Source organism: Rattus norvegicus, chromosome 3 (genome assembly GCF_021556685.1).
Source record: "Rattus norvegicus strain SHRSP/BbbUtx chromosome 3, alternate assembly SHRSP_T2T, whole genome shotgun sequence".
Classification (NCBI taxonomy): Eukaryota; Metazoa; Chordata; class Mammalia; order Rodentia; family Muridae; genus Rattus; species Rattus norvegicus.
Genome location: NC_141536.1, coordinates 73,474,854 through 73,546,942, shown reverse-complemented (window position 1 = coordinate 73,546,942; position 72,089 = coordinate 73,474,854). Strand labels below are relative to the sequence as shown.

Genomic DNA, 72,089 nt, shown 5'->3' with positions numbered 1-72,089 from the left:
CTGTATTTTGATGCTAATTCCACTCCCCCAGGGACAGCTGCCTAGTCACATACTCAGGAATCAGGTGACTTGACCAGATCCTTTTCCCCATTGAATTTGTAAAGTACAGGTGAGGGGCAAGTACAAAGACAAAGAGAGAGGAAGAGACAGCAGGGAGAGAGTGGCTGAGAGCCTTGGCAGGACAAGATGGCAGGTGATGTTCAGATTCTGCTCTCTGTATTTACAGGTTGTTATTACTGTTCTCAAGGAATGGATAATACCAGGCTTTGTATGTTTAAGTGGGCAATTATATCTTACCAATTGGATCTAAGATTATTGTGTTGTGTCTTCTTTTATGTGAGGGTTTAAGTGTAGGAAAGCATGCGGCTGGGATGTGTTTCCGCCAAGATATCTAGCAGATATCTTGGGACACTGTGGTGTGGACCTAGCGGGGTATAAGACAATGATACTTTATTTGTTTTATATTTTTACAACAACAGATGGTGCCCAACAATACCCAAGAAAAATAAAATTTAAAAAACAGACAAAACCAACCAAAAAAATAAAAAACAAAACAAAAAAAATCAGTTACTTACACAAAAAAGAAAAGAATTAGACATATATTTTATAATTACTCCATATAGAGCATTTACAACATGAAAAATAAAATAGTCATTTATGATGAGAACTTGATGAAATAATAAATAAAAACCATATTGGAGATATCTAACTAGTTGAAACTATAATCACACCACTGTTATACACCTCCTCTCCATAGTAGTTTGGTACTAATTGATTACTGCCTCTTTGCCTAGCAATTTTTTTAAAATGAGATGAGTCAGAAAGCTATTTCATTTTCTATTTTCTGTTTCAACTCTCTTAGTCACATAAACAATGGAGGATCCATCCTTTGGAGGATGAATATTTTCTTTTGATGCCTGGGACTTAAACTTCATTATTAAGTTTGCATTTATATTTTCCATTTCTGTAATGTTTTTCTATAGTAAGACCAATGTAACAAGAAAGAGTGATAATAGAAACATTCAAGGTCCATCCTCTCAGTCACAAACTTTCTCAATATTTTTATGATTATGTCTTCTGAGCTCTGCAAGGTTAAGTTGTAAGGTTTACCTGAAAAATATCATTAATATTTCTAATTCATTGATCCCTAAATCCCTACTTAACTGTCTTTAGTTGAGGAATTATCAGTGTTTCTAACTAACACACTGTGCATTGCTAATGTGGATTTAATGTAGCTCAAAGTTGCTAAGTGGTGATCAGACATGTTCCTGATTAAATTAAACAAATTATGAAGTACTTTTAGTGTAGTGCACATGGGTCAATACTGTATCCATAGAGTCGTGCTTGGAGTGTAGTTATTGTTAAGGTCATAGGAATTACTCATATGATATATTTTTTTTAAGTTTTTCAAATTGTATCTTTTATTTGAGATTATAATATAAATCATTTCCTTCTTCCCTTTCCTCCCTACAAACTACTGATTCTCAACCTGCAGGTTGTGACCCCCACTGGATTCACATATCAGATATCTTTGTATCAGATATTTTCATTTTCATTTGTAACTAACAAAATTACAGTTATAGAGTATCAATAAGATATCTTGGGGGTCCAGGTTAATTGAGACTGCTGGTCCTTCTACAGGATTGCCCTCCTCCTCAGCTAGGGAGCATACACCACCTGAATTGATGCCTACAGCACATATAAAGCAGAGGACTCCCATGTCTGGATTCAGTCAGAGAAGATGCATGTAACTCTCAAGAGACTGGAGGCCCAGGAAGTTTAGAGGTCTGGAGGGTTGGGTGGGGTGGGGACATCATGGTTGAGACTGGAAAGGGGATTGTGGGGGGTATGGAATGTGGAACAATAAAGGGATGGACCATGAGGCGAATGAAATCTGGAGTGTAAAAAAAATACATACATACATACATACATACATACATACATACATACATACATCAACAAGAATAATTTATGTTGGGGACCACCACAACCTGAGGAACTATATTAAAAGTTCTCTGTATTAAAAAGTTTGAGAATCATTGTTCCACACTGTTCCATCTTTGTTCTTTCTCACATGCATTGCTTTGCTTTACCGTATTGTCTATTAGGATCATGGCCCCAGAGCATACCTTGTAGCATCCAAGGAAAATGTAGCTATGTCCTTCAGGAAGTCAAGGCTGTAAGGAATCACTAGCTGAATTACTTTATAACCTTTTTTTATATCTGTTGTCATAATCCATTTTCCTGATTTTTTTTATAGCAAACACATAAGAACTCAATGGCCTGGTAGACTCTTCTATATGTTGGGCCTTCAGATTACTTTTACCAATTGCTCAAGTACTTGCAATTTTCCTTTTATTTTGTGACACTGTTCTTGCCATACAGGTTTGTTTGATAACAATTTTATTGGCAAAGCTGTGAGAATGTCAGAAGTGGTCCCTTTTATAAATTTGAAAAATTGATCTCTGTGTTGTCCTGATTTGGATCATGGGCACACCTTGTGATTTTTCTCAATCACCTGGATCAATATCTTTCCTAGGAGTATCTCCCCACCACAAATAATTTTCTTATTAGCTTTCCCTGGAATTGCAGGAATGTTAGTTTGCATACCCCATTGTTGTAAAAATCCCTTCCCCATAAATTTATGGGTGTCACCCTCATAATGTTTCAATGTTCTTGTTCCACCTTCTAGTCCCACACAGTTAATCCGTTAGATACTTTGTCTTATACCTGATATTTTACCAATTCCTATAAACTGTTTTTAAATCCTATGAAGTGGCCAATCTTGATTCCAATACTTTTAAGAAAGAATAGGCAAATGGATGGAACTAGAAAATATCATCCTGAGTGAGGTAATCCAGTCACAAAAGAACACACATGCTGTATACTCACTGATTAGTAGTATTAGCCCAAAAGCTTGGAATAATCAAGATATAATTCACAGACCACATGAAGTTAAAGAAGAAGGAAGACCAAAGTGTGGATGCTTCACACCTTCTTCGAAAGAGGAAAAAAATATTCACAGGAGGAAATATGGAGACAAAGTATGGAGCAGGGACTGAAGGAAAGGCCATCCAGAGACTGCCCAGATGGGGGAATCGATTTTATATACAGACAGCAAATCCAGACAAGATTGCTAATGTCAAGAAGTGCATGCTAACAGGAGACTGATATAGATCTCTCCTGAGAGGTTCTGCCAGTGCCTGACAAATACAGAGGCAGATGCTTACAGGCAACCATTGAACTAAAAACGGGGTCCCCAACTGAGGAGTTACAGAAAGAACTGAGTAGCTGACAGACTTTGCAACCCCATAATTACAAAAATATCAACCAACCAACCGGACACCACAGATCTCCCAGAGACTAAAGCACCATTTCAAGAGTACACAAGGATGGACCCATGGCTTTATCCACATTTGTAGATGAGGATGGACTTTTCAGGCATCAATGGGAGGAGTGAACCTTGGTCCTGTGAATTCTAGATGTCCTAGTGTAGAGGAATGTCAGGGCAGGGAGATTGGAGGGAGTGGGTGGGTGGTTGAGGAAGCACTTTCACAGAAGCAGGGTTGAGGGGATGGGATAATAGGTTTCTGGAGGGGAAACAGGGAAAGAGGATAACATTATATATATAATTAAATGAAAAAAAAGAATATTAACATTAGCTCCTGTATATACCAAACATTCTACACAAACACTATTCATTTGTTCCATTAATTCGGATCTCTGATCCTTAACCATTGTTTTCCAGAACATAAGTTTTTCTGTACTTCCAAAGCTCCTGTCCTTTCTATTGGAGTGGCCTTGCCTTTGATGTAAGGAAACAACAATTAAGCAATTCTATCCCTGTATCAATTTGGATTTCCTTCCTCACACATGCCATGATTTTAACTTCTTTCTCGCTATCACCATCTACTACACTGGGATGCTCAATAAAATCTTGAGACATTAAGCAGCTCCTTCCCAAGATTATTCTCACTCTTCCATATGGTAAAGTACCATAAATGTATATAAGTAACTTATAACATTCAACTTTGGGATAAGGTAAGACGCATATCTGTGGCTAGATCCAAACTTCACTCCTTTCTCTAGCATTGTAAGAACATATATATTTAATTTTGATTTTCTTGTCTGCTTGGTTCCTTCTGGCTAACCAAAGGAAAGCAGCTCATATTACTTTCTGTGGGACCTCAAGCTGACAAGTGCCTCTGTTCATTTACCAAGGCAAGAAGTTGCTTCCTATGTTTCTCTTAGATCTGCAGTACTCTGACATATGTTTGCCATTTCCACAGTGGCTGCAACATCCTGGAAAACTTTAAGGTTCATAGCAAGCAGAACCTGTTTGTTCTCTTCAATGAACAATATATTCTCAAGAGTCAGTGTGCCTACTACTTTGAGCTCTGAATATTCTAGCCATACAATTTCTTTGGAAATGGCATAATTCACTACAATTAAATCATCAGGCGTTTTGATTTCTTAGACTTCTTGGTATGGCTTGCCCTACTATATTGGGATGATAGTCCTGTAAAATCAATACCCATTGTCTCTCTTATCTATTCACCAAATGGAGCTGCTCATGCTTTCAATGGTCTGATTGCTGTCTTGAATTCACTATTTGCTACACTAAGACCCAGCTGTACCTTTCCTGGGTATATACCCAAAAGATTCCCCACTATACATCAAAGACTTTTGCTCAAGTATATTCATAGCAGCTGTATTCAAAATAACCAGAGACTGGAAAAACTGTGATATCACTAATTCAATAAATGGATAAAGCAAATGTAGTACATTTATAAAATAGAATACTGTGCAGCTATTAAAAACAAAGACATCATAAAATTTGCAGGTAAATGGAGGGAAGTAAAAATAAAAATCATACTGATTGAGATAATCCAGACGCAAAATGGCACATGCCGCGCCTGCAGCAGAGATAACCGAGCTCTGGGGCAGACATGACGCCTGAGTGGGAGCCGGTTCGAGGGTTCGCACCACACGTGGTTAAGCCCCCTGCTTGCATGCGGCAGACTCCAAGAAGATGTGCACCTGGACTTGCCCCCTGCTGCAAACTTGGCTCTGGGCTGACGGGCATCTGGGTCATGGGAAAGATCGTTGTCAGCACTTATTTCTTTATTTTTTCTTTGTTTGATTCTGAATATGATCTTGGCAAGACAGAGACTTCCTTTAATAATAGGACAGAAGGTCGTGATCTATTTTTGATCACTAATACCACAAGCTTTCCTGCTTCCTCTTTACAGCAGACAGAGCCTCTGATGACAGGGACTCCAAGGTTGCAGATTATGTCTTCTCTTATAGATAAGGAAATATAAGATTTAGCAAAGAATTATACTTATAAGGATAGTGATGCTTCTTCTATTAGGGTGTTGGTAGAACTGTTGAGAAATGATTCCTTGAGCTTTGGGTCGGCTATGAATATTTTACAGAGTATAGAAACAGGTGGTGGCAACCAGGTACTTACAGGGGACCATATGTGCATCGACCAACGGATGCTCCATTACCATATACTGGAGAATATGATTTGAATTTTGATAGGTGGGTTACTAAGGATGGATATAGGGTCAGGTATTTGTCACTGCCTTGGTCAGAAAGATTGGCAAGAGCCCGTCCTCCTTGGTGTGTGCTCTCAGAAGAAGAGAAATGGGAGGTAAGGTCACAGATCATCAGATACTTTAGACAGGGATCAGGCATGCAATATTATTGCCCCAAGCCTTGGATGTACATCTACAGGACTAACAAAGATGGGATCAAAGGGTTAACTAGAGCGATAGAACTAGATGCACAGACCTGATGGCGTAAGATATGCCAGACTTGCGGTCCCCTGAAACTTCCTCCTTGATGTGACAAACGGAAAACTAGACTAGGCTGGCTGACTGCGGCTCGTCTGAAAAAAATAGCAAGCTATAACTTTTTGCAGAAAAATCAAATGTTCTTGGCCGTGGTCCAAGATTGTTATGCAATGAAAATTGTGTATAAATGTCTGATGCTCTCTCAGTAAAGTTGCAACAACTGACCACACTCTCTCTGTGTCTGTGTCTCTGTTCGCCATCCCGTCTCCGCTCCACGCGTGTCCTCAACAGGGGTCCCCCGGGGATCCTTGGAACCTCCAAGATTGCCGACCGCGGCAGGCACATATGATAGGTATTCAATTATAAATGGATATTAGCCATGAAGTACAAAATAAACATGCTACAACTCACAGGCCCCAAAAAACTAAGTAATAAAGAGGACTTAAGAGGATGTGTGAATCTCACTAAGAGGGGGAGATAAAATAGTCATAAGAGGTAAATAAAGAGAGGAACTGTGCGGCTGTGGGGGTAAGGAGGAGATTGCTGAAGAAAATTTGGTGTGGGGACAGTGAGGGTGGGACAGGGCTTGGAGTGAGAATAGAAATTTGTGGAGAGAATCTATTAGACTAGCCAAGGACCAGGGATGAGGGAGGCTCATAGGAATCTATTGGATGCAACCCTAGCTGAGACTTTTAGAAACTGTGGATATGGACATAGAACTGACCACCTTCTATAGCCAGGTGAGACTTCCACAAAAAGAATGGCTGTCTTAGTTAGGGTTTTACTGCTGGGAAAAGATACCACAACCAAGGTAACTCCTAAAGGACAACAGTTAATAGGGGCTGGCTTACTTATTATGAGGTTTGGGTTATTGTCAACATAGTATGAAGCATGGCAGTATCCAGGGAGGCATAGTGCTGGAGGAGCTAAGAGAAGATTGGCTCCCACGTGGCCTGGAGGAGGGTCTCTTACAGACCATACCCACAGTGACATACTTTCTCCAACAGGGTCACATGGATTCCAACAAGGCCAGACATTCTAGTACTGCCACTCCCTAGACCAAGTATATTCGAAGCACCACAAGGAGCATCTACCCACCCACAAAACCTTTGACCCTAATTTTGTCCTGCCTACAAGTTGTACAGGGATAATGATGGAGCAGAAATTGAGAGGCTGGATAACTAATGACTGGCCCAAATTTAGATCCAGTGAGTGGAAAAGAACAAACCCTGGCACTATTAATGATACTTTGCCACACATATAGATAGGAGCCTAGTATAACTATCTTCCGAGAGGCTTCATCCAGCACGCGATGGAAGCAGATACAGAAAGCCACAGCCAAAGGTCAGGCAGAGCATGTGGTGTCTTGTGAGTGTGAAATAAGACTGAGTTATTCTACAAGAAGACCTACATCAACTAATGTTGGCCCTATCAAGATTCACCACCAAAAACGAACATATATGAGCTATATCTAGGACCCATACATATTTGTCTCAGATGTGTATCTTGGTGTTCATATGGGCACCCCTAACAACTTTAGCAGAAGGTTATTTCTGACTATATTGCCTGCCATTGGATCTTTATCTCCTAGATGAAATGCCTACTTGGGTCTCAATGGGAGAGAATGTGCTTAGCCTTCTTGAGACTTGATGTCCCAGGCAGTGTGGTACACAAGAGAGTTTCTCTAAGAACAGGATGGATAATGCAAGGAATTTGTAAGTATGGGACAGGGAGTACAGAATAGAGGGGAGCTGCAATCAGGATGTAAAGTGAATAAGTGAATATATCAATGAAAAATATTATGTATTCCTTGGTGTACGGAATAATGTCTGCATCATTGTTTCTACTTCATTCTAGTGTAAACATAAGCACGGAGGTTTGTACGCCAATATTTTTGTTTTGGTTATTATAGTTCTGTAATACAATTTGGAATATGGCAGGGTTATATCTACAGTAGTTATTATTCAGCTTCCCTTTCTCTCTCACCCTCTTTCTTTCTCGTTTTCACCCTTTTCCTCTCTCTCTCCCAACCTCTGTCTCCCTTTCCACCCCTCCCCTCCCCCTTGCTCCTCTCTCTCTCTCTCTCTCTCTCTCTCTCTCTCTCTCTCTCTCTCTCTCCCTGTTTGTGTGTGTGTGTGTGTGTGTGTGTGTTTGTGTGTGTACTTCATTGTGAGGAAGAATATATATCAGCAAATATCTTGATTAAGTGTTGTCCTGGAAACTAGAAAACCAAGAGATAGCTTTATCTATTTTTTAAATAAACAATATTTCAAAGAACTTTTTTGCAGATTGGACGGGAACTAGTGGAGCAAACAGATCTTCACTGTCTTTGTAGGAAATATGTATTCTTGTCTTAACAGTTAGTGGCACCCCTGTTTTCTACACATATTCTTTATAGCATATTTTACCTCTGCATTTCTCAATGTGTAGATCAAAGGATTTAACATTGGTTCAACAATTGTAAAGGACACAGCCATTGCTTTGTCTATTGGAAATGTCACCACAGGCCTCATATATAAGAAAATACATGGCACAAAAAACAACACAACCACTGTAAAATGTGAGCTACATGTAGAGAGAGCTTTGCGTCTCCCTTCAGAACTATAAGATTTAAGGGAGCATAGGATGACAATGTAGGAAGCAATGAGAATAAGGAAAATGGAAACACACATCACCCCACTATTCAAAATTACTAAAAGACCCAAGATATATGTATCCATGCAGGCCAGTTTCAGCAATGGAAACAAATCACACATGAAGTGGTCAATAATATTTGGGCTACAGAATGGTATTTGATACATAAAAAGAAGCTGAATGGTTGCATGCATAGATCCTCCTACCCAAGCCCCTCCTACCATCAAGCAGCACACGAGGAGTCATGATTTTTGTGTAGTGCAGAGGCTTACAGATGGCAACATAGCGATCATAGGCCATCACAATGAGAAGGATGATGCCCACTCCACCAAAAAAGTGTTCTGCAAATAACTGGGCCATGCAACCTTCAAATGACACAATAGTCCTTTCAGAAAGGGAGTCAATAATCAACTTAGGAGCAATGACAGAAGAGTAAGTGACATCCATGAGTGACAGAGATAAAAGGAAAAAATACATGGGTGACCTCAGACTCGGGCTTCTGGTTATGGTAACCACAATGAGAAGATTTCCAAAGATCGTGGTCATGTACATAATTAGAAACAGCACAGACAGCATTTTCCTCAGCTCTGGATCACTTGTAATTCCCAACAGAATAAACTCTGTCACATTGTTTTTATTCATCATTTTTGTAAGTAGGAAAAAATAGACCTGGAGAATCTGCAAAAGGAATATTACATTGAAAGAGTCATTTCACAGCGTTGAAGACATCTTTTTCTTCATAGCTTACATCTTCCTGACACACATACTCTCCATCCGTTTATGTAGAAGCCAACAACTAAAATTACAATTTGACTATAGTTTCAGGACTTTGGAACGAGCATCAGCTTTGATTCTTATGAATACATACAACGGTGTCCTGGTATTTTCTGCTTGAACAACTTGGGAATTCTTAACTAAGTAGTACATATTCCTAGGAATGTTATAGAATTAAATATTGAAAAAAATATTGACTACTAGAATATGACAGCTAACAGGTATTTAATAACTGATTTAGCACACTCTTAGTTTGGTCTTTTGTCATTCTATGTCTCACAACTTTTGGTGTCTGCATCATTTATTTTTACACACAATAAATACAACATGCATGTGTAAGAACTCATGAACATGTAAACAACTCTTTTTGCACACTTGAAGGTAGACTGTTCATCTTGTCTTAGCATTTCATGTGCACTTGGAAGGGTATTGCATTATTCTCATGCCATATTTTTATTGAACATTTACGATGTTTTTGTTTAAGAGCCTTGAGAAAATTCAAATATCAAGGACTTTCCAATTTCATATAAACATTTACCTTATAAAACTTGAATATTAATATCATCATTACATATTTCGATTAATCAGTGAGTCTCTACTATGCCTCATGAAACTGGTTGTCTTACAGTTTTTTTTTTGTTTGTTTGTTTCATTTTAGGGGTTAGAAAATGAGGCTGGGAAGATGACAGGAGGTGATACAAAATTTCATACAAAGAAAAATACTGAAGTCAAATATGAATTCAGCATTTCTGCTTCTAAAGCTAAAATCAATTACAATCTATATTATTTCTCCAAGGTCAATATGTAGTACTTGAAATAGATGACATTAATTATATAATTTCATTATGACAATTATCCTCTAAAATAAATTTATGATTCCTTTGCTTGTTTCATTCAAAAATTTAGTAGTAAAATTCATTGACAGTCCTATAGAAAGGAAATATTATAATTTTATATTATATAGCACATATATATGAATATGTATTCTAATCCTAAATTTCATATATGAATACACTTTTAAAATAAATTATATCTTAAGAACTTTTTTCACTTCTAAAAGCCCTTATCTATAATGTGTGTGATCTCATCACTTCATATGTTCTAAGTCAGTTGATTAATATAAAATTGTAGTAAAAATGAATAATGTAAGATCATTAGCAATATTAAATCAGAACTGAATTTTTCTTCATGTTTTACACAATGGAATGCTACTCAGGTATAAAAATCAATGACTTCATGAAATCCATAGGGAAATGGATGGAACTAGAAAATATCGTCTTGAGTGAGGTAACCCAATCAAAGAAAAACACACATAATATGTACTCACAAATAAGTGGATATTAGCCCAAAAATTGAATTACCCAAGATATAATCCACATACCACATGAAGCTCAAGAAGAAGGGTCACCAAAGTGCAGATGTTTCAGTCCTTCTTAAAAAGGGAAACAAAAAATATTCATAGGAGGGGACATGGAGACAAAGTTTGGAGCAGAGATTAACGGAACAGCCATTCAGAGCCTGCCCCACATTGACCCATAAATATATACAGCCACCCAAACTAGATATTATTGATGAAGCTAAGAAGTACATGCTGAGAGGAGCCGCATATAGCTGTCTCCTGAGAGATACAGACAGAGCATGTCAAATACAGAGGTAAATACTAACAGCAAAAGATTGACCTGAGAACGGGATCCCCAATGAAGGAATTAGAGAAAGGAATGAAGGAGCTGAAGGGACTTGCAACCCCATAAGAACAACTATGCCAACCAACCAGATTTCCCAAGGATTAGACCACTGCCCAAAGACCATACATGGAGAGACCCATGGCTCCAGCTGCATATGGCTCTATTGGGCACCAATGGAAGGAGAAGCCCTTGGTCCGGCCAAGGCTGGACCCCCAGTTTTAGAAGAATGATAGGGGAGGCTAAATGGGGGGTAACAGCCTTATAGAAGAAGGAGAAGGGGATGTGACAAGAGGCTTATGGCTGGGAAACCAGGAACACGAATAACATTTGAAATGTAAATAAAAATATCCAATAAAAAATGAAATAAATCTTAAGAACTCTTTTTACTTCTAAAAGCCCATATCTGTACTGTGTGTGATCTCTAAGTCAGTCAATTAATACAAAATTGTAGTATAAAAGTGTAACATAAGATCAGTATCAATATTGCATCAGAAACTACTTTTCTTCAAGTTTTACTTGTGCAGTCACTAGATGAAGCAAAGGATTCTAAGTGAGAATGGAAATGGCAAATTATAAAGCTTATTTTGTTTTGTGCTTATTGCCTTTTCCGCAAGTAATTGTTCTGTTAGTACATAATCATCTTATCATATGATATGAGTACATTTAAAGTATATTTTAAGAACAAGGAAGTTGAGGTTCAAAAATCATTAAGTTTTATAAGAGTACAAGTCAATGTGTAAAGTGCTTGCCATGAGGGCCTACGTTTGACACACCAAAATGCATAAAAAGCTGATGGCAAATGATCATGGTTGTAATCCTAATGCTTGGAAGGCAGAGACAAATGAAACCTTAGGGTATGAAAACTGTCACATAACACATTTGATGAGATCAAGGACAAGTAATCACCACATTTTAAAAACAAAGATGGATGACATGTGAGAAATGATACTGGAGAGTAACTTCTGAGTTGCATATACACATGTACACACACACACACACATATACACACAGGAGAGAGGAGGGAGAGATAGATCGAGAGAGAGACAGAGAGACAGACAGACAGATAGACAGAGTATCTCTTGTAAGATAAGTGGGAATTTTGAATATAACATTCATTTTGAACTACAAGTTCTGAATTACACAACCACTCTAAAGTAATAAAGTGATGACAACTATAAAACTAATGTGTTTTTTGGCTCAAATATATTCTATTTACTCTCCATATTAATACTTAGAGGGCTGGCAGAATGTCCTTTGCAAATGTAAACCATACTAACATCAACTTCTCATATCACTAAATCAAGGTCTTCAAAATTCATGAATAATACTTAAACAGTAGTGTGAAGACCTCTTTGAAAACCATAAAAAATGAATTTCACCACTTCACCCTGTATATGATAAACTGTGGATTTGTGTATCTCAAAGTTATTATAATAAACATATGGAAGGTAAGGGCCTCAAAGAAGACACATACAGGACTTCTCCATCAAAGCATAAGACGTTTCAGATCTTAACACTATCTTATTTTAAACTTTCCAAGGAATACCTCCTATAAGCAATCATAAAAACTAAAATAGTTTTAAAACATAGGAAACATGTCTATGAGACAACATGGAATAATCCCTTCCTTTTTCTTCAGATCTGGAAATCAGTCTTGATTATCTCTCCTTTTCTAACATATATCTCTAGCAACATAGTCTGGCAGCTAAAGTGTCCTCAGTACTAGGCAAAGTAATCTCTTTTCTTTTTTTTTTTCCTTTTGCCATCTTTTCAGGACCATGGAGTCCCCTAACTGCAGAAACACACACCATAGCACATACTTTGCAAGGAGCAAATTCCTAAGACAGAGTGAGCATTGTTAGATCTTTTATGGGGCTACAGACTAACTACTGAATATTTAATTCTGCAAAAAGCCACCATGGAATGTAGATTTTATGAAGACTCATAAAGTTGTGTATGAGTAAATGAGGCCAACATATAGGTTAACATGTCTGGAGAAATGAATAGAACTAATAACAGTGGGGAGAAAGAGAATATAAGTATGTGAGTAGAATATGGTCAATGTTTATTTTATCTTGTATTAAATTGAGTTCATAAAACACAGTATTCTGGAAATAAAAAGAAAGAAATATATGTGTTAACTTTTTCTTCCATCTTTCTAAATAAAGAACACAGTAAATTAGGCAAATGCAAATACTCACAATAGACATTAGATCTATCTAAATTTTTAAATTTGAAACATAATAGTGTCTGAACATGTATTTCTGCAGGATGTATGGTTATTAGTTCAGTATTCTGATAAGTCTGATAGTTACACTACATGTAACTATGCCAATGTCTATAAAGGTAATAAAAGACTTTTTTTTGCAGAACTCTAATCAATAACTTGCATAGTCAATTTTCATAATTGCAAGTTTGCTACCCCTCAGTAGTTCTTATATTCTGTGTTAATGAATATCAACCACATTTCTTTCTTTTTTTACTGGATATTGTTTATTTACATTTCAAACGTTTTTCCCTTTCTTGGTTTTCTGTCCATCAACCCCCTATCCCCTTCATCTCCCATTCTTTTATAAGGGTGTTCCCTTCCCCATCCACCCTTCCTTCCCACCCTACCCCCAGATATTCCCTTACACTGCTCGTCCAACTTTGGCAGGACCAAGGGCTTCTCCTTCCTTTGGTGCCCAACAAGGCCATCCCCTGCTACATATGCAGCTGGGGCCATGAGTCTGTCTATGTACAATCTTTGGGTAGTGGTTTAGTCCCTGGGAGCTCTGGTTGTTGGGCATAGTTGTTCTTATGGGGATGAAAGCCCCTTCAGCTCTTTCAATCCCCTCTCTAATTCCTCCAACGTGGGTCCTGTTCTCAGTAAAATAGTTTGCTGCTAGCATTCACCTCTGTATTTGACATGCAACCACTTTTCTTAATACCTCGTTTCTACAACACCTCTAAATTCATTATCACCATCCTAAGCACTTCTTAAATTCACCTGATAGATTCCACATTAATACTAAATTAACTTTCTAAAATGTCTGTTTAGTTATTTCAATTATCTTTAAATGTGATAAATTTATTATTTTAATCACAGTTAAAATCCTTGCTATATATTCAAATATAATTTAATTTGATAATACTGAACTGATCCATGGCTCCCCAGAAAGTCAGATGCCATTCTTATCTTGATAAATGAAAGTATCCCCTTTAAGGCTTGACTGTCAGTTTCATGGCATCTTGTTTCAAACAGTACATTAACTGTATTTCATCATTATTATTCCACATCTTAGACATGTGATAAACAAGAATTAAATTGAACCATAACTTGATCTCAAAATTCAGCCTTCATATTTTTCTTGTATATGATCTTTTTGATAACTTTCAAAAAGTAGTAAAAGATTCAAGTTATAATTTCTGATAGCTCATGAGTCTTCATCATCAGATCACATTTTTGCCCATAGAAACACTGAAAAGAATTATTATTGACACATCAAAAATTATAGTTGTGATTATATCCATCAAACTTCAAATGTGTCTCAGATTAACAATTAAAATTTGAGCAATTTTTAAAACTGTCTTCATGTTCATTTTGTTGTCATCTCTGTGACCTAGAAATGCCAGTTATTTTGTAAAAGTGATTCTTCTAAGTCTAGGTCAAGGAGATCAAAGGCACAGCTTCAGCACAGATGATCCCATATGGATTTCCCAGAATAGGAATAGATAATCTTGTTCCACAAGAAGTTATCTTGATAGAAATAGAGTTTTTAATAATCTTACAGAATGATTATAGACAGATATCCCAAATATTCCTGAACTCAGAGAGGAGACAGCTCTGAGGTAGAAAGAGAGATTCATTTTTTTTCTACATAGAAAAAGTTCTTAAAAATGTGGTCAGCATCTCCTTACAACATCATTCATCAAACTATGCCCATTCAACTATATTTTGAGGTTATTATTTAAATATCTTCCTAAATGTAAATACCACTAACATATTGTCCCTTGAGTAATGCTCTTAGAGACAAAGAGATCACAGTGACTATTGAAAATAGTACAAATTTCAAAGACATATGGGCTTTCATGTCACTTCAGTTGAATTCCTTAGGGGCCACATCTCCACTGACTGAGGATATAATCACTTTTTCAGTAAAATCCCAGATACCCCTACAGGATTAGTGTTTTCCCAGTTTCAGAGCTACAGTGGAATTGGCCCCTCTGATACCTTGAAAGCAAATCAAACAAAGAGATAATAAACATTGTCGTATCTCCTATTTAATTACTGGTGCTAAAATTATCTCATAAAAACTGCTACATAGTAATCTACCTGTCTGAAAATAAAAGGTGAAACAGAACACTGATTATCCTTGGCAGCATGCCAAGTCTCTGCATCAGCAATTTTTATCACTTATTCTGGTAATCTCTTACCAGTTCAGATAAACACTACAATCGTGCCAAAAATTTAAACCTCTTAAATGTAGAAGTAACTTTTATTCACCAGATGTAATTGTGGTCTTGGAGGCTTTCTACTAAATGAGCTTAGCCTTTATGGTCCTTTTGAACTTTGACTGGCTGGTTCAACTCAGCTATTCTGGCTCAAATTCCTCTCCAAGCTTTCAAATTCAATATGACTTTTCTCAGCTTCTTAATGAATTGTTCTGCTTGGCTTCAAATTAACTGGCAATTCATTCTAATCTTTTTTTTTTCTAGTTTAAACTGCCTCAAATCCACTGCAGTCCACTCATTGCAAAGACTCACAATTAAGTCTCTCTCTCTCTCTCTCTCTCTCTCTCTCTCTCTCTCTCTCTCTCTCTCTCTCTCTCTCTCCCCCTCTCCCCCCCACATGCTATGCTCAAGTAGCATCTCCTTACTGTACTGTACTAATGAGTATATCTTATTTGCCTCATTCTGTCAAATCTTCCTCTGATTCCTTACTTTGTCTGTCCTGTAGAGAAAATACCGAGTCTGTATGTAGCACCTGTCAATACAAATCTGATGATCTGTGACTTCAGCATGAAATAGGAGGTGGAACATGTGCGAGTCAAAAAGGATTCTAGAATAGTGCCTGGTTTGGGAGATTTAACCAGGATGATGCATGGTACCTGAGCACAGGTAACCAGCCATGTGGCTAGAATATAGAACAGAAAAAGTAGGTTATGTTAATTTAATATCTAGTAAGAAAAGAGTCTAACTATATGGCAAAGAATCTGAGTCTTATATTTAGGATTATGGGTCTGGGAGGTAGAAGCAGATCTAACTTCTATAATTGGCACCCAATATGGCCTGCTAATTGTAGATTAATATTATTAATTTCTATATGTATTAATTAATGCTGGATATTACTATGGCAGTGATTATTTCTTAACCACATAAAGACCTTTTAATATTTCAATGCCTTAGGCCTTAGCTGGGCAGATTTGTAACTATCTCATCTAAGTTGAAAAGACCACCTAGACCCATTCTGCTATGTGACTAACTATAATTTCCAGGTCTGTGATCATGTCCTTCTCCCCCCATGTCTACTGGTGATAATCCTTCCTTCTCCCCAGAGTTCCATTCTCTCTTCCAAGAAATCCCACTTTCCAATTTCTGACCAGCTAATTGGCTATCAGATATTTATTAAATGTAATCATAGAATGATTTATGTAGGTGAGGAAGGAGATAGACACAATTTTTCCATCTTTATTAAATTGGGTATTTCTTATTTACATTTCAAATGTTATTCCCTTTCCTGGTTCCATGCCAACATCCCTCTAACCTCTTCCCTTCCCCTTCTTTATGGGTGTTCCCCTCCCAATTTTCCCCCATTGCCACCCTCTCCAGTGATAGAGACAAATTTACATGTTGTACCTCATCTTCATTTTCTTTTGCCAACCAGGAGGATTTTAATTAAGCCTGAACTTTATTAGCACATAGAATAGAGACAGGGTAACAAATGTAAAAGTTAACTCTCTTAAGATTAACCTTTTCCCAAGGTTGGGGATTTAGCTCAGTGGTAGAGCACTTGCCTAGGAAGCGCAAGGCCCTGGGTTCGGTCCCCAGCTCCGAAAAAAAGAACCAAAATAAATAAATAAATAAATAAATAAATAAATAAATAAATAAATAAAAAGATTAACCTTTTCCCAATTTTCTTGTGCCCTCTGAAAGGAAGACTCTGTCTAAAACCATCAGGAAGCAATTATAATAGAACATTCTCCCACTCCAAAGTAGTAAGTTAGAGTAATTTTGGTCATTGAAAGATGTTAGTCATCTTTAAAAGGGAATGATTACAAGTAGTTTTAGTCTTAGACAGGGAGGGAATGAAATAGGAAGCTAAGAAATAAGGGTTTCTCGGGCTGGAGAGATGGCTCAGCGGTTAAGAGCACCAACTGCTCTTCCAGAGGTTCTGAGTTCAATTCCCAGCAACCACATGGTGGCTCACAACCATCTGTAAAGAGATCTGATGCCCTCTTCTGGTGTATCTGAAGACAGCTACAGTGTACTTATATATAATAAATAAATAAAATCTTAAAAAAAAAAAGAAAAAAGAAAAAAAAAAGAAATAAGGGTTTCTCTCTTTCTATTTCTATTTCCTTCTTTTTATGTAGAAGAAGGGAATTTAAAAGGCAAATGTGTATACAGAAGTATTATAAGAATAATAGACAAAGGTGGGTAGATTATTGAATCTACTCTTAAACCAAAATAATTATCCTCATAATCTTACATTGGTATAGATTTTTGACATTGATGCAAATTTGAGGTTATATTTTTCTATATTGTCTCAAAATTTTATGTATTGATACAGAAATTAGTTTACAGAAATTAGTTTATGGTTGATAAATTGTTATGGGTTATTATATATTAATATAATAATATAATATATATATTAATTATATATATAATTAATATAATAATAACATATATATATGTTAAGGTTATTCTTGATACACATAATGGATATATATTTCAACATTTATTTGAGGTGTGGTACTTAAATAATTCTTTTTCATTATTAATTATTTTATTTATTTATATTCCAGCCCTTGTCCCCTCTCATTGTCCCCATCTTACAGTTTCTCATGTATCCATCTTCCTTTGGGCCTCAAGTCTCTCAAAAATTAGTCACATCCTCTCCCCCTGATGCTACCACCAGGCAGTCTGCTGCTATATATGTGCCAGGGTTTGGATCAACCTCTGTATATTGCATGGTCAGTGGTTCCATTTCTGGGATCTCACAAGGGTTAAGGTTAGTTGGGACTGCTGGTCTTCCTATAGTGTCGCCCTCCTCTTCAGCTCCTTCAATCCTTCCCCTAATACCTACATAGGAGTCCCTGAATTCAGTCCAATGATTAGGTATAAGTATTTGCATCTGTTTACTTCAGATGCTTGTAGGACCTCTCAGAGGACAGCCATGCTGCGATGAACATAGTGGAGCACGTGTCTTTTTTATATGTTGGGGCATCTTTTGGGTATATGCCCAAGAGAGGTATAGCTGGATCCTCAGGCAGTTCAATGTCCAATTTTCTGAGGAACCTCCAGACTGATTTCCAGAATGGTTGTACCAGTCTTCAACCCCACCAACAATGGAGGAGTGTTCCTCTTTCTCCAAATCCTCGCCAGCATTTGCTGTCACCTGAGTTTTTGATCTTAGCCATTCTCACTGGTGTGAGGTGAAATCTCAGGGTTGTTTTGATTTGCATTTCCCTTATGACTAAAGATGTTGAACATTTCTTTAGGTGTTTCTCAGCCATTCGGCATTCCTCAGTTGTGAATTGTTTGTTTAGCTCTGAACCCCATTTTTTAATAGGGTTATTTGTTTCCCTGCGGTCTAACTTCTTGAGTTCTTTGTATATTTTGGATATAAGGCCTCTATCTGTTGTAGGATTGGTAAAGATCTTTTCCCAATCTGTTGGTTGCCGTTTTGTCCTAACCACAGTGTCCTTTGCCTTACAGAAGCTTTGCAGTTTTATGAGATCCCATTTGTTGATTCTTGATCTTAGAGCATAAACCATTGTTGTTTTGTTCAGGAAACTTTTTCCAGTGCCCATGTGTTCCAGATGTTTCCCTAGTTTTTCTTCTATTAGTTTGAGTGTATCTGGTTTGATGTGGAGGTCCTTGATCCACTTGGACATAAGCTTTGTACAGGGTGATAAGCATGGATTGATCTGCATTCTTCTACATGTTGCCGTCCAGTTGAACCAGCACCATTTGCTGAAAATGCTATCTTTTTTCCATTTGATGCTTTTGGCTCCTTTGTCAAAAATCAAGTGAACATAGGTGTGTGGGTTCATTTCTGGGTCTTCAATTCTATTCCATTGGTCTATCTGTCTGTCTCTGTACCAACACCATGCAGTCTTCATCACTATTGCTCTGTAATACTGCTTGAGTTCAGGGATAGTGATTCCCCCTGAAGTCCTTTCATTGTTGAGGATAGTTTTAGCTATCCTGGGTTTTCTGTTATTCCAGATGAATTCACAAACTGTTCTGTCTAACTCTTTGAAGAATTGGATTGGTATTTTGATGGGGATTGCATTGAATCCGCAGATCGCTCTTGGTAAAATGGCCATTTTTACTATATTAATCCTGCCAATCCATGAGCATGGGAGATCTTTCCATCTTCTGAAGTCCTCTTCAATTTCTTTCTTCAGTGTCTTGAAGTTCTTATTGTACAGATCTTTTACTTGCTTGGTTAAAGTCACACCGAGGTACTTTTTATTATTTGGGTCTATTATGAAGGGTGTTGTTTCCCTAATTTCTTTCTCAGCTTGTTTCTCTTTTGTGTAGAGGAAGGCTACTGATTTATTAGAGTTAATTTTATACCCAGCCTCTTTGCTGAAGTTGTTTATCAGCTTTAGTAGTTCTCTGGTGGAAATTTTGGGATCACTTAAATATACTATCATATCATCTGCAAATAGTGATATTTTGACTTCTTTTCCGATCTGTATCCCCTTGACCTCCTTTTGTTGTGTGATTGCTCTGTCTAGAACTTCAAGAACTATATTGAATAAGTAGGGAAAGAGTGGGCAGCCTTGTCTAGTCCCTGATTTTAGTGGGATTGCTTCAAGTTTCTCTCCATTTAGTTTAATGATAGCAACTGGTTTGCTGTATATGGCTTTGACTATGTTTAGGTATGGGCCTTGAACTCCTATTCTTTCCAGGACTTTTATCATGAAGGGAACACACTAATTTATAAAAAAATTTTGCTGCTCAAATTTTAATTACCATATTGCATTTTTCTGTGCATTTATAACTTAAAATATGAAAACTTTTATAATTCATAAGGAAATTTAGGTAAAAAAATCCAAGGAATGGTACATTTACCCAGCAAATACAAGACCTGTTATCAACTCCAAGAATAATAAAATCAAACACCGACACAAAGACACCAACACAAAATCAAAATCATTAACCCCCAAGACAAAATTTCCCTACCAGAATGTAGAAACTCAACTGTGCTAGGTCCTGAGAAGTATGGTACTGGTGAAGTATAGGAGACGTACTAAGTTACAATTATGACTATGTTCCCAAGGAGGTTCTTAAGGAAAATATTAATAATTCCATTAATAAAATCTGTGAAAATAGAGATGAACAGTGAAATATGGATGAAAACAGTTCAAAATATGAAACTAGAAAAAGAATCACCAATAAAACCCTAACGTCAGGTAAAACTAGAAATGAAGAGTTTAAAAAATTAAACAAAATCCTCAGAGGTAATTAAATAGTAGCAGAGCAAGGAGAATAAACTCAACTTAAAGGTACAGGAAATGTATTCAACAAAATTATTGAGGAAAATTTCCCTAACCTAAGAAAGAGATACTTATCAATGTATAAGAAACACATGGAACACAAATGAACTGAACTAGAAAAGACACACCCCCCTTCTTGTGACACAAGATAAACAAAATTTCATGTGTACAGAGCGAGGAAACTGTTTTAAATGTTTAAAGGAAAAAGACAAAGTGATATATAAAGGGTAGTTTATTAGAATTACACTTTTCTTCTCAAGGAGACTCTAAAGTCAAATAAAATAAAATAAAATAAAATAAAAAAATACTGTGTTCTACAGGCTCCAACGGATCGTACATGCCAGATCAATTATACAAAGAAGGATGTTAAATCACATAATATAGATAAAAAGTATTACATGTTAAAACCAAATTTAAATAGCATATGTCTATAATTTGAGCTATGCACACAACATAATGCATTAGAAAGAAAATTTCAACTTGAATAGTTAAACACAACCAACGAAACACAAAGAATCAATAATACATGACCTCAAAATCAAAAGGAAGTGGTTGAAAACCACACATCCTAACAAGAAAGTGAAAGGAAAATAAAAAAAATTACCCCATTGATAGTTCTCAACACCAATAATTCCAATACAAAAAAGGCAAAAAAAAAAAAACAAAGTAAACCAAACAAAACAACAACAAAAACACAAAACAACTAAAAGAACAACTCTAGAAGAAAGGATGTGAAAGCAGGCTTGATCCAGCTGTTACATCTGAGAAACACATCTTAACAACAAAGAAAGATATCACCTTGGGGGAAAAGAATGGCAAAAGAAAATAGATACAAGAATGAAGGAAGCTTTTTTAGCCAATTTAATACATGAAAAAAATACACTTTTACAAAAAAACTAAAAGAGAAAGCAAAATAGGGCAGAATACTCTACAGTTATCCAAGGGAAAATTTACCAAGAAGATATTGCAAGTTTGAATATTATACACCAAGTACAAGGACAATCAATTTCATAAAAGATATTACCAATATTTGTAGAAACATTTACAAAACCTTTGCCCAAAACAAAAGAATATACCATAACAAAAATAATGGAAACTGTACAAATTCATCAAACTAAACAACTCTACCAAATGAAAAAAAAAATGGTTACTGAAATTAGAAAAGAAACAAAAGTCTTCTTATAATAGAACAAAAATGAATATGCAACACAACCAGAATTTTGAACCATAATAAAATAGTTGTAATAGAAAACAGTTCTAAGTAGCTTATGGCAAACAGTGCTAAAATTAAAAAAATGGAGAGATCTCATATTAGTAACTTTTTTAATTTGATTTTTCTTGGATATCTTATGTATTTGCCTTTCAAATGTTATCTTCTTTTCCCCCTCTCCCATAACTCCTCCCCTCTCCCCATGCTTCTATGAGAATGCTCCCACTCCTACCCATCCACTCCCACCTTAATATCCTGGCTTTCCCCTACGTTCAGGAAATGAGCCTTCACAGCACCAAGGGCTCTTCTACCTATTGATGCTGGACAATGCCGTCCTCTGCTACATATGCAACTAGAGTCATGGGTCCCTCCATGTGCACTCAATTGGTTGGCGGTTTAGTCCCTGGGAGTTCTGGTGGGATCTGGTTGGTTGATATTATTGTTCTTCCTGTGGAGTTGCAAACCCATGGCACTCCTGAAAGTTCTAGTGAAACAAAACAAAACAAAAGGCAAGGAATGTCCAAATGCAATAGATAGCAAGAAACAAACTCCTGGCTGAAATAATGAAGTAGAAACAAACTATAAGAAAAAGAGTCAATAAAATGGAGAGGTTGGTTTTTTGCTTTGTTTTTTTGGCTTTTTGGGTTTGATGTTTGTTTGTTTGCTTGTTGAGAAAATCAGTAAGATTCTAAACCCTTAGCCAAAATGATGAAATGACTGATCATGACATTAAAATTAAAAAAAAATTAGATATTAGAAATGGAAAGGGAGGGCAAATAATAAACATCCAGGAAATCCAGAGAACCATAAAGATATACTTCAAAAACCTATACTCTACCAAATGGTAAAGGTTAAAACAAATGGATACATTTATTAATGTAACCTACTATGGTTAAATGAAGACGAGGCAAGCAATTTAAACAGACCTACAATCCCTAGGGAAATAAAAACAGTATTTTGAACTCTTCCATAAAATCCCAAATCCAGATGGATTCAGCACAGAAATCTATTGTGCTGAAATAAGATTCAATTTGAATACTCCTCAAATTATGTGAAACAAACAAACCCGAAGAAACATTAGTTGGCTAATTATTTTTATGAGGTCGTAAAAACCATGATATCTAAAGTACACAAAGATCCGATAAAGATGTAAAAACTACACACTAATTTGCCTCATGATCCTTGGTGTAAAATCTTCAATAAAAAATTTGTGAAGCGAATCTATTAACAGACCAGAAAGATTATCCATGATCATCAAGAAGACTTTATCCTCTGAACTTAAATAGTAAAAGCTAGCAACGATCTCTAGACAGTACTTTGCACCCTTTGGTGCACAGATACAGCCATGGTGCACCCAGTGAGAACTGATATTTGTACATTATTTGTTTCATTCTTGTTTCTACACATTTTTGTTTTTGCATGGGTTGTTCTTAACATCGAAATTTCCTTTTAAAAGTAATTCAGAAAAGTTTTACTCTTACTAGAAATGATAGTGGGGAGGAAACTAGCTAGAAAATCTAGAGCTTATATATCAGAAGTTGGAATCTCCAATAGTTCTCTGAGAATAGGAGTGATTTACATGAGTCTGCAGGGAGGCTCTCTATTTCACTGGCAGAGGGAGGAATGGAGGTAGGGAGAAGAATATGTGGACATTAGTGTTCTCTTTTATGTAAATAAGCATTCTCAGATGAGGAATCTGGCCATCTAGAAACAATGACGAAGGTAGAATGTCTATCAGTTTCTTGAGAGAGGAAAGACTACTGTGGGTATTATGGTTTGAGCCTTAGTCTAGATTTTAATATTATATTTATGAAGTTTAATCACCAAGCTATGGAATGATTAATTTAAATTTTTTAGGATCGATAATTTCTTAAACATTTTCCATTTATTTTTTATAAAGCACTCTTCAGCATTAAATGTAAAGTTGAAAGAAAGAAAAGATTGCCTCATCCATCACTATTATCTTTTTTTCTTTTTTTATTGGTTATTTTATTTATTACATTTCAAATGTTGTCCCCATTCCCAGTTTCTTTGACAAGATCATATGAAAATGCAACTCAGAATATCTTCTTTGATTAATGAATGATTCACATACTTTTCTTACTTATTTACAAACATTTAATACCTTAAGATACCTTTATGTTTATAGGTATAAACATAAAATAAACAGATCCATATGACCTTTCCAGATATTTATAGAATATGGGGTATTGAAATCACCAACTATTGCCAGACTGTTGCTAATCTGAATCTTTATTTAAAAAAAATGAAATTGTATGCAGTGGAGTTTGGTGCATGTAATATAATTCAGGATACTAATGTCTTGTTTAATTGTTCCTTTGATCAGAATAGAGTGATTCTATCTTCTGGTTAGCTTTAGTTTGAAGTCTATTTTGTCAGATATATGCATTACATGTCCTAGTAGCTCTGAGTTACCAATAATACATTGGTGTTACATTAAGGAAGGAAATAGAAGCACTTATTCTGGTATCATTTAAACAAGAATGAGTCCAAATTTGATCTTTTTTTTTTTTTTTAGCTTATGCTCCCTGTGACTTTTATCTTTATCTTCTGTCTGTTTGATGAGTCTGAATATGTGCGTGCTTAAAGGTTGTTTTGTGCTTCTATGTGCATCTGTTTTCTGACTGTGTGTTTGTCTGTGACTGTAGGTATCTTTGTTCTAACGTGTGTTTGATGGGTCCGTATGTCAGTGTGTATATCCTATAAAGATGTGTATATAGTGGGTATCCCTCTGTGTGACTGTGAATGTATTTCAGGGTCTATCCAAAAAGTGGATTCACTATGTTTGTATTGAACAGTACAGAAATCATCACATGAGGGAGGTAATTATATAACATACAGGGACTTGCAACCCCATAAGGACAACAATGCCAACCAACCAGAGCTCCCAGGAACTAAACCACTACCCAAATACTATACATGGACTGATCCATGGCCCCAACTGTATATTTAGCAGAGGAAGGCCTTGTTGGCACCAATGGAAGGAGAAGCCTTTGGTCCTGCCAAGGCTGGAACACCCAGTATAGGATAATGTCAGGAGAGGGAGGGAAGGAAGGCAGTTGGGGAGGGGAACACCCTTATGGAAGAAGGGGAGAGGGACAGGATAAGGGGCTTATGTCTGGAAAACCAGAGAGGGAATAACATTTGAAATGTAAATAAAAAATATCCAACAAAAAAAAGAAAAAGAAAAAATAATTGCCATATGCATGTTTAAGTCTACCTATATATTTCCTTTTAGGCTTTTCTTCAGATGTACAAATTAAATATATAAAAAGAGAGAAATCTTAACAAAATTTGAAAAGGGGTTAAGTGAATGACTAAACCTGATCCTATCTGATCCAGATTTTAAAAAAATCAATATTATCAACCAATGTCTATAAATAATTATTTTCAACCATTAGCGCAAGTTTTAGGAAGATGTTTTCAACTTCAGCATTTATAGCTTTCAGCAAGTGAATCATGTACATTATCCTGGTCAGAGGCATTATGGAGGTTAAGAAAATTTAAATAACCAGGCTGAATACACATAGTAGTCTTATTTCTCACTCTGTATTTTTAACTATGGGTATGAAATACAGAGTAAATTCTATTTTTTTTTGGTTCTTTTTTTTTTTTTTTTTTTTTTTTTTTTGGAGCTGGGGACCGAACCCAGGGCCGTGCGCTTCCTAGGCAAGCCCTCTACCACTGAGCTAAATCCCCAACCCAAATTCTATTTTTTTAAAGTGGAAGGTATATTTTGCATTTATGGATTCAGATGTTAAGGTTGGTAAGGTTCACACTGATAGATTTTATTTCGATTTGGATTTATGTGACTAGAGACTTGGGAAGGAAAGGATAGAGTAAATTTGATCATTTTATGTGCTGAGGATAATATACTAACCTGAATTGGGAGACCCTCATACCTTTACCTGGTTGTTAAAATTAGAAAATCCCCATTGGGGCAAAATTCCTAGTGGAATAGAATTAATGCAGTAGAAAGTTCTTGGCTGGTTTCGTGGGTAGTAATACTTCCTACATGCAAGCTAGTGCCCACCTAGTGTCCCTTTCTCCATCAGAAGTCTCCTTAGGGCATTTTTCACTTCTGCATTCCTCAAGGTATAGATCAAAGGATTTAACATTGGTTCAATAACAGTAAAAGATACAGCCATTATCTTGTCTACTGGGTAAGTGACCACAGGTCTGACATACAAAAAAATACAGGGTACAAAGAACAGTACAACCACGGTGAAGTGGGAAGTACAGGTGGAGAGAGCTTTGAGCTTTCCTTCAGAGCTACTGGACTTTAGGGAGCAGAGAATGATAATATAGGAAGTAGTTAGAATAAGGAAAATGGCCATACACATCACTCCACTGTTGAGAATGACTAAGAGACCTAGAGTATATGTGTCCATGCAGGCCAGTTTCAATAGTGGAAATAAATCACACATAAAACGATCTATGATATTAGGGCCACAGAAAGGTATTTGATACATGAAGAGAATCTGGATTGTTGAATGGGCAAATCCACCTACCCAACTCCATGCCACCATCAGGTAGCAGACTCGAGGACTCATTATGGTCATATAATGTAGAGGTTTACAGATGGCCACATAACGGTCATAGGCCATCACAATGAGAAGAATTATCACCACACCACCAAAGAAGTGGTCTGCAAAGAGCTGAGCCATACACCCTTCCAGTGAGATGGAAATGTTCTCAGAGAAAGAGTCCACAATCAACTTGGGGGTAATTACAGAGGAGTAAGTTATCTCCATGAGGGATAGTGACTTCAGGAAGAAATACATGGGTGATCTCAGACCTGGGCTTCTGGTTATTGTTACCACAATCAGTAGGTTTCCCAACATTGTAGCTACATACATGATTAGGAAAAAAGCTGAGAATATTTTTTTAGCTCTGAATTCTTTGTAATTCCCAAAAGAATGAATTCAGTCACATTGCTTGGCTTCTCCATTTGATGTGAATTGAGGAAAACGTGGAACTGGTGGAAACGTGGAGATGCTGCAAAATAAATTTATTCCAAAAACTTGAAAAACATAAAACATTTCCTTTGTTCATTTTCTGTTTTTATTATGTTTATGAATTCCCTCTTTGAAAAACCATAGGCAAAAATTCTTTACTTATCAAAGACTATATTCTTCAAATCATTTGTCTTCTACATGGAGTTATTAATATTACAAATATACTTTGTTGATATACTTAGAATTGTAATATGGTTTAGGAACAGGAATGTCCTGTAGAGTGATTTTTCAATTTTGATTTTAGAAGATAAGTTTAAAAAATCAAATAAGACTTAAATGTTATATAACCAGTAAACACTGAAGCCATACTCAAATCCAGGTCTTAGTACTTCAAAAATTAATGCTAATAAGTATCTGCATTGTTGCACTTATATTAATACCAAATACTCAATACTAATGAGCTATTGTGCTTCTTCACATAATTTCTTCTTCATTCCTATCAAGTATCATATATACAAGTTTCACCTTATAATCATATAGGCAAATTCAATAACAATTCTGCAAGAATGTATAAAATATAAGGCTGTGATATAATTATTAACTGTTATCATGCAACATGGTCATACTCTGGATATTTTATTAAGAAAATTCACCCAGCATACATGACTATTTGTAAAACATCATCCTATAATGAGTCTGTGTCAGTTGGAGGATATAAATGCTCTGTCATGTAAGACACTGTAACTCCACTAGTACACCTCCATCATAACTGGCTTCTTTGCCTCCCTGTGAAGTGATATTCCCAGATAAAATCAAGAATAAAAATGAAAATAATAGTAAGTATAAAAGTAATTTTATTCTGTATAATACTTAAAATATCAATTAAGTCCCTTTACTTTGCACATAATTATATTTTAAATATTTAATGCTAACCTTCTCAATCCATTTCACTTTCCTTGTATAAATGATTTCAGGGCCAATCACATGGCATTAGTTATTATATTAATATTGTGAATAAATATAGGGATCACCTTCTTATAAGTCAGAATTGAATTTTAATTTTTGGCTCCTAGGAAATGTTGCTATGTCACATTCTGTCTGGGTTGTAGAATGTTTTTCTTTTTTTTTTTTTTTTATTAACTTGAGTATTTCTTATATACATTTCGAGTGTTATTCCCTTTCCCGGTTTCCGGGCAAACATCCCCCTCCCCCCTCCCCTTCCTTATGGGTGTTCCCCTCCCAAACCTCCCCCCATTGCTGCCCTCCCCCCATAGACTAGTTCACTGGGGGTTCAGTCTCAGCAGGACCCAGGGCTTCCCCTTTCACTGGTGCTCTTACTAGGATATTCATTGCTACCTATGGGGTCAGAGTCCAGGGTCAGTCCATGTATAGTCTTTAGGTAGTGGCTTAGTCCCTGGAAGCTCTGGTTGCTTGGCATTGTTGTACTTTTGGGGTCTCGAGCCCCTTCAAGCTCTTCCAGTTCTTTCTGTGATTCCTTCAACAGGGGACCTATTCTTAGTTCAGTGGTTTGCTGCTGGCATTCGCCTCTGTATTTGCTGTATTCTGGCTGTGTCTCTCAGGAGCGATCTACATCCGGCTCCTGTCGGTCTGCACTTCTTTGCTTCATCCATCTTGTCTAATTGGGTGGCTGTATATGTATGGGCCACCTGTGGGGCAGGCTCTGAATGGGTGTTCCTTCAGTCTCTGTTTTAATCTTTGCCTCTCCCTTCCCTGCCAAGGGTATTCTTTTTCCTCATTTAAAGAAGGAGTGAAGCATTCACATTTTGATCATCCGTCTTGAGTTTCGTTTGTTCTAGGGATCTAGGGTAATTCAAGCATTTGGGCTAATAGCCACTTATCAATGAGTGCATACCATGTATGTCTTTCTGTGATTGGGTTAGCTCACTCAGGATGATATTTTCCAGTTACAACCATTTGCCTACGAATTTCATAAACTCGTTGTTTTTGATAGCTGAGTAATATTCCATTGTGTTTCTTAAAATGGTAAAGAACTAAGAGTTGAAAGGAGTAACCGTAGCTTTTAATTTTTTCATTCAGGTTTCCATTAAATGTTTCCAAGGAAGACTCCCTGTAATTCATAGACCAAATGAAGCTCAAAATGAAGGATGACCAAAGGGTGGATGCTTTAGTCCTTCTTAAAATGGGGAACAAAATTATTCATAGGAGAAGATATAGAGACAAAGTTTGGAACAGAGACTTAAGAAGTGGCCACTCAGAGCCTACCCAACTTAGGGACCCAGCCCTCCCACCCCCACACACAGCCACCAAACCTATACAATATTCATGAAGCCAAGAAGTACATGCTGACAGGAGCCTGAACCTAATACAACAATAATATTATATTGCCTTCCCCAGCCCTAATTTCATGCTAGGTTTATTATGTGATGACATTGTTAAAGGTGTCTAATTTACTATATATCCATTTTCATTTCTGTAATATTTAAATACTAATCACTAAACTAAACTCAATTTCTTCCTTAAAACTGATATTATTCAAGGAAAACTATATTGAAATGAAGGCTTAGCAAGACTGGTGCTAGAGCTGATTGTTAATCTACTTTTGTACTACTTTAAAACACCATTTACCATTTTCTTCTCTGCCATTTCAGGTAATATGCATTATGTACCCAAATTTCAAAGCTGAACCTTATCTTCAGCTATAATTCTGTGTTGAGCCACAGCCATAAGATTCCCACTATTTAATAACTTTGAGTAACTTGTTAAAGTACACCAAAGAAAAGCAAGGTATAATTTTTGTTACCTCAGAATTCTTCATTCAGAGATCATTATTCACATCAATTTTAAAATAATTTGATTTATTTACACATGAAAGTGCACTTGTGTGTATGTTGGGTGAGTTAATTATTTAAAAAAACTTTAATTAACATCTCATATTAGTGATAAGATCAATAATATTCAAGTAAATATTAGCATCTCCCCAGTTTTATCTCTGTTTTCTCTATGACATCCAGCAATCCAGTTAATTGTTAAGTCCAGTGGGCAAATATAAAAAATTATATTATTGTACAGTTAAGTTGCCTAAGCCAACATCAAAATGGCCATAAATACAGCCTTGGCAGTAATGTTCTCAAATGCAATGAATATTGCAATGATGAGTTGGAAATCAGAAGAGGAACAAACAATAAATAATGCAAGGGGTAGTTACCTTGATAGGAATAGAGTTCCCAAAGAATTCTGAGAAATATTTCACACAGATACACTGTAGGTCCAGGTCCTTAAATAGGTAAGAGTTCCTGGGCAGTGGAAACCAATTAAATTTCCTCTAGATTGGAAAATTTCCTTACCAAGAGACATCAGAGCTTTGTGTGAAACTATCCATGGCACTAGAACTACCATTTGGCTGTATTTTGAGCTTAACTTTGCAAACAGCCTGCAAAACAATGCACTTATCATGCCCTCTCTGGGATAGTGAGCTCAGGGGAAGGAGGTCAAACCTAGATGTGAGCTTTCCAAGATGAGCATGATTGCATCATTCCAACTGCATCCCTTTGTGGCTGGGTTTCTCCCGACTGAGGACTAATCACCTTACCATAATGTCTCTCCCTTTTCATTGGGATCGGGGTTTTTCCCAGGGGTGGGAGCACACTGGATGAAGATCAAGATGATATTATGTAAGTAAAAACCAAACAAACAAGGAAAACAAATAGAGATCACAAGATGACCTATTTGACTGTTAGCTGCAAATACAAAGTGCTTTTCAAGAACAAAACAGCCTCAGAATGATAAATCTGCCTAAAAGTAGATGGAAGAAAGCAAATGCTACTTGTGCAGTTCATTTAACAACTGTCCTGTATCAAGATTTTCTCACAAAACCTCTGCTCTCTTCATAATTTGGACTAGTATTAAAATATATTCATTTAACTCCAGGTCACCGCCCATCTTATACATTTTTAAAAGTGTGCCATAGATAGTAAAATCCAAGATTAAATTCTTTCTCATACCAGAAGAATTCATGTTCTACAATGACTTCAATTAGAAATGTTTGGATTATTTTACAGTTACAAGAACTCAAACATAGGTAAAGTCGGATTCTGTGGCAACATGCACAAGACTTGCACAGGTTTAAAACAGACAAAATTCCAGTGCTCAAAAAAGGAACTGGACACAAATTCCCATTTCTAACAAAAAAGTTATTTGCAATTGGTACCTGCTGGATAAAGAAACATCAACCACACTTGAGGGCAAGCCAAATGGATCAGGAGTAGTTTTCCCACATAAAATGGATTCAGCTTTCTTACTGTGTGTGACTTTGGTTTTGTTTTCAGGACCTTTGTCTTACTGGTTTTCACATTTTAAGTTTGTTTTTGCTTTTTATTTCTGTTGCCATTTGTTTTTCTTGATGCATATGAATGTGTGTGTTGTCAGTTTGTGTGTCTGTCTTCTCTTTCTCTCTCTGTCTCTGTCTCCTTCTCTCTCTCTCTCTCTCTCTCTCTCTCTCTCTCTCTCTCTCTGTCTGTCTGTCTCTGTGTGTGTGTGCTGTGTGTGCATGTGTGTGTGTGTGTGTGTGTGTGTGTGTGTGTGTGTGTTGTGTGTGTTGTGGATGTGTGTATTCCAATGAAGGATGATAACATTGGTAATACATATTATTGATATTGGACCAAAAACTATTATAATTCATGAAAGAAATACCATGAATAGCTATATTCTTCATTTAGAGATTTAAAAAATGTGGTTTGTTAGTTAAAGGAAAATATGACAGAAACTAAGTTTAAATGTCTAGGAGGCCACATATCTATAGCTTGGCTGACATGAGCCTTACAAATAAGCAAAAATCATAAAGATGACATAGAAACAATAGAAAAGAATGTTACAATAGAACAGTAAGGCCTCCTTAACATAGGTTTCTGCTTCAGTTTTCTATGTTAATATTTATGCATGAAAGAAATAAATCTGGGAATAATGACTATATATCCTCTACAAAATTTCCTGTTTAACATTTAAATATTACATTGAGATACAAGATTCATTCAGTGCATTATCAGCTATACTTTTTGAATCAAATGTGTATTATTTCATGTTCCATAATGTGAATGAGAAAACCAAGGGTAAGTATCATCTCTTCTAAGATTAGTATGGATTACAAATTTGTCAATCATTTTAAAGCAAAAATTTTTACCTATTACACTAAACCCTTGGAAAGGTAAGCATTAGCTGAGAGTTAAAGAAGGGAATTTGAAATTGAATATTAGCATATATTATTATATACATAGATGATATTCCCACCAATATCATTGTATAAACATGAGCTCACAAGAATGATCCAAGTGGATGTGCCAAAGTATATTTGAAAGACCACAAGGCCCTAATTCTACACAAACAACTACAGGCAACTACGAAATGCTGAAAGCAAGAGAAGTAAACTTCCCTAGGGAAGATCATTCCAATTAGTTATGGAATACCAAATGGTAAGGTGAGAAGATACATACAAGTAACATTGTATAGACTGAGTGTTATTCAGAGGAATATATACATGTGTACACATATATACAGTAATAATTTTTAAAAAAAGCAGCTATGAGTTTGAATGACAGAAAGGGGGTGTATGTAGGAAAGCTCAAGGGAGGAAAGAGAAGGGGAAATATAATTTCAAATGTATTAAAATAAAAGTAGTCCTTGAAAATAACAATATAATGGAGAAACATTATTCAGAGCCAAAGTTTAGGATAAAAAAATGCTTTATTTAGTAGAAAATTCTTTTTTTTTTACAGAAGTGAGTATGCATCTTTTTTTGCCACAAATATATCATGGACCATTGGTTGAATAGTCTATACTTTACTAATCTATATAATCAAATCACAAACCTACCTGTCTCCAGGACCAAACTTCAAATATTAGAGAAAGCATGAAATCAGAATGATTGTTTTTGTCATTTAACTGTCTACCTCTCTGTTTTTGACCTCACAGTGTTCTTTCTCTAGTCTAAAAGTGGCTGCCATAAACTTGTGAATATTTGAGCTCAAAGAATCCTTCTCCAGGATTCTTGCTTTACAGCACAACATGTCTCTACCCTGATATTCATTCGGTCTTACTCTTGCAGGTAAAAATCTTTGTAAACAATCACAGACCTAGACTGATGTAAAACAGGAGTCTTGTGCAATAACTGCTAAGAAAGCTGTCTTCTTTCTTAAAGTTGGAGAACAGTGCACAAGTCCTTTTCTCCATATTAGTAATACATAGCTCACTCAAATAGGCCTGGAATTCAAATCATCTCTGTGGTAATACTCCCCTTTCACTGTGGCAATATGGCAGTGGGTTCCAATTCATTACAAGAACATATATCATAAAATGCTTTGCACAGTTGAAAAGGGAAGGAGGTATGGTAGCTGGAACAGTAAGAAAGTAAAGCAGGAGGGGAATAAAATCTGGTGTTTAAAAAAAGATTAAAAAAGAAAGAAAAATGGGAAAGTACTTTCTTAGACTGATATGGTTCTATAGTTCTATATTAAATAGAGATTAGAGAGCTAAAAAAGTTGATCAGATCTTTTGGGGTACTTAAGTCATGCACAAGCACACAGCATACACCAGGACTATGTCTTCAGTTCTCAACATTAATCATCCTATGTTGTAGCACAGATCAGATTATAAAAGCAATAATAAGCAAGAACATTTTTAGAAAGAAATGATCAGTTATCTATTATGATTAATTTCATGATTATAAACTTCTCATCTCTAATCATAATTTTATAGTCATTAATAACTTTAATTCAACAGAATAAAAATTATAGATTATAAAATGAAAATATCAAATATGTTCCAAAAATTCTCATGAGTATCTTTTTCTTTTAAATTGTTTTTCATATTGTTTTAGATACCAAAGAATCTTTGAGATAACAACTGCTTATTCATGCAGGGGAATCATACAACTCTGGAATTTGAAAATAAAAACTTTGTATTTACTGTACTATCAGTATACAAAAATCAATTAACATGACATTTTATATAAACCAACTCAAAGAAAACAAAACCACCTGATAATCTCTTTAGATATAGAAAAAGCATTTGACAAAATACAGTACTCCTTTATCATAAAAGTTCTGAAAGTGTCAGGAATTCAAGGTCCATACCTAAACGTAATAAAAGCAATATATAGCAAACTAAGAGCCAATATCAAATAAAATGGAGATATACTTGAAGCAATCCCACTGAAATTGGGGACACGACAAGGATGCCCACTCTCCCCATATCTATTCAATATAATACTCAAAGTTAGAGCTAGAGGAATAAGACAACAGAAGAAGATCCATGGGATACAATTTGTCAGAGAAGTCAAGACATCATTATTTGCACATGATGGGAGTATATATGTATACACACACACACACACACACACACACACACACACACACACATTCATGCAACCCACTAAATTCTACTAGAGAACTTCAGCAGCTGATAAACAACTTCAGCAAAGTGGATAGATATAAAATTACATCAAATAAACAAGTAGCCTTTTTTATACAAATGATAAATGGGCTAAGAAATAAATTAGAGTAACAATACCCTTCACAATAATCACAAATAATATAAACTATGATTTAGTAACACCAAACAAACAAATGAAAGATCTGTTTGACAAGAACTTCAAGTCTCTCAAGAAAGAAATCAAAGAAGACCCCAGAAAATGGCGGGACCACTCAGGCTCATTGATTGGTATAATTAGCATAGTAAAAATGGCCATGATAACAAAAGCAATCAGTAGATTCAATGCAATCCCCATCAAAATCTCAACATAATTCATCATAGATATGGAAAGAGCAAATCTAAATTTCTTCTACAAAAAAATCCAGAATAGTGAAAATATATATTAACAATAAAATAACTTCTAGGGAAATCATCATCCCTGACCTTAAGCTATACTACAGAACAATAGCGATAAAACAGCATTGTATTGCTACAGAGAAAGGGGTTCTTCAGTGGAATATAATTAAAGACCCAGAAATAAAACCGCACACTTACTGACACTTAATCTTTGACAAAGAAGCAAAAAAATAAACAAAGCATCTAACTGGCAGTCTCTATGAATATAAATGAAAATTGGTACATATTTGTCACCTTTCACAATGCTCAAGTCCAAGAGGATCAAGGATTTCAATATAAAAGCAGATACATTGAGTCTAATTGAAGAGAAAGTTGGAAGTAACCTTTAACTCATTGGCACAGGGGGAAATTTCCTGAACATAATTACAATGATCAAGAACTGATAAATGGTACCTCAAGAAACTGGAAAGCCAAAGGACATAATCAATAGGACATAGCAGCAACCTATAGATTTCGATAAAACCTTCATTAAACCCACATCAAAAAGAGGGCTAAAATTCAAAATATAACAAGAACTCTAGAAGCTGTCAACCAAAACACAAACAACTCAATTCAAAAATGGGGCATAGAACTATACAGGGAATTCACAATGGAGCAATCTCAAATGGCTGAGAAGCACCTAAATGGTCAAAGTCCTTAGTGATTGGGGAATGCAAATCAAAATGACCCTGAGATTCTACCTAATACAATCAGGATTTCTAAGATAAAAAACTCAGGTGACAGCACATGCAGGCGAGGATGTGGAGAAAGAACACTCTGCTATAACTGGTGGGATGGCAAACTGGTGAAACCACTCTGGAAATCAATTCCTCAGAAAATGGGAAATAGATCTACCTGAAGACTCAGCTATACCACTCTTTGGCATATAAGCAAAAGATGCCCCACATCCAACAAGAACACATGTTCCACCATGTTCATAGTGACCTTATTAGTGATAGCTAGAAGCTAGAAACAATGCAAATGTTCTACAATGGAAGAATGGGTACAGAAAATGTGGTTTGTTTACACAAAGGAATACTATTCATCTATTAAGAGTGAGGACATCATGAGTTTTGCAGTCAAATGAATGAGACTAGAAAATATCTTCCTGAGTGAGGTAACTCAAATCAAAGAGGACATGCAGGGTATATACTCACTAATAATTGGATATTAGCCAAAAAAAAAAGTACAGAATATCCAGGGCACAACCCACAGGTCTTGAGAAGGTTAACAAGCTGAAGAACCCAAGTGAAGATTCCTAAATCTCACTTGGGAAGGGCAAAAGCAGTCACAGGGTATAGTGGGAGGGAGTGACTTTGGTGGGAGAGGGGACAGGGAAGGGAACGGGGGAACATGATTGGATATTTGGAGGGGGCATGACTGAAGCAAGAAGGGTCAGCAGATAACATGGAAACAGGCAACCTTGGGAGGTAGGAGGTGGGACGGGGGTAACCTCTAGAAGTACCAGAGACTATGGAGGTGAGAGTCTCTCAGGAGTCAAAGGGTTCTTGCATGAAATACTCTAAAGTGGGGAGGAGGAATTTGTGAAGTCTACCTCCAGTGGAGGGACAGGACATCAAGTGGAAGGATGGGATGCCATCACTGATCCACAACTGTTCCTGTCTAAAGGAACTATAGGGATAATAATGGAGAAGAGTGTGAGAGGAAAGGAGGTCCAGTGACAGGAACAAATTGGGATCCAAGACAAGGGGAGATCCTGAGTCCTGACACTGTTACTGATGCTGTGATGTGCTTGTAGACAGGAGCCGAACATGGCTGCCCTCTGAGAGTCCCAATATGCAGCTGAAAGATTCAGATGCAAATACTAGCACCCAACCAATAGACAGAAACCAGGAACCCCTGGGTTTGTGTTTGCAGAGTCTGAGGAGGAGGACAGTACAAAGGGAAGAAGAGCATGTTCACCTGGACACCTGAGATCTCTCAGACACTGAGCTGCCAACCAGACAGCTTATGCCACATGATATGAGACCCCAGACACACACAGCAAAGAACTGCATGCTCTGGCCTCAGTGAAAGAAAATAATGTACCTAACCCTAGGAAGATGTGTGACTCCCGAGAGTGATAGGCTGGGTTGTTTGAGAGGGTGGGAACACCCTCTTGGATATTGGGGTTGGGAAATGGGGTAGAGTAGAAATGGGACAGGGTGGGTTCCATGGGTGCAGACCGGGAGGAAGATAAAGTATAAAGAGTAAAAAGAAGGATTAAAGAGAAAAATAAATATTTTTTAATATCTTAAAAAATATTTTAAAATTTTAAAGAAGGAAAAGTTGGATGTTGGCTATTGGTTTGCTGGTTACTTCTTGGATTATTTTTAGGAATGTAACTTGAATTCCTGATCTCGCCAATAGTTTTAGTATGAAAGAGTGCTGTATTTTGTCAAAGCTTTTTCAGCATCTAGTGATGATTATGTCTTTTTTGTTTGAGTTAGTTTTTATAGTGAGTTACATTAATGTATTTACCTATGTGGAACCATCTTTACATTCCTGGAATTAAGCCATCTTGATCATGGTGAATAATCTTTTTGATGTGGTCATGGGTTTAGTTTACAAGAATTTTATTTAGTAATTTTGTGTCAATATTCATGACAGAAATTGCTCTGAAGTTCTCTTTATTGGATCTTTGTGTGGTGTAGGCATAAACATAATTGCGGCTTCACAGAAGGAATTGGGTAGTTTTCTTTCTGTTTCTATTTTGTGGAATAGTTTGGACAGTATTGGTATGAGGTATTTTATAAGCTCTGATAGAATTCTTCACTAAACCAATCTAGTCATGGGCTTTTTTTGGGGTTGGGGGTTGTGGGACTTTTAATAAAAGCTTCTATGTCTTTGTGAGTTATCGTACCATTTAGTTGGTTTATTTGATCCTGATTTAACTTTTTTGTCTGGCATCTGTTTAGAAAATTGTCCATTTCATCCAGATTTTCCAGGTGTGTTGAATGTAGGCTTTTGTAGTAGGATCTGATGACTTTTTGAATTTCCTCAGAATCTGTTGTTATGTCTCCCCTTTCATTTCTGATTTTGTTGATTTTGATATTCTGTTTGTGCCCTCTGGTTATTCTTGCTAAGGGTTTATGTAGCTTTTTGATTATCAAAGAACCAGCTCCTGTTTTGTTGATTCTTTGTATAATTCCTTTTGTTTCTACTTGGTTGATTTCAGCCCTGAGTTTTTATTATTTCCTGCTGTCTACTCTTCTTGGGTGTATTTGCTTCTTTTTGTTCTAGAGCTTTCAGATGTGCACTTAAGCTGCTAGTGTATGTTGTCACAACTTTCTTTATGGAAGCACTCAGAGCTATGAGATTTCCTCTTAGCACTGCTTTCATTGTATCCTACAACTTTGGGTATGTTCTGCCTTCATTTTCATTAAATTCTAAAAAGTCATTAATTTCTTTATTTCTTCCCTGACAAAATTATCATTGAGTAGGTAGTTAATCAACATTCATGTGTGTGTGGGCTTCCTCTTGTTTGTGGTGTTGTTTCAGATCAGCCTTAGACTGTGATGACCTCATCAGATGCATGGGATTATTCCAAGTTTCTTGTATTGTGTAAGGCTTATTTTGTGTCTGATTTTATGGTTAATTTTTTAGAAGGTGCTGTGAGGTGCTGACATGAAGGTATATTCTTTTGTTTTAGGGTGAAATGTTCTGTAGATATCTGTTTAGTTCAGTTGGTTCATAACTGTTGTTAGTTTCACTTTGTCTCTGTTTAGTATCGTTTTCCATGATCTTTCCATTGCTGAGAGTGGAGTGTTAAATATCCTACTAATATCCCATGAGGTTCAGTGTATGCTTTGAGCTTCATTAATGTTTCTTTTACAAATATGGGTGCCCTTGCATTTGCCACATAGGTGTTCAGAATTGAGAGTTCCTCTTGGTGAATTGTTTTTCTTTGATGAGTATGTACTGTCCTTCTCCTTCTTTTTTGATAATTTGTTGTTGAAACTCTATATTATTGGATGCTAGAATTGCTACTCCAGCTTGTTCCTTGGGATTATTTTCCTGGACATTTTTTCCATCTTTTACTTTAAGGTCGTGTCTATCTTTTTCACTGAGGTATGTTTCCTTCATGCACCAAAATGCTGGGTCCGTTTTTACTATCCAGGCTGTTATCGTATGTCATATAATTGGGGAATTGAGTGCATTGATGTTGATGGACCAATGATTGTTGCTTCCTATTATTTTTATTGTTAGAATTAGAACTAAATTATGCTTGTGTGGTTTGCTCCTTTTGGGTCCCAAACTAAATGGCGAGAAACTTGATGCAATCCTACTGAAATTAGGGACAGGACAAGACTTCCCACTTTCTTCCTATCTGTTCACTACAGTACTTTCAGTTCTATCCAGAGAAATGAGGCAACCAAAGGCCAAGAGCACATTTGGTTAGTAGACCTTTTCTCTATCTGTAGGGCTAGATATTATTCTAGCACTGATCCCTCCTTCTGACACTGATTGTATTTTTTGCTTTTCTTAGTCAATCTATATGTCCTATCTTTATGTATTTCACAAAGTGTATTGAGGTAATCATGTTGGATCTGTATTTAGTTTACTTTGTTTCACAAAGAAATTTAGGTTTGCTTTATTGTGAATGTGGACCTGAGTTAATACCAGAACACATTTTCACCAAGTTATACTGTGCTTAAACCTGCCTAAAATAAACTACTTAGAGGTCAATTTTGAACTATCACCAGGTCCTATGTTTCTTTTAAACAAACTGCCTTCTTGCCTCTCATAGGTCATCTTTCTACAGGTTTGGGAATGTCCTAGAGATGTTTACAAAAGCTCACACCATCCCACTTGGTCACTCCTAACAATCCATTTACCTAGAATATCTCTACTATATTCCCCACTCACTCTCAACATTTAATAGCTACTTAGGCTACAACATTCACAAAAGTATCATAGTGATCAATTTTTTTTCAAGTAAACTGTATTTAACTTAATTTCTCCAAAGCATAAAATTGTAATGCAACATTTTGTTATATTTATTTTATAATTATTTGTTGACTTCTTAGTGTAATTAATTTATAAATTCATCAATTCATCAATTCATAAATTTATTAATATATTTAGAAATAAGCATACAAAAAACCACACTGCAATTATCTGAAGGCCTTGAAATTTATCACTCATGTATTAAGGAAATTTATAAAATTAACTTTTTCACCTGATATAATTGTCACCAAACTTATTGCCTTAGTCTGCTAACCTAGGCCTAATCCTGAAAGTTTCTAGCCTCTCTACAATCTAATGTAGGCCTTAATGCTTTTAACCTTTAACACATTAAGCTGAATAAGTTCATCCCTTCCTAGTTATTTCTGAATTCTCGCTGGCTGTCAGCTCAGATTTTCTGGTTCAAAATTCCTCTCCACATTATATTATTCAGTTTGTTTTCTCCCTTGGCCTCTGACTGAATTGTTCCTCTTGGTCTCAAACTATCTTTGGCAATATATTATAATCTCATGGTTACTTCTCATTCTCTGGTTCATGTTTTCTTTACCTACATCTTGCTTCTCTATAACCTGTTTTCTATACCGGACCTAGTAAAACTGCCTCCTCTCCTCTCTTTTTCTCTCTCTGTGCTATTCTCTCTTAAGTAGCCTCTTCTCTCTCCTCTCATGAGAGTTAGGCATATCCTATTCTGTCAAATCTTCATCTAATTCATCATTTTTTTCTGCCCCTCAATTAGACATCACTTTCAAATACGGGTTCTTCCTTCTACAAATTAACTTTACCTTCATTATTTGGTATTAAAAGTGTGTACTAAGGGCATAGCATGTCTATATTCAAGTAAGAGGGGTTAAAGTTTTGTGCTAATGACTGCACCACACTATAAATAGAAACAGAGATTTTTTTCTTCAGTAAATAACATGATCTTGGAGTTCCCAGTGTGGTCAAATATCCTGCAACAGGTACCATTGAGATAAAAATACAAATTCATAAAGGAAAGGATAAGATGAAAATATCCATAGTATGTCATTCAAAAATGCATTCTTTTTAACAGCATTCTAATGGCATTTTTAACCTCTGCATTCCTTACTGTGTAGATAACAGGATTTAACAAAGGTGTGATGATAATATAAAAAACAGCTATTGCTTTATCCATGGGGAAGATTGCCACTGGTCGCATATACATAAAAATGCACGGCACAAAAAATAATACAACAACTGTGATGTGGGAGCCACAGGTAGAGAGGGCCTTTGTCCTTCCTGCAGGGTTATGTGCCTTCAAAGAATAGAGGATGACCACATAGGACATCAACAGCATTGTGAATGTGATCACAGGGATTACGCCACCATTGGCAGCAGCCAGGAGACCAAGAAGGAAAGTGTCAGTGCAAGCAAGTTGTAGCAAGGGGAAGATGTCACAAAAGAAGTGATCCAAGATATTGGGGCCACAGAAAGGGATCCAGAAAGTAACAAGTATCTGACCAAATGAATGTAGAAAACCCACTATCCAACATATTCCCACTAGAAGACAACAAGTATGGTGGTTCATCCTGGAAACATAGTGCAGAGGTCTACAGATAGCCACATAGCGATCATAGGCCATAACCACTAGGAGGACAATCTCTGAAGCTCCTAAGAAATGTTCAACAAAAAGTTGCAATATGCAGCCATTGAATGAGATAGTTTTTGTTCCTGAAAGCAAATCTGCCAGCATCTTAGGGATTGTGCAGGAGGAATAACATGCATCTATCAGAGATAAAAAAGCCAAGAAAAAGTACATTGGGGAGTTCAAAGATTGGCTACAGACTATGGTCCCCACAATGAGCAGGTTTCCTGTGACAGTAATGATGTAGGTGATGAGTAACAAAAAAAAAATAGAATTCTCTGAACCTGGGGATTCTGTGTTAGTCCCATGAGGATGAATTCAGTCACGTTCATTCTCTGTTCTTTCAGTTGAATGCTGCTGGGCATCTCAGGAGTGCTGGGTTAGTCTAGAAAAAGATCTTACTAGCAAACTTCATGAGGAGCTTATTTTATAGTTTTCAGTTGAGAACAAAACATTTTAAAAATAGGAATTATTTTATTTCATGGTTTACAGAAAGGAAACACTTTATAATATTTTGTAAAAGGAAAAAACAATTCACTTTACTATATTATGAAGATTTTAATTTGAAGCCACATTCCAACAAAATATACCACTAAAGAACTGTTTTTGAATCTCGCAGTTTAATTCCTACTTAGTCTTAGCTAACATACAAACAATTACTTATCAATCAATACACAATGAATTTCTTAAAGAAATTATATCATGTTATAGAAGGTTTGTAAGCTTAATTGTGTGGGCATGTGTGTGTGTGTATATGTGCACATGCAAATGATAAGAGTTACCTAGATGTAATACAATATTAATATTTGCTTAATGGTAAATATATGAGGTGTTTCTATGTTTTTATTAATTATCTACAGTAAATGAATATATAGGGGTAGAATATATAAATAAAGTTATTTCTTTTCTTCATAGAGAGAGGAGGAAGAAAATTAAGAAATAGAATTATATAAAATATGTTTATAGTAGATGCCCTGAAAATGATTTGGCAAGATTAGCCAAATGAGTCTTAATTAAACAATCTCGTTCAGTATAGTGGTGAAAACGTCATTAAGATGGAATTCATATCTAGTATTAGCAACAATGAAGAGGGAGCTAAGCTGTCATTTAAAATAAGGCTTCAGATACAAATATCATCATGGAAAATCCCTATGGAATTAGTAGAGTTAATGTCAATGATCTGTAGAATGACTAAAAGTCAATGACCTGGGGGAATGGGCCTGGTCACAACACATAAGGAAAAGTTGGTTCCAGATCTTGCAAGCCTTCAGTTCATTGTATAGGGTACAATTTCATTATAGATGACAAATTAGCTAGTGCCAAATTTTAGACAGCAAAACAACATGATCTCATATACCTGTCATTTTAACTATTCTGTACAAAGAACAGGAATAGGAGAAGCTAACTAGCTGAGATATTATCTTTACTATCCACTTTGAAGAAAATTGTGTTTTCGACCAGGGTAGTAGAAGGAAAAAATTTTCTATTGACATGGACTTTATACAAGAAAAAATATTGTGAAATTTTAACTTTGTCAGAAATAACTATTGTCATTTACTGACGCAATCTAAGGTTGAAACGCACAGCATAGCCAGTATTTCCTTAGAATTTATAAAGTCTAAATTTCATTTTTGTTGACTGATTCTTAATGTTGTTTGACTCCTTTTTGATGAGATAAAACTTAGAGAATGTTGTGAGCCTGTTCAATATTACTTATTAGTCTCAAAATAACCTTATGTTGAAATGAAGAGAAACATATTTCATAAAATATGATAACATCAAAAAACTTGAATATTTTCTGTAAAATCGAGATAATTGGGCAGATGAGTCACTTTGTGAATGACAGGGAAACAAGTTCACTTAGCACAAAGGAGGTACAAAGCAAGCAGTTGTCATGCAAGCTATTTACCCTCTGCTGAAAGTTTTCGAAGAGTTGCACTTTAACTACTTACTGCGAAAACTGAAAACATTACCTCATGACTATGTTGTCTTAGATCACATCTATATGGGCTACTCAGAAACACCAAGCTCCACAAGACACTAGAGCACCTTTTTACCACTCATCTGTCTTTTCTTTTTAATATTTTATTTATTATATATAAGTACACTGTAGCTGTCTTCAGACACACCAGAAGAGGGCATCAGATTTCATTACAGATGGTTGTGAGCCACCATGTGGTTGCTGGGATTTGAACTCAGGACCTCGGGAAGAGCAGTCGGTGCTCTTAACCACTGAGCCATCTCTCCAGCCCCTCATCTGTCTGTTTTATTCATTAAATGTTTATTCTTTTATGTTTTTCTCTTTAACAGCATGACTGTTGATAAAATGTTTAACATATATATATATATATATATATATATATGCAGAAGTCTTTTTATTTTTTCACTACATAGTTAAGAGGTAGCTCTTCTAAAAACTAATTAGATTTCTGCCATGAATGTCACATGGGATTTTCTGGAACAAAGCAATACATATAGTTACAAAGGTTGCTACTCTCTAATATTTTCCCTTTGAACTTAGTCTTCCTTCTTCTTCACTCATTAACAATTTCTTCTCTCCTTTAAAATTTGCAGCTACTCACTGCTCCCTTTCTCCTCTAATATTTCCAGATAATACTTATACTGAGGATAAAATTAACACCAAAATTAGGAAATTGTATGCTAACTGCACAGTCTAAAGGAAGTCACCTGGGATTCCTCTTACATAAAGCACAAATAACTGCTATAAAAAGAAATTTAGAATTTTGGAATAATGAAGCTGAAATTCTTTTCTGTATTTCATCAATATTAGCATGTCCCTTGGAGAGAAAGGTATCCTTAGTTTGACTCCTTTCAGGAACCTACATCTTCCTAAAATTACTATGGTGTTTCCATTAATTCTAACTCATGGATCAATACCTAAATTGCTATCTAACTATTCCATTTTATTAATAGGTAAATGTGATATAGAGAACTTAAACCAGGAAAAACATATCTCAGCAACACAAATATAGGACTGTCTAGTTTCAGTCTTGAGTTTGACTTGGTCCCACAAAATTTCACATGCAACAACTCACCTAGATAGGTTCTCCTTTCCTAAGATCAGCTTTCAGGTAAGCTCCTAAGAAGACTCATTCTCAGGCTAACTCGCACAATAAGTGATTGGAAAAACACTTGAGAATTTGAAATACAGAACTCCTCATAATCCTATGAGAATTTCTCACTTTCACTTTCAGGAGAATTTAGAATTACCAACTTATTTATTTTTCAGCCTTAGTTAATAATGTATGACTATGCATATTTAAAGCACATCTACCCTAAGTTTTCCATTGAAAGACAATTCACATTATTTGTTCTTTATTTTGAAGCCACATCTATATTTACTTTACAATATCTTTATGACATAATTATGGTTTTTTTAGAACTCAGACATAGAAACATCAGTCGTAAACACTAAGATTATTTTGCTACCCAGAATATTATAAATAAAAAGAAATAAAATTTCTATTGAATTCCTAATGCTTCCTTCCTTCCCTTTTTCCTTCCTTCCTTCCTTCCTTCCTTTCTTCTTTCCTTTTTTTCTTTCTTCCTTTCTTTCTTTCTTTCTTTCTTTCTTTCTTTCTTTCTTTCTTTCTTTCTTCCTTCCTTCCTTCCTTCCTTTCTTTCTCATACTTTCTTGTTCTTTCTTTGTTATAACATTATCTCACTGTGATCAGACTAGCCTCAAATTCATGATGATACTGCTTCATCCCTCTAAGTAGCTGTGACTTAAGCCATTACACGCAGCTTGTATTTCATTTTGCACTGAATAAAAATCTGTATTTCTTATTGCATTCAGTTGAGTTATCTGAGAATTCAAGTACATGGAAGAGTAGATACTTGGAGTCTCAGAGCCTACCCCCAAAGACACACTTCCTCCAAGAAGAACAATTTTTTTTGATTCTTCCTTAACAATTCCACAAACTAGGGCCAAGGATTTTAGTATATAAGTAATGTCTAGTATATAAGTAATCTCTACTATATAACAATGTCCAGAGAGGACATTCTCATTCAAATCACCATAGGTAGGGAGAGCTACAGTACAAGAAGAAAAAGTGGAGATGTATTTGCCACTCAATAGGGGAAAATATATATGCAAAAGAAACCCTTCACAATCTGAGTGTGCGATGAGTTCATCTTGGGGTTGCCTTTTCAGTAACCTCCTTTTCAGCAATCAATTGTCCTTGCTTTTATTGTTGACATTTTGGAAAACATTATTTAAATGTGTGAGGCCACAGATAAATGAGTGCCACTTCTTGCATATTTAGGTATATCTTTCAATGCTTGTAATTGTGACTAATAGATTTGCAGCTTGGTAGCTCTGTAATTGCTTCACACTCTTGGTAGCTTCCACAATGTTTTCAACAATCATGGATTCTATACTACAGAAAAGAAATTTTCAAATCAGATCTAACATAAAGCATTTGAATTCTGTGTCCTAAATGGGTGATGTTTTCAGTGATAAGGGTTCACTCTCAGCCTCTGAGAGGCAACCACAGGCTACATCAATAATGTATTACATTTGCTTTTAGGAGTTGCTTGACCTGCCCAGAAAAATCATTCACAAGGAGGTTTCTCATGCCTGGTACTAGTGCTTTTGTTAGTTTGTGATTCTTTTCGGGAAAATTGCCAGCCCAAGTGTCTTGACTCTTTTTGTCTGGATATACATACACACATATATAGATTATATATAAATGTGTATAATTTTAAATTCAAGTATAAAATATGAATTCATAGCCTCTATCAAAAACAGTAGTACTATTTGTTTATATCTTTTCTTCCGTATTACTTCACTTCTTTCTTACCAGTTCAGCCTTCTTCCTATTTTAATTCAACTCTCCCTTCATATCACCTGAATCCATTATTCTACACAGACCATTCATACAGTCCCTTTATACTATTTTCGTTTTTGCAGTTATTCAATGTAGTATATCTGTATATGAGTATTTGGACTCAGAAACTACAGATGGAGGAAAATATGTGGTGTTTTATCTTTCTGTGTCTGGGTTAAGTCTCTGAATACCAAGTTTGTTGGTCCTAAAATTTACCTGCATATTTCATAATTTCATTTTTCTTTACAACTGAATACTTTTCCAATGTGCAAATGTACCACAATTTCTATTATATACTTATTTGTTGATGGATATATAAGTGATTTCCTTTGCCAGTTATTGTGATTAGGGTGGCAATGAATGTGGCTGAGTAAGGAAATATCTATGGAGAAGGTTGTCAAATCTTTTGGAAATCTGCCAGAGAGGTATAACTAAGTCACATGGTATATTTTAAAGGTTTTTTATTTCATTTTATTTTGTAAACTTTAAGTTAAAATTTAATTCAGAAGGTGAGCGAGCATGTTGGGCATAAGGAATGTACTCCTGGTTACAAGTAGGATGTTTGATAAATAAACTAATTTGTATTTGTATTAATTCACTAGATCTTAGGAACACACAGTATACATTTTTGGAAAACTAACAGAACAATCATAATTTCAGTATGAATAGTCAGTACTATTCTTGCCTGTGTAATTGCAAATGGAGATGACAAGCTATATCTGATAGCATAGAGTTGTTTGAACTAGATAAGTAGTGTGATATAATGGTGGCCTCTGTGTCATAAAAGCACTCTATTAAATGAAGATTCTCCTTAACTGTACACCTGGAAGCATCCAAATTAAGATTTCAACTCTTAAAGACCTCTATAGACCCATCCTCTTTACCTTGGTCTTTCTCTTTATTTATAAACATTTAATCTGATAATTTTGATATCTATTTAAATACACTAAATATTGAGTACATATTTGGTGAATAAGTATTCTGTTTATAATCAGAGTGGTGATAAAATGAAAACAGATGTATGTATGTATGCATGTATGTATGTATGTAGGTAGGTATGTATGTATGTCAGAGGTTTATATTGAGAATGGTATTTCAGGACTTTTGAATTTAGAATTTCTATCTTGCCTAAAGTTCACAAACTTGCCTAGGCTAGCTAACAAGCTAATTACAGGAATTTACCTGTCCTTTCTCTACCTCAGAATCTGTAAATACAAAAATAGTATTCATATTCAAGTATGTACTAGAGTTCTTGGGTTAAAATCAGCTCCTTAGGCTTACCTGATTAGCACATTATATGCACAGCCTCCAAGTAATATTTGTAAAATATAAATTATGATCATAAATTCTGAGGTAAAAATTTGAATGTAAAAGTAAAAGTTAAGTGAAGGCAATGACAAGATAAAGTTAAGGATTATTTTACTTTCTGTGTCAAATAGAAATATATCTAAAAATATATATAGAAAGTCAGCCAAACAAATTTTCTGGAATTTATTTTTCCAGTTAACACAAAAAATTGAAGGGTTTCTAAACTTGGAAAGTTTACATTGCTAAAATGCACACTTTGAAAATGTATGAATAGCGGTATCAGAGGAAGAGGTGGTATAAAATATACATGTGTTGCAAAAATCAATTCTGACATGCACAGGCAGGCCACTCAGTATCTTGGACAGTTTCATAGTCTTAAATGATATATCTGACAGCTATATGTCAACAGGAACTATAGTAACCTAAAGCTAGATATGCACAGCTAATATCAGGTCTCATGACCTAAAGTCCTCCTTTAATCCACAGTTTCCTTAGAGCATGTTTAACCTCTGCATTCCTCAAACTGTAGATCAAAGGATTTAACATTGGTTCAACAATGGAAGCACACAGAGCCATTGACTTGTCTATGGGATAAGCGACTACAGTCCATGAGGTACAAGAAAATTTTCTTTGTACAAGAAAATACAAGGTACAAAGAACAATACAACCACAGTGAAGTGAGAACTACATGTGGCGAGGGCTTTCTGCCTTCCTTCAGAGCTACAAGACTTTAGTGAATAGAGGATGACTACATAGGAAGTAATAAGAATAAGGAAAATGGTCACACACATCACCCCGCTATTGAGAATGACTAAGAAACCCAGGATCTGTGTGTTCTTACAAGCTAGTTGAAACAATGGAAACAAGTCACACATAAAATGGTCAATTATATTGGGGCCACAGAAAGGTATTTGATACATGAAGAGAAGCTGAACAGTTGCATGCATGAATCCTCCTACGCAAGCTCCTCCCACCATCAAGCAGCATACTCGAGGAGTTATTATAGTCATGTAATGCAGGGGTTTACAGATGGCTATGTAGCGGTCATAAGCCATTACAATGAGAAGAATGATCCCTACACTACCTAAAAAATGGTCAGCAAAGAGCTGTGTCATGCATCCTCCAAAGGAGATGGTTGTTCGGTTGGAAAGGCCATCCACAATTAACTTGGGAGCAGTGACAGATGAATAAGTGACATCTATAAAGGACAAAGAAGTGAGGAAGAAGTACATGGGTGACCTCAGACTGTGACTTTTGGTAATAGTTATTACAATGAGTACATTTGCCAACACTGTGGCCAAGTACATGAATAGAAAGAAAGCAGAGAACATTTTTTTAAGCTCTGAATTCTTAGTAACGCCCAAAAGAATAAATTCAGTCACATTGTTTGGATTGGCCATTTGATTGTGGAAGCATGGAATTCTCAACTGGGGAATCTGAAAAAAAATCTGTTATTTAGTTTGTTTGTTTGTAACTTTTTACCTTTAATTCTTTCATACAATGTTTTTGATCATATTCTTTCCCCTTTCTCAACTCTTCGTTGTTCCTATGTATCCCATATCCACATAACTTCACCTTCTCTGTCTCTGTCACCTTTGTCTGTGTCTCTATGTCTGTTTGTCTGTTTCTTTTATCTCCTCTCCTCTCTTGTCCTGCCCATCTGTCTCTTAAAAACAACAAAATTAAAAATAAAAAATAAAATAAAACAAAATTTAAAATGTCCATGTTTTGTTTTGGACTTTTGAATAATTAGAATGTTATTTTCAATGAGTAAAGCATGGATACACTGTACCTTTTCTTTCCACTCTGAGCACCATCATCTTGACCTGTAAAAACCAGCTGAATCTAACAGAGAATCTAACAAAGAATCTAACAGATGCTTCATTCCTACTGATCTCCTTACAAGGCAGCTTTCAAAGACACATCATTACTTTCTGGAGATCAGTTTGAACAACATAGGAAACTTGCTTCACCTTTTTATTTTGTAATACTGCTAGGAATATTATACGAGTAAAACCCTCAATAAAACCTTGATCATCAGTGGTTAAAATCAAAGATTTAAAAAATAAATAATTTGGGACAAATTTAGAGCAATAGTTCTTTAATCTTTTGTTCATAACTCAATGTCTATATTTTCTTTCATACACACAAACACAAATCATACACATATACACATATACTCTAAAATCTATCTATATATATGTATATATATACACATATATGTGACTAATATGTAGATACACATATACTCACACACATCCATACACAAACACACCAAACACACACACACACACACACACACACACACACACACACACACACACACACACACACACAAATACTCTTATGTATAAAATCTATACTTAGTTTCTCTTTTTGGAACCTTGAACCCAGAATGCTGACTTTCACTTTTCATTAAATACACTTAAACACTTAGAAAATATTATGAAAATTTATTATCACTTTCTGTAATATATTTAAATTTCTATGTTAAGAGAAACGACAACTCCTAGAAGCTCAATCCTTGCAGAAATAAAACACTTTCATAATAAAGTAAATTAACATGATAGTTTCTGATCCAATATCGAGGTATTCATGATGTCTGGGTTTTATTGAAAAAAAGTTAAGAGAGAGATCTGGGCATCATGGTGCACAGCTATAATCAAAGTTGTGGGGTTCCAGGTTTGGAGCCTAGAATAGACATATAGTAAGCTACTGACTCAAAAAGTAAAAACTGAAGAAAACTAAAAGGTTTTACATGAAAAAACAGTAATTGTCTGATTGTCAGGTTCTGTAAATTAGTCTCACTGAACTCAGAAAACTAAATTAGCTCCCTTTTGTGGATATGTAATCATGTTTATAGCAACAACTGTTAAATATTCTGCTCTGTAATTCCCCTGAGAATTCTGTCTTACTTTGTAATACTTTACTATAAAGGAAATAAAAAGATAATGAAATGTTTACAAAATGCTATTAAATGATTACCATGATAATTTTTAAGCTTTTTGACATAGTCATGCCTGTGTTCTGTCCCCTGCTAACAAATTACTACTTATTCCATCTTTATTGCTCTCTTTCTCACTGCTTATTTTTTCACTATCTTTCTCAGCATTTTCTTCATGCATCTTCACATAATCCTTATTATCCATAATTCAACTGTTTATTAATTTATCAACTTTTATATTTTAATTATGTAGATTTTTATCTTTATATGAGTAAGGCTAAGGATGGTGAATTTGTAATTTTTATCTAATTTCTATTGCCCTGGAATGTACAATAATGATTTAAGCAATTTAATTCTGTACACAAAATTAAATTGAATCATGAGGTACTCACATGGCTGTCATGAATTTTGTTTCCAGAAATGAAATATCATTACGAGAGAATGGCTGGTAATTCTTTGACATCCAACATCAATACTACACTCCCCATTTTTTATATTTACCATTTTAGTCTTACACTTATAACATTGAAACTCAATAATTAAAATTTACCTTGGTTTCTCAATTCAGTGGTGAAACCTTGCCATCATATTCTTCTTACAGACTGAAATATGGTACTAATTACATTGAAGTAAATCAAAATAAAAACAGTCTGTAATTCAGGACCCTTCATCGCGAGGCCACAATTGTGCAAACAAATAAAATCAAATGAACCAATTTAAAAGAAATAATAAGTAGTATCTCTAATTAAACTGAACAATTTTATGAAAAGCCGTTTAGATGTTCCCACTAAATAAAACACAAACATTTGTAAGTAAGACAACTAATCCCACATCAAGATTTGGCTCCAGAAAGATGGTCCCTTGTGGACTCCACTAAAGAAAACCAAAGAATCAGAAGATTGGACAGTCAGTGACATGGATGCTCTTTTGTTAGAAATATAGTTTCTAATAAGTTCAAAGAAATACGAATGCAGATTTTCTGTTTCACATGGAGGTAAGCAGGAAACAGCTAGCTTTGTGGTATGGGTAGGGAAAAGCAGTCATCAGATTTTCATAAAAACATGTTTCTCCATGCATGCCAATTGGCAGTATTTTGACTACAGTGTGTAAGCAATCTCCAAACCACATTTTAAAATTATACTCACTAGTATGTTGACTGTAAAGTACTGTCTAGGAGTAAAAAGAACTCAAAAAGCACTTACCAAATGCAAGTATTTTCAAGATGGGTGTGTTTGCATCATTTTAATATGCATCCTTTGAGGCTTTGTCTCTAGAGACTGAAAATCTAGTAATTGCACCAGTAAATTTCTATCCACTGTCATAGTGACCAGGATTTTCCCAGGGTGTGGGGTTAACAATGGAAAACAGCCAAACTGAAATTTCAAAATGATGATGATGATGATGATGATGATGATGATGATGATAAAATCCCCAAACCAAAAAAAAAAAAAAAGAAAAAAAGAATAAATCACTAGAGGATCTACTTAGCTGTTAACTATGAAACTTGTCATGGTTCATCTTCTTGAAAATAAAAATAAGGAATCTCAGCCACATTTCTAATGCTCTGAGCCAAAAAATCACTCCTGTATTTACTGTTACATTGTTAACATTTTTATCACAATGATGACAGCATTTAACTCCTTACTTTAGAAGAGCCACCATCATTAAAGATTTTTTTAAATTTGACTTAGGGAAAAATATTAAGAACATAATTTCTCAGTCTTTAATAGTTAATATTTTAAAGGTTTAAATTTAGAAAAGTGGGTTGGGGATTTAGCTCAGTGGTAGAGCACTTGCTTAGCAAGTGCAATGCCCTGGCTTCAGTCCCCAGCTCCAAAAAAAAAAAAAAAAAAAGAAAGAAAAAAAGAAAAAAAATGTAGAAAAGTAAGCAATCATTGCTTTTTCTTTTTTTAATTTCTATTTGATATTATATAAATTTACATTTTCAGTTGTTATCCCCTTTGCCCTGCTCTGCCATCCACCCTCCCCTTCACCCTGCTTCTGTGAAGCTGTCTGTCACTCCCCACTACCCACTCCCACCTCAAAACCCTGGCATTTCCCTAAACTAGGGAAACGAGCCTTCACCGGACCAAGAGCTTCTCCTCCTATTGATGGCAATGTCGTCCTCTGCTGCATATGCAGCTGGAGCCATGTTGTCCCTCCATGTGTACTCTTTGGTTGGTGGTTTAGTGCCCTGGAGCACTGGGGTTAGTTGATATTGTTGTTTTTCCTATGGGGTTGCAAACTCCTTCAGCTCCTTCAGTCCTTTCTCTCATTCTTCCATTGGGGTGCCCATGCTCAGTCTGATGGTTAGCTGCAACCACCCTCATCTGTATAAATAAGGCTCCCTCAGTACTGTTTCTAACTCCTCCATTGGTGTCACCTTGCTCAGTCTGATGGTTAACCTCAAGCATGCTCATCTGTATCAATAAGGCTCTGGCAGAGCCTCTAAGAAGACATCCTTCTCAGGCTCCAGTTAGCAAGCACTTCTTGGCATCAACAGTAATTACTATATTTGGTGGCTGCACATGGGATGGATCCTCAGTTTATTACTTATTATTCAATTGCATTTACTGTAGCTCTATGAGAATTTGCAATTTCATTTTTCTGTTATTTCAATACTACTGCTGGGACTGTGAATCAGTTTTAACCTAATATACTTCCAAAACTGTATTGTTATCACCATCACGTCAAAGCACTGTTTGGTTTCTGCGTTTTGTTTTTGCATTCATTTTGTTCATAAATTACACAATTTTAAACTTCATCATGTTATAAGGATGTATGCCATGAAATACTCCTACTTAATTTTTCAGTAGACATTTGGCACAGTAAAGAAAAGAGTTCATCTGTTGTGTTTTCTGTAAGTAGATTCAATAACAGACTCCTACCTCACAAAAAAAAATATTTGTTTCTAGTTGTCAGTTGATTGTACCACTTTCGAAGCAATAGAGTCAGCAATGTGCTATGTCCCACTATTTGAATACTAGAAAATGTGACTATGGAGGCTATTGCTTTCTCAGTTCTTATTGTGCAGGTGTGTGTATGTGTTTGCGTGTGTGTGTGTGTGTGTGTGTGTGTGTGTGTGTTTGTTTATGTATGTGTGCATGTACATATATATTTGACAAGAAAATAGAAGGATGTATAGAGGGACGAGAAGGACTAGTAGGCCTCTGGTAGGGCAAAAAACAGAAGGTGATATGCTATGGTTAGTTGTAATTGTCAATTTGTCATACTCTAGATTCCCCTGCAAGAGTCTTTAAAAATGCTTAAGATTAAGCTGACTGCAGTATAAATCTGTGGGATATTGCCTTGATAGAGATAATTGAGGTGGGAGGACACACCTGTGTGGGTGGGTGGCCCCAAATCCTCTGCTCTATAGTGCAGTCTGTAAACATAAAGAGGCAGCTAAAAATCGGTATATAAGCATTTCTATTTTTTTCTGCACTTTGACTGTGAATGTGACCAGCTACTTCAATTTTATGCTTTTGCTTTCCCACAATGATGCATTTAACAGGCAAATAAGCCCTTTTGGGGTTCCCTTTTTTGACAGCAACGGAAATGTGATCAGGACAGGGAGCATGGAGGGATCACTGTCAAAATACCTTATATTTGTGAATACAAATGGCCTTTGAAACTCAATACAATGTGCCTAATATATGACAGTACAAAATTTGAAAAATTAAGCTATATGCATTTGTTTTCTATTTAATGTAATTTATAGGTTCAAAAAATGACTTTGTGAATCTATTCACAGTGCGTATAATGAGTCTCACTAACAACCTCATCCTCCATATTTTGTTTATTTATTTTGAATGTGCATGTGCGTGCGGTAGAGGTCACATATAGAACACATGAAAAAGTGTAACAGTCAACACTGTCCTTGTACCATGTGTCCTTGAGATCAAGCTTACTTACATTTGACCAAAATCTCTGTCAGCAGCTAAGCCTACTAACGTCCCCACTGTGTCCCTAGCTCAGAGGTAGTGCAATTAAAAGATCCAAAGATCTAAATCTCATCCTCACCTGTAATGAGGAACATAGTAACTGAAAGGTATGGGAACAGTGTCCCTACACTTGGCTAATGGTTAGAGGAAATCTCAGACCAACCGTGAGGCTCTTACTTGCTGAAGCTGAGATGTTTCCTTCTCTCTCTATCTGTGAACAACTGCTTTGCCGTGTGGGAAATATATTGTGAATGTAGACCCTTGATATAATTTTTTGTTTGGGTTTTCATTTCTGGTTTATTTGTTTGCTTGTTTTCACTTGGGCCTAGAAAAAGAACAATGAATACAGGGATAAAGAGTTGAGCAGGGACTGAAGGAAAGGTCATCCAGAGACTGCCCCACCTGGGGATCCATCCCTATGCAGCCACCAAACCCAGTCACTATTGCTGATGCCAAGAGGACTTGCTGACTGGAGCCTGATAAGGATGTCTTCTCAGAGGCTCTGTCAGAGCCTTATTGATACAGATGAGCGTGCTTGAGGCTACCTATCAGACTGAGCAAGGTGACACCAATGGAGGAGTTAGAAACGGTACTGAGGGAGCTGAAGAAATGTGCAACCCCTTTTAAAGAGCAACAATATCAACCAGCCGGACACCCCAGAACTCCCAGGGACTAAACCACTAACCAAAGAGTATACAGGGAGGGATCCATAGCTCCAGCCACATATGTAGCAGAGGATGGTATTGTCTGTCATCAATAAGAGGAGAAGCTCTTAATCCTGTGAAGGATCCTTTCCTCTGTGTAGGGAAATGTGAACGTATTGAGGTGGGAGTAGGTGGGTGGGAGGAAGAGCATCCTCATTGAAGCAGGAGGAGGCAGGGATGGGAGAGGGTCAACCAGGAAGGGGATAACATTTGAAATTAAATACATAAAATATCCAATGAAAATGCAAAAAAAATATTTGAATCCATGTTATAAACAAGCAATTCAGTATTTCTTGATAAATGTACAGTTGGGAAAAAAAACTATGCATCTTAGAGCTCTTGAAAGAAAGTCGGCATTATGTCCTCGCATTAATGACTCAAAAACTTTGTTTTACTTTCATTTTGATATATTTTAACTTTATTTAATTTTTTCACAGTTTATATTTTGTCCCCCCCCAGGTACTTCCTGTGACTGTTCCATACTCCATACCTTCTTTATTTTATAATCAGTGCTGCAAACTGTCCCTTTTTCTCACACGGGGCTTTTGCTCATACTGCTCTCTCTTGTGGGTATACATTTCTCTCACCAAAATCTCTCATGGAGCTTTCAGTCACATTTTCCTTTATTCCTTTATATTTCTTTATATTTGTTATTATTGTTGACATTAATCTCATCAGTTTTCTCTCTTCTAAAGGGGCAAGTCACATCTAAAATGTTTGCACAACACATATCTACCTAAATACAGAAAGTGAGGACAGAAATAGATGACAAAGAAATCATTAAAAGCATTAATTATAATTATCCTCAACTTCACTAAACTAGTCATTTTTAGTGTTACCTTATAGCTGGAAAAATGGTTCGGTGGTTAAGACAATTTACTGATATTGCAGAAGACCTAGGTTCAGTTTCAGCATTCACATGATTACACACAATCTTCTGTGGTTCCAGTCAGGGGTCTAACTCTTTCTTCTGGCCTCTGAGGTCACCATGCTGAAAATGATGACAATCTTTAACATGGTCAATGCCAAATCCTTTGTATAAGGAGTGCTACATGACAAGATGACAAAATAAAATAATAAGAAACATCCTAGAGAATCATCGATAGAATGTGTTAAGTCTCTAGGCAAAACTATATCTCTCATTGTAACTACATATTTGTTCGCTACCATGACTAGGTGTCCTATTTGTGGGTTCTCAGAGCCTTCATCTGTTACTAGAAATGTAGTAATCTTGCTACCAAAAAATAGGTGTCACAGAAGGCTGAATACTTATAATATGCAAAATGGTGAAAAATGGAGAAATTGATGGAGAGTTTACTGAAACTGGAGAAAGATCACTATGCAAATCAGAACTAAATAACTTTAAACTGATAATTAATATTGAGTAATTTTTAGGAAGAAAAGCTTGGAGGGAGAATAAATGAATTAAAACCAAGTAGGTTCCCTTGGTAGTTGAAAATGCAAAATTACAAACAACTAGTAATTACAAACAATATGTAATTTTATGATTTGAATATTTAAACGGAACTCAACTAAAACAAAATATTGGGGAAAAAATCACAACTTGAAGGGATCACCCAGATAACTCAGATATCTTTTCTTGTGTTTCTAACCATGTATGTAATCCTGCTTTTGGGAAATGTGCTCATGATGGTAAGCATGTTCACAAGTGAGAGTTTGAGAAGACCTATGTTCTTTTTCTCAATTTTTATCTTCTTTTTCCCCCATGTGAAGAGGTTTAATAATCTTCGAATTACCCTAGATGCACAGAACACATGAAACTCAAGTAGGATGACCAAAATGCTAATGCTTCACTCTTTCTTTAAAAGGGGAACAAGAATACCTTTGGGAGGGAATAGGGAGGCAAAGTTTAGAACAGAGGCAGAAGGAACACCCATTCAAAGCCTGCCCCACATGTGGCCCATACATATACAGCCATCAAACTAGATAAGATGGATGAAGCAAAGAAGAGCAGGCTGCCAGAAACTGGATGTAGATCTCTCCTGAGAGACACAGCCAGAATACAGCAAATACATAGGCGAAATGCCATCATTAAACCACTGAACTGAGAACGGGACCCCCGTTGAATGAATCTTAGAAAGGACTAAAAGAGCTTGAAGGGGCTTGAGACCCCATATGAACAACAATGCCAACCAACCAGAGCGTCCAGGGACTAAGTCACTACCCAAAAACTATACATGGACTGACCCTGGGCTCCAACCTCATAGGTAGCAATGAATAGCCTAGTAAGAGCACCAGTGGAAGGGGAAGCCCTTGGTCTTGCCAAGACTGAACCCCCAGTGAACATGATTGTTAGGGTGAGGGCAGTAATGGGGGTAGGATGGGGAGGGGAACACCGATAAAGAAGGGGAGTGGGAGGGGTTAGGGTGATGTTGGCCTAGAAACTGGGAAAGGGAATAACAATCGAAATGTAAATAAGAAATACCCAATTTAATAAAGAGAAAAAAACATATAAGTATAAGACAAGGGAGAGAGATGAGAGAGAAGAAGAGTAGAAGAGCAGAGAAGAGGCTGGCCATGAGCATGTGGAGGGAAGAACAGGAGGGGAATAGGGAGAGAAGGGACAAAGGGGGAAGAGGAGAAAAGCAAGAGCAAGAGAGCTATCCTCAATTTATATGTCACTAGTACATGTTCCTGTTTTTCATGTTATTACCCCAATGCTGATTGTGGACCCGCTTTTTTGAGAAGACTATCTTATTTTTTTTGAAAATACATGACCCATCTCTTTGAAATGCATATTTGCAGGTATGGAGGTTATTATTTTCTTTGTGATAGCCTATGACTACTCTGTAGGCATTTGTAATCCTCTGTACTATATAACCATCATGTGTCCTCAGATGTGCTGCATGTTGTTATGGGGAGCTTGAGAAGGGGGATGTATGCATTAAAACATCCAGCCTCTTGCTTTGCTCTAAATTTCTTTGGTCATAATGTCATAGACCACATTTTGTAGTATTTATTTCAGTTACTGATGCTGTCCTGCATGGACATCCATAGTCCATTTCTCATTGTCATCTTCAATAATGACATAATATTTGACCATTTTCTTTGTTCATGTGCCTCTTACATGGCTATTTTGTGTTCTCTGAAAACTCATACCCTGAAGGAAGACTAAACCTCTTATCTACCCATGGCTCTTATATCACAGTAGTTGTTTTGTTCACTTGTTATATATTTTCTTGCTTGTGAGACCTGTGACTACCTATTCCATAGACAAGGCAGTAATTGAGTCTAAGTCAGTTATCCCAGATGCTTTGAAACCTTTTATCTACACTCTGAGAAATGCTGAAGTAAAATATGCAGTGAAGAAACATTAACTTCTTTGGGTAATATGCAACTGTCACATTAAAAATATGTGTACTTTCCAAAAGCCTTTGTTCTTTCAAGAACTTATGAAAAGCATCACTATCTATCCTCTATATAATCCACAATGATCTTTCCTTTAGAAAATTGCTTTGTGTTTTAACAGGATTTAGTTACCTTTGTGCTTGACATCATTTCCTTTCACCTAAGAATTACCTTGCCTCTTTTTAGATTTTTGATTAATCTTGCTATTAACTCACATTTTATAACATCTTCAGCCAAATGCCTTCCTTTTTTATATACAAGTGTCAAAGAATTTTAATCCAGAAACATAAAAGTTACATTTATATCTGGCAACCAATGTAATTTGAGAAGAATAAAGTCCACTGATTTTATCTACTTTGCACAGACAGTGGATCACAGATAGCCACACCAAAAGACAATTTTAATTATATTGATGGACTTTTTCGTGAATTTAACAATTGGAACCTTTAAGTAAGATTCCTTAAGTGCACAGGTGATACTGAGGGGATAAAAACACTATTCTAAAAATCTATCAAAGTATTTAAACATTTTAAAAATTCAATAGTAACTTATGGAATGCACTTACTCTATGTGAGACAGATGATAAATGCCTGGGCTTCCCAAAATAGGATTATCATTCAATATTGGAAAGATTTAGTAACACTTTGTAATGGAAACTGGTTCTTGATTTTAATGATGACATGATGACATGTTGCAATTATGAAACATCAGATTAGGTCTAAAGATGTTAATATGTAAAAGATCAATTTTTAAGTAAAGGTCAGTTAGCTGATTTAAGACAGCAGAGTCCATTTGATGACTGTATTATAGGATTTACTTTAGGAGAAATAACAGCCTGGGATAAGGTGAAAGAACAAGAAAAAATGTCTATTTTCTTTTACTAAGATTATTCAAAGCCCCATAGAGAATTTTGCTAACTTCTTACAAAGACTAAGTTGCCTATAAAGAGGGCGAATTAGATCCATATGCTAGATGTATATTAATTAAAACTTTAGCATATGAAAAATCCAAATTCAGACTGTAAAAAAAATTCTTAGACCTTTAAAGTCTTGATCAGCCCCCTGGATGAATCTATTAGAACACTGCTGATAAAGACTCTGATGAATATGCAGTTGGACATGCAATGGCCAATAATCTTAGATGTCAAAATGTTCATATTTTGACTGTGGGAGACAAGATCATTTGAAAAGGGATTTTGCACAAGGTGTTCCCCAAGACTTCTCTAGAAGACTTCACTCTTCTGGGATTTGTAGGCTTGGTAAGGGTAGGTATTGAACTAATCAATGCAGATCAACAAAAATTATTGGAGGTAATCTCTTGCCATTGGGAACCATTCTAAGAAGACTAACCCAGCAACAAACAACATGAGCCAGCCATTTCCTGTTAACAATGGAATAGAACATCCAAGCATGGTATTAAATACTGAGTACATGCTATAGAAGGAAGCAGTGCCCTAGACTTAACCATAACTAAAAATCTCACATTATCAACAAAATTCCCATGATATAAATTACCTACTGGAGATCATAGATCTCTACTGGTAAAAGACAGTGGAGATTGGTTTTAGCAACAAGTAGCCTAACACCTCAAGAATTGATTGTGTATCCATATATTTTTTATGAAGACATTCAGGGAGAGATTAAGATTATGTTGCATGTAAAAATAAAAGCAGTTTATAAGCACCAGATAGGACTCCTCAGTTTGCACTGCTTATTGTATGTCAAAGATAAATAAGCTCCAATTGAAGGAAGAGATGGATTTGGAAGTGCTGGAATATAGGGTTTTGTTGTTGTTGCTCCTGTTGCTGTTGTTGTCCCTTTTTTTCTTTTTTCTTTTTTGTCAAACTATTATCCATGACCATGGACTAAAATTGAAATTAAAATTAAATAGCATTGAAATTGAATGTTAGGTGGATACAGGAGCTGATGTAACTATAGTCTCATGAGAATATTAGAATCTAAGTCAGTTACTTCAGAAGGCATCTACACCTTTTGAAGAGATTGGAACATTATTCCAAGTAAAACAAAGTATAAGCTAAATTAAATGTACGGGACTAGAATTTCAAATAGGAAGATTAAAGACTTATGTGACAGATATAGACATAGAACTATGGTGAAGTGATCTACTTCAACATGGGCAGATCGGATTAATATATCTCCAATTTCAGAAAACTAGTCCCTATTTTAACTGACAATTGGATTTTGACATCTTATGTAATATAGCTTGATTGTTTCTCAGTTTAAATGGGTGAGAAGTCTCCCTAACAGGCATGGGGCTGGGCATGGTGTGTAAGGAGCAAAATGTCTAGTTTTGTGTAGATCCTTATAGTTCTAATCATACCATGATAAGCAGAAAATGAGAATAAGATTAGCTGAAAGACACTGGATTGTAGATATAGATCAACCTGTACAATTTAAAGATGTTTTATTATCAGAATTGAAGTAAAAAATGTGTCTCATTGAGGAAGTTTTGTCCATATATGTCCACAGGTGATGAAAGACTACAAGTTCCATTAAAACTGACAAATATCTGATCTGAATAAGAAAAGCTTCCACAGGAAAGGCAAAACTCAAGGAAGGAAGAGATTCAGAAAGACACTGACATAGACAAATCAGAAAGCTGAACCCTGCTGCACGAGGACAGCTCATCATCCTGATTGACAAAAGACAGATGGTTCATCAGAGTGACAGACAGGAAAACCTTTATGCTGAAATGGACATTGCTGAAGAACAGACGATCAGAATCATAAGCATGAAGTATTATCTCATTAATGATTCTTCATCAGAGTATTCAGACTGTTATCTTTTGAAATTGATAATTATTTTTATTATAAAAGATAAACTGTGTAAAGTTTTGGCCTAAATAGAAAGGTGGAAAATGTAGAAGAATTTTCATCCAGCAACATAGCTATTCTGGCTGGAATGAATGTACACATAACCTTAGTCCATGTCATTAATCCCTAACAATGCAGGTAGTGATAGTGTGTAAAAAGAAGAAGCTATGTTTGACAGTGATGTTTAATTGATGGGGATACAAAGGGACAAACCAGAGAAAGATATGGCAGAGATAGGATATGCCCAACTCTCATGAGAACAAAGGATGACTTAAGAGAGGTCAGAGAGAGAGAGAGAGAGAGAGAGAGAGAGAGAGAGAGAGAGAGAGAGTTGAGAAGCAGTTTCTAATGGGAGAGTTTTAGCGAGAAAGAAAGAGGGGGAGGGAGAGGGAGAGGAAGAGAAAAGGAGTTGAAAAGCAGTTTATAGAGACATGGTTCAGAGAGAACAAGCTAGACACAGGTGAAGACTGAAGGAGCCACAAAATAAAAATTAGCAAGAAGATTGGAAGAGATGGTTATAGTTAGCTTGAGCTCAAGCTTAAGAATTGAGTCAGAACCTGAAAGATGCTTGTTTGAGTCAGTCAGCTTGGAAAGGAGACTGAACAAGAAGAGCTGAGTTGAACCAGCTGGTCAGAATTCAGAATGAGCTAGAAAAAAAAAGGGTGAGCTTAGCCAGCAGTAAGCCTTGGAGATGGCAATTACAGCTGGCAAAGAAAAGTTACTTTACACTGCAGAAAAACTAGTGCTTTTTCAATTGCCTTTAGTTATTAGATGTTTAATAACTCCTTTCATTCTTATTACAACCCAGTCAACACCTAAATAATTGAGACACAGTCCTATCTTTTCTAATCAGGTATAGCACAAGTACTGAGCGATTATCCATAAACGATGCTTTCCTACATAAGATTGGCTATTTCCCTGGTGTACCAATAGTCATCTTTGTTTTCCCAATTATATGTCAATAGTCATTGCATCTGTGCTAGATTCACTCCATCAGGCCACTTCTTATTTGTCAATTTTCTTTCCTCTCTCTTTTTCTTTCCCCTCACCTCTCACCTCATGGTACTCACCTGCAACCCAAGCCCAGTAACTGAAGCCATGCCTACCTCTATTTTCCCTGGTAATTGTCTGAGAGTCATGTACATTTAACCAGTCAGAGGAGATCGGCATGCAAATTTTCTACAACACCATTTGTTATATGTGAGAATGTAGTCCTCTGGCCTGCAAACAGATCTTGGGGGATCAGTATTTAGCATCTGCATAAGACCAAGTCAATAAGTATTCTTACAAATGTAAACACCCTTTATTTTCTCAAAGTCTTTGCTCTTCTCTCCCTTAAAATTGTCATCCTTGTGAGTTAATTTCTTACTAACTACTCATTTTAGTTAAATACTTAGATAGCATAAATATGATTCTTGTAATGGAGTCTTTTCCCTGTACCTCTATACAAAGCCTCTTCTGTTCCAGCCATTACTCTTTGCTCAACATATTTATATTTATTTCCTTACCAATAATCTTTTTTGAATTTTTTTATTAGGTATAATTCTTTACTTACATTTCAAAGGTTATTTCCTTTCCTGGTTCCCTACCCATAAGCCCCAAATTCCTCCTCTCCCCCTTTCCCATATGGGTATTCCCCCTACACATCCCCCTTACTGCCCCCCCCAATATTCCTCTGCACTAGGGTCCAACACTGGCAGGACCAAGGGCTTTCCCTTCCACTTGTGCCTCAACAAGGCTATTCTCTGCTACATATGCAGTTGGAGCCCTGGGTCAGTCCATGTATAGTCTTTCAGTAGTGGTTTAGTCCCTGGAAGCTCTGGTTGGCTGGCATTGTTGTGTTTATGGGGTTGGAAGCTCCTTCAACTCTTTCAATACTTCCTCTAATTCCCCCGAAGGGGGTTCTATCCTCAGTTCAGTTTTTGCTGCTAGCCTTGACCTCTGTATTAGACATACTCTGGATATGTCTCTCAGGAGAGCTCTATATCCCATCCCTTTCAGCATGCATTTTCTAGCTTCATCAATTTTATCTAGTTTTGGTGTCTGTATGCATATATATATATGCACACATAATATATATATATATATATATATATATATATATATATATATATATATATATGAGCCACATGTGGGGCAGGCTCTGAATGGCCATTCCCTGAGTAACTGCTCTAAACTTAGCTTCCATATCCCCTCCTATGGATATTTTCCCCCTTTTAAGAAGGAGTAGGACCATCCACATTTTGATCATCTTTCTTCTTGAGCTTCCTGTGGCCTGTGGATTGAATCTTGGGTAATTTGAGCTTTTGGGCTAACATCCACTTATCAATGAGTGCATACCAGTTGTGTTTTCTGTGATTGAGTTACCTCACTCAGGATGATATCTTCTAGTTCAATCCATTTGCCTATGAATTTCATGAAGTCATTGTTTTTGATAGATGGGTAGTACTCCTTTGGGTAGATGTACCACAATTTTCTGTATCCATTCTTCTGTTGAAGGGCATCTGGATTCTTTCCAGCTTCTGGCTATTATAAATAAGGCTGCTATGAACATAGTGGAGCATGTGTCTTTGTTGTATGTTGGAGCAACCTTTGGGTATATGCCCAAGAGAGGTATAGCTGGATCCTCAGGTAGAGAAATGTCCTATTTTCTAAGGAACCTCCAGACTGATTTCCAGAGTGGTTGTAGCAGTTTTCAACCCAACCAACAATGGAGGAGTGTTCCTCTTTCTCCAGATCCTCACCAGCATCTGCTGTCACCTGAGTTTTTGATCTTAGCAATTCTGACTGATGTGTGGTGGAACCTAGGGTTGTTTTGATTTTTATTTCCCTTATGACTAAGGATGTTAAACATATTTTTAGGTGCATTTTTGACCATTCAATATTCCTCAGCTGAGAATGTTTTGTTTAGCTCTGTACCCCATTTTTAATAGGGTAATTTGGCTCTCTGGAGTCTAACTTCTTGAGTTATTTGTATATTTTGGATATTAGCCCTCTATCAGATGTAGGATCGGTATAGATCCTTTCCCAATCTGTTGGTTGCCGTTTTGTCCTAGTGACCGTGTCTTTTGCCTTAGAGAAGCTTTGCAGTTTTATGAGGTCCCATTTGTCAATTCTTGATCTTATAGCATGATACATTGGTGTTTTGTTCAGGAATTTTTCCACATTGCCCATGTATTCGAGACTCTTCCCCACTCTTTCTTCTATTAGCTTGAGTGTATCTGGTTTGATATAGACTTCCTTGATCCACTTGGACTTAAGCTTTGTACAGGGTGATCAGAATGGATCGATTTGCATTCTTCTACATGCTGACCTCCGTTGAACCAGCACAATTTGTGGGAAATGCTATCTTTCTTCCATTGGATGGTTTTGGCTCCTTTGTCAAAAATCAAGTGACCATAGGTGTGTGGGTTCATTTCTGGGTCTTCAATTCTATTCCATTGGTCTATCTGTCTGTCTCTGTACCAATACCATGCAGTTTTTATCACTATTGCTCTGTAATACTGCTTGAGTTCAGAGATAGTGATTCCCCCTGAAGTCCTTTTATTGTTGAGGATAGTTTTAGCTATCCTGGGTTTTTTGTTATTCAAGATGACTTTGAAAATTGTTCTGTCTAACTCTTTGAAGAATTGGATTGGTATTTTGATGGGGATTGCATTGAACCTGTACATTGCTTTGGCAAAATGCCCATCTTTACTATATTAATCCTGCCAATCCATGAGCATAGAAGATCTTTCCATCTTCTGAGATCTTCCTCAATTTCTTTCTTCAGAGACTTGGAGTTCTTGTCATACAGATCTCTCACATACTTGGTTAAAGTCACACAGACATATTTTATATTGTTTGGGGCTATTGTGAAGGGTGTCATTTCCTTAATTTCTTTCTCAGAGTGTTTATCCTTTGAGTAGAAGAAGGCTACTGATTTGTTTGAGTTAATTTTGTAACCCAACAGCTTGCTGAATTTGTTTATCAAGTTTAGCAGTTCTCTTGTGGAACTTTTGGGGTTCTAGCAGTCCTTGCTTTCCAGGTCTATCTCTGGATTTGATATTTCTGTAAGAAATATTCTTTTTGTTTATTCGTATCACATACTAAAACTTAACTTATATGATATCACTGATTTTATAGAAAACAAAGTATTTACATAAGTAAACCAATTAATAGGTTAGGAAACAAGATTTTCAAGAAGTGTCTAGAAAATGTACAATTGTTGAGATGATTAGAAAGTTTTCATGAAATTCAAAGTTTCCTCTTACTTTTCAGAAAATTCTTCATATTTGGAAGAATAGGGGAAAAATTGGTAACATGTTTCTGATACTCTTTTTTTCTCTTCTGTTGTATTTAGAGTAAGACATTGAAAGTATCAACACTGCATCTGATTATTGCTGTGGCAAATCTATTGCTGGATACTTTATGCTAGGTTTAGAATAGGAATCAGACAAAAATCAGTACAAGAGCATTTTAAAAGTAGCCTTGCTATGAAATCTCAGATTGTTCCTTATGATAAAAAGTGTGCTAGCATGAAAATGGGAAGGAATAAGGTATTATGCAAAGTTTCCAAGTTTTTGTCAATAGTAGGGGAGTCATTTTCTCTGAGAGTTAACTGTTTGTAGTTGTTCATGTGAAGTTTAAGGTTTAATAAGTTCCAATATACTACAAATGAAAGAACTATGGAACACAGGGCAAGAAAAGTTTGATGAAATGAGTGCCATCTACCAAGGAGGATTATGTGAGCTCTAAATAGCAAGAACCAGAAAGTCATGAGTACCAGAGTTTGTCAACAGTAAGTATTATGGGAACATGTGCCATGGCATTGTACAGAGAAGGATGGGATTTAAAATTTATCATTCTAAGTTTACTACAGAAATGACTACTTTTTTTCATTTTAGGTCCCTGAACCTTGCTTTGTGATAAGTAATGCTTTTTAGCCTTATTATATATTGGAAGTATGTAGTTTCTTTAGAATTTATAGTAGATCTAAGCTAAGAGTTTGCTTTGAGCAATAGAAAATGTTTGATCATGTGTTTTTGAATAGTTTTATAACTGTTAATAATTTGGGGGTACATGAAGATGAATTTAATGCATAAGAGATGAATATGCCAAGTCTGGCATGGTTGTATAAGGGGAGATATGACACAATTCCTGACCCTGAAGCATCACCAGGCTGTTGATTCTCATGATTCCATGTATGCTGATGACTGCTGTTGGCCTGAAACTGCTCCACCATCTCTTCTATTGTACTTTCAATCTAAGTAATATACGTCCCCCATTACTCAGAGATATTCATTCCATAACAAATTAAGTTCTCATGTGTCATATGTGGTTCTCAGGAATGAGGAATGGAGGTAGTCATGAGGCTGTGGATGAATAGAAGCAGGCCTTCAACTCCACCATTAGGGTCTTGGGAAACAAATCTAGGCAACATAACCACAGAGGCCATACAATCCTACATGGTCCTTTGTAAGGATAGTTCATTGCCATATTTGGCCTTCCTTGAATTTGGAATTATGAGCAGAGACACATGCCCTCTGGTCCAGTGACTGTTGCATTAATTAGCCAGTGTGAACTTGAAGATAACAAGGCCAGAGTGGACAGAAAAAGAGAAATTTATAGAAAACAATTAAATGATAGATGCATTTATTTTACAGGAGAAAGGCTCATATGTTTTAGAAATAAATAGTATTAGAAGGAAAGTATATGTGGCCATGGAATTGCTAGAATGAAGAATTGTTGGATTCGAGAATTAAATGGTGATGTATAAACATAGAAAATGTTAGTAGTTTGTTCTTTTGGTTACTTGAAAATTGAAGATGATAATGTCTAGAAAGATATTAGAGAGAACTAGCTGCTCTACTTGTATGACATTAAAAATTTGTAAGAAGTCATTTTAACCTTAGAAGTGTGCCATCTTTCTCTTCTTATATAAAATTAGTCACTAAAAACTGCTGTTTGCAGTATCAGGAAATCACAGGAGTTGTGCCACACTACCAATGAAGAATAGGCTGTGTAAAAACTGTGAGGAGGTGTTGGGGGTTTGACTCAGTGGTAGAATACTTGCCAAGTAAGCACAAGGCCCTGGGTTCAGTCCTCAGCTCCAGAAAAGGAACAACAACAACAACAACAACAACAACAACAACACCTATGAGAAAATGTGTTTTTACCTTGTGCTTAGTTTCTGTTCTAAGGAAGCAGGGCTTGGAATTAATTATCCAAAATTTGTTTATAATTACTCAATATTCTTTTGTAGCAAAACAAAAGACCAAACCGCACAATTCATTATTCTACCTAACACCTCTTATCTAATTTGACAGGAACTTCTCTTTGTATGAACACCAAGATATAAATTGGACCAGAAAGTCAGCAAGACAGCATGAATGTGATTGACGCCAAGACACCTTGCTTACTGAACTATATTCCTTCAAACTATAAGAAAAATAAACACATTGTTTAAAAAAATGCTGTTTTCATGACTTTGTCACACCATTTAGAAAATGTAATATATACATCTATTTAACCCCAGTAAAGTCCAAATATGTCAACTATATCCAAACTATCACTGGAAAAAGCTTGTCTCGCCTCTAGCAAATACTATGAGTCTTCTGATGAAAAATGAAGTCCATCATGACCTTCACCTGTGACTTCTCCTCACTTTCTGCATGACTTTTTACTCACCAGCCTACAGTTCCACGACTTTAATAAAACTTTTGAAGGCAAATATCCACTTAGACATCTCTTTTACCTCTGCAAGTCTTTGTAAAAACATGAAACCCTATAAAAAGTTTATTCTGGGCACCAATTTAAATTGAAATCAAACCCTCAGGGCTCGGTATAATTAACTACACTCTGTTGTTTTTATGCAATACATACAGCAAACATTTATCAGTTTAATTGTAGTAGACTTAATATTATTTTCAATTTTTCTTACAGGAAATTCAGATCACCGGGGACGAAAAACTCTTCCCTGTATTTTATATGCTACAAAAAGAACATAATAGTCACTTGAGTCATATCTGTTGGAAAATATTTAGGAATATATAGGAAACATATAAAACAAATGGATGGAAAAACAGTATAATCATATCTAAATTATTTATGGTAAAAATAAATTTAAATAAATGTCTAAAATGACATCAGGTTATGCAATTATTTGAAGAATGTCAAAATAATTCCAAATTACCATAGGATACTATTTTTCTGTATATTATACAAATTTTTCAAAGATCTAAATATTAAATTAACAACGATTTTGAAAAATTTATATCAGATAAAATGATACTCTATTACTGTAGTTTAATAAGATGTCTTAGGCAATACTCTTAGTCTTGCAAACCAAACACCATTCTACATTCTAAGGATTTCTTTTCTGTTTGTTCTTTGTTTTGATAGTCATTCTTTTTTAATTTTTTTCTTTTTTTTACATTTCTTTCTTATAGGATATTTTTTATTTACATGTAAAATGTTATCCCCTTTCCCTGTTTCCTGTTCATAAACAGCCAATCAAATCCCGCCTCACCATTTTTCAATGAGGGTGTTCCCCAACCCATACAAAAACCCTTTCCTGTCTCACCACTGTGATATTCCCTTAGACTGGGGGGATACAACCTTGGGAAGACCAAGGGCTTCTCTTCCCATTGGTGCCCAAGAAGGCCATCCCCTGCTACATATGGAGCTGGAGACATGGGACTGTCCATGTGAACACTTTGTATAGTCGTTTAGTCCCTGGGATCTCTGGTTAAATTGTAGGTATTGTTGTTCTTATGGATAGCAAATGCTTCAGCTCCCTCAATCCTTTCTCTAACTCCTCCAATGTGGACCCCATTCTTGGCTCAACGGTTAATTGCCAGTATCTTCCTCTGTATTTGTCATGCTCTGGCTGAGCCTCACAGGAGACAGCCATATCAGGCTCCTGTCAGGATGCACTTTTCGCATCAGCAACATTGTCTGTATTTGGGGGCTGTAAGTAAATGGACCATATCCCCAGGTGGGGCAGTCTCTGCATGGCCTTTCCTTCAGTTTCTGCTCCAAACTTTGACTCCGTATTTTCTCCTCTAAATATTTTTGTCCCCCCTTCTAATAAGGACAGAAATATCTGTACTTTGGTCATCCTTTTTCTTGAGCTTCATGATGTCTAAGGATTTTATCATTTGGTAATCAGAGCTTTTGGGCTAATATCCACTTATCAGTGAGTACACACCATGTATGGTTTTTGAGAATGGGCTACCTCACTCAAGATGATATTTTCTAGTTCTATCCATTTGCCTAGGAATTTCATAAACTAGATGTTTTTAATAGCTGCGAAGTACTCCATTGTTTACTTATACCACATTTTCTGTATCCATTCATCTGTTGAGGGACATCTGGATTGTTTCCAGCTTCTGGCAGTTATAAATAAAGCTGCTATTACCATAGTGGAGCATGTGTCCTTGTTATATGTTGGAGCAACTTTTGGTTTTGAGTATATCCCTAGAAGTGGTATAGCTGGGTCCTCAGATATTACTATGTCCAATTTTCTGAGGAACTGCAAGACTGATTTTCAGAGTGGTTGTACCAGCTGGCAATCCCACCAACAATAGAAGAGTGTTCTTCTTTCTCCACATCCTCACCAGGAACTTTTGTCACCTGAATTTTTGGTGTTCGCTATTCTCACTGGTGTGAAGCAGAATCTCAGGGTTGTTTAGATTTTCATTTCCCTAATAACTAAGGATGTTGAACATTTATTTAGGTGTTTGTTAGCCATTTGATATTCCTCAGTTGAGAATACTTTTTTTTAGTTATGTACCCCATTTTAATAGGGTTATTTAAATTCTCAAAAGTCTAACTTCTTTAGTTCTTTGTATATATTGACTATTAGCCCTCTATCAGATGTAGGGTTGGTAAAGAACTTTGCTGGATCTGTTGGTTTCTTTTTTTTTTCTAATGATAATGTCTTTGCATTTTTGATACTTTACAATTTTATGAAGTCCTATTTGTCAATTCTTAATCACAGAGCATAAGCCATTTGTGGTCTGTTAAGGAAATTTTCCCCAGTGCCCTTATGTTTGAGGTTCTTCCCCAGAATTTCTTCTAATAGTTTGAGAGTATCTGGTTTTATGTTTTCGATCCACTTGGATTTGAACTTTGTATAGGGCAATGAGAATGGATCTATTTGTATTCTTCCACATGCTGACCTCCAATTGAACCAGCACCACTTGTTGAAAGTGCTATGATTTTTTTCTACTGGATGGTTTTAGCTCCTTTGTCAAAGATCAAGTGACCACAGGTGTGTAGGTTCATTTCTGGGTCTTCAAATCTATTCCATTGATTTACCTGCCTGTCTCTGTACAAATACCGTATAGATTTTATCACTATTGCTCAGTAATTCAACTTGAGAACAGGGATGGAGATTCCTCCAGAAATTTGTTATTGTCTAGGAGAGTTTTTGCTATCCTGGGCTTTTTCATATTCCAAAGGAATTTACAAATTGCTCTTTCTAATTTCTGAATAATTGAGTTGGAATTTTGATAGGGATTACATTGAAGCTGTAGACTGCTTTTGGCAAGATGGACATTTTTCAGTATTGATTCTGCCAATCCATGAGCATGGGAAATCCTTCAATCTTCTGAGATCTTCTTCAATTTCTCTCTTCAGAGACCTGAAGAAAGTTTTTTTGGGGTCACTTAAGCATACTATTATGTCATCTGTAAATAGTGATGTTTAGATTTCTTCCATTCTAATTTATATCCCTTTGACCTCCTTTTGTTGTCTGATTGCTCTGCCTAGGACTCTGACTTCTATTTTGAATAGGTAAGGAGAGAGTGGACATCCTTGTCAAGTCCCTGATTTTAGTGGGATCGCTTCAAGTTTCTCTCTATTTAGTTTGATGTTGGCTACTCATTTGTTGTATGTTGCATTTTCTATGTTTAGGTATGAGCCTTGAATTCCTGATCTTTCCAAGACATTTAACATGAATTCGTGTTAATTTTGTCAAATGTTCTTTCAGCATGTAATGAGATGATCGTGTTTTTTTTTTTTTCTTTGAGATTGTTTATATACTGGATTCTGTTGTTAGATTTCCACATGTTGAACCATCTCTGCATCCCTGAGATGAAGTCTATTTGATAATGATGGATGTTCATGGATTCTGGTTGTGATAATTTTTACTGATTAGTTTGCATCTATATTCCTAAGGGCAATTGGTCTGAAGTGCACTTTCTTTGTTGGGTCTTTATGTGGTTTAGGTATAAGCATAATTATGGCCTCATAGAAGGAATTAGGTAATGTTTCTTCTGTTTCTATTTTGTGAAAGAGTTTGGACTGTATTGATATTAGGTCTTCTATGAAGGTCTGATAAAATTCTCAACTAAACCCATATGGTCCTTGGATCTTATTGGTTGGGAGACTTTTAATAACTGCTTCCATTTCTTCAGGAATTATATGACTATTTGGACGCTATATCTGATCTGATTTAACTTTGTTACCTGTTATCTGTCTAAAAATTACCCATTTCATCCTGATTTCCAGTTTGGTTGAATATAGGCTTTTGTAGAAGGATAGGATGGTTTCTTTGAAATTCCTCAGATTTTGTTTTTATGTCTCTCTTTTGATATCTGATTTTGTTAATTCAGATGCTGTCTTTCTGCCCTAGGGTTTTTCTTGCTAAGAGTTTTTCTATTGTGCTGATTTTCTCCTAGAGCAGCTCCTGGTTTTGTTGATTCCTTCTATAATTCTTTTGGTGTCAATTTCAGCCCTGAGTTTGATTATTTCCTGCCTTCTACTCTTCTGGGTGTGTTTGCCTCTTTTTGTTCTAGAGATTTAAGCCACGCTGTTAGGCTGCTTCTATATGTTTTCTCCAGTTTATTTTTAGAGACTCTAAGAGATATGAGTTTTCCTTTTAGCAATGCTTTCATTTTGTCCCATAAGTGTGGTTATGTTGTGTCTTCATTTTCATTAAATTC

General features: G+C 36.0%; 1 protein-coding gene and 4 pseudogenes across 1 annotated transcript; 1 reads left to right on the top strand and 4 right to left on the bottom strand.

Moving 5' to 3' along the window:
- Window positions 1-8,161: 8,161 nt before the first annotated feature.
- Window positions 8,162-9,080, bottom strand: Or4c102 (olfactory receptor family 4 subfamily C member 102). The gene is given in 2 exon segments (NM_001000642.1): window positions 8,162-8,672; window positions 8,674-9,080. Coding segments are annotated over 2 exon segments (918 nt in total).
- Or4c135-ps1 (olfactory receptor family 4 subfamily C member 135, pseudogene 1) lies at window positions 25,861-26,789 on the bottom strand (annotated as a pseudogene).
- Or4c101-ps1 (olfactory receptor family 4 subfamily C member 101, pseudogene 1) lies at window positions 40,632-41,638 on the bottom strand (annotated as a pseudogene).
- On the bottom strand, window positions 47,827-48,764 carry Or4c133-ps1 (olfactory receptor family 4 subfamily C member 133, pseudogene 1; annotated as a pseudogene).
- Window positions 57,530-58,294, top strand: Or4j1-ps1 (olfactory receptor family 4 subfamily J member 1, pseudogene 1; annotated as a pseudogene).